This window comes from Bos indicus x Bos taurus, chromosome 15, assembly GCF_003369695.1.
Source record: "Bos indicus x Bos taurus breed Angus x Brahman F1 hybrid chromosome 15, Bos_hybrid_MaternalHap_v2.0, whole genome shotgun sequence".
Taxonomy (NCBI): Eukaryota; Metazoa; Chordata; class Mammalia; order Artiodactyla; family Bovidae; genus Bos; species Bos indicus x Bos taurus.
Window position 1 is genome coordinate 33537664 of NC_040090.1, and position 72089 is coordinate 33609752.

General features: G+C 40.6%; 4 protein-coding genes across 4 annotated transcripts; 3 read left to right on the plus strand and 1 right to left on the minus strand.

The window, feature by feature from the left end:
- Positions 1 to 16963: 16963 nt before the first annotated feature.
- Positions 16964 to 17908, minus strand: LOC113904740 (olfactory receptor 52K2). Its single transcript, XM_027561832.1, has one exon. The coding sequence runs from the start codon at positions 17906 to 17908 to the stop codon at positions 16964 to 16966; it is 945 nt and encodes a 314-aa protein (XP_027417633.1).
- Positions 17909 to 49586: 31678 nt separating this feature from the next.
- On the plus strand, positions 49587 to 50624 carry LOC113904907 (olfactory receptor 52I1-like). Its single transcript, XM_027561975.1, has one exon. It carries the CDS (start codon positions 49602 to 49604, stop codon positions 50622 to 50624), a length of 1023 nt encoding a protein of 340 aa, XP_027417776.1. The 5' UTR covers positions 49587 to 49601.
- Positions 50625 to 55132: 4508 nt separating this feature from the next.
- On the plus strand, positions 55133 to 56122 carry LOC113904741 (olfactory receptor 52I2-like). Its single transcript, XM_027561833.1, has one exon. The coding sequence runs from the start codon at positions 55148 to 55150 to the stop codon at positions 56120 to 56122; it is 975 nt and encodes a 324-aa protein (XP_027417634.1). The 5' UTR covers positions 55133 to 55147.
- A 9899-nt stretch (positions 56123 to 66021) lies between these two features.
- LOC113904742 (olfactory receptor 52I2-like) lies at positions 66022 to 69040 on the plus strand. The gene has a single exon (XM_027561834.1). It carries the CDS (start codon positions 67345 to 67347, stop codon positions 68314 to 68316), a length of 972 nt encoding a protein of 323 aa, XP_027417635.1. The 5' UTR covers positions 66022 to 67344; the 3' UTR covers positions 68317 to 69040.
- Positions 69041 to 72089: the final 3049 nt, after the last annotated feature.

Genomic DNA, 72089 nt, shown 5'->3' on the forward strand with positions numbered 1-72089 from the left:
TTTATTGAGCCCATATTTTCAGGAAATGTTCCCTTGGTATCTCTAATTTTCTTGAAGAGATCTCTAGTCTTTCCCATTCTATTGTTTTCCTCTATTTCTTTGCATTGATTGCTGAGGAAGGCTTTCTTATCTCTCCTTGCTATTCTTTGGAACTCTGAATTCAGATGCTTATATCTTTCCTTTTCTCCTTTGCTTTTCACTTCTCTTCTTTTCACAGCTATTTGTAATGCCTCCTCAGACAGCCATTTTAGTTTTTTGCATTTCTTTTTCTTGGGTATGGCCTTGATCCCTGTCTCCTGTGCAATATCATGAACCTCCATCCATAGTTCATCAGACACTCTATCAGATCTAGTCCCTTAAATCTATTTCTCACTTCCACCGTATAATTATAAGGGATTTGATTTAAGTCATACCTGAATGGTCTAGTGGTTTGCCCCGCTTTCTTCAATTTAAGTCTGAATTTGGCAAGAAGGAGTTCATGATCTGAGCCAGAGTCAGCTCCCGGTCTTTTTTTTTTTAGCTGACTGTATAGAGCTTCTCCATCTTTGGCTACAAAGAATATAATCAATCTGATTTCGGTGTTGACCATCTGGTGATGTCCATGTATAGCGTCTTCTAATTGTGTTGTTGGAAGAGGGTGTTTGCTATAACCAGTGTGTTCTCTTGGCAGAACTCTATTAGCCTTTGCCCTGCTTCATTCTGTACTCCTAGGCCAAATTTGCCTGTTACTCCAGGTGTTTCTTGACTTCCTACTTTTGTATTCCAGTCCCCTATAATGAAAAGGACATCTTTTTTGGGTGTTAGTTCTAAAAGGTCTTGTAGATCTTCATAGAACCGTTCAACTTCAGCTTCTTCAGCATTATTAGTCAGGGCATAGACTTGGATTACCGTGATATTAAATGGTTTGCCTTGGACATGAACAGAGATCATTCTGTCATTTTTGAGATGCATCCAAGTACTGCATTTTGGACTCTTTTGTCCAAAGAAAGGCAGTGGCCAAGAGGAGCTACTCCACGTCCAAGGTAAGGAGCAGCAGCTGCGCTTTGCTGGAGCAGCCATGAAGAGATACCCCACGTCCAAGGTAAGAGAAACCCAAGTAAGACAGTAGGCACTGAGAAAGGGCAAATGAGAGCAGACAGACTGAAACCACAATCACAGACACCTAGCCAATCTGATCACATGGACCACCGCCTTGTCTAACTCAATGAAACTAAGCCATGCTGTGTGGGGCCATCCAAGACAGATGGGTCATGGTGGAGAGGTCTGACAGAATGTGGTCCACTGGAGAAGGGAAATGCAAACCACTTCAGTATTCTTGCCTTGAGAACCCCATGAACAGTATGAAAAGGCAAAAAGACAGGACACTGAAAGATGAACTCCCCAGATTGGTAGTTGCCCAATATGCTACTGGAGATCAGTGGAGAAATAAACTCCAGAAAGAATGAAGGGATGGAACTAAAACAAAAGCAACACCCAGTTGTGGATGTGACTGGTGACTGAAAGCAAGGTCTGATTCTGTAAAGAGCAATATTGCATAGGAACCTGGAATGTTAGGTCCACGAATCAAGGCAAATTGGAAGTGGTCAAACAGGAGATGGCAAGAGTGAACACTGACATTCTAGGAATCAGCGAACTAAGATGGACTGGAATGGGTGAATTTAGAGGAAATACTTTCCATATTAGCTTGAGCAGCTGTACCAGATGTCTGTGTGCTCAAACCAAACCAACCAAACCAAACCAAACCAAACCAGAACTTCGCCAGCCAGAAGTCACCCTCCAAATAAAACAAAAGGCAAAGGTATGTCTAGAAATCAAAAGTCAAGTGGCAAGTGCCCCCAAAAGGTGGCAAAATGAGGCCCAGAAATCAAAAGCCAAATGGCATAAATGCCAAACATGACTTCCTAGTCCCACTAGACCTGTGACCTGGCAGAGTCTGTGCTAGTGGCCCCATACTTAGTTCTGCTATACTTTCAAGCAATTTCTTGTTGGTTTTCTGCAAAGATGTTACTCTATCATTTTTTTCTTTTAGAAACTTCTAGATGCCAAAGTGCACATTCCATTCAGTCTGTTTGAACTTGTGCCAAGCTTTTGGATTATCAAAAGAACCCCAGTTTGGACACTTTCATTGAGCTCTCCTTTAGTATAATTTCCCAATTAACTACGTACCAGCAAATATGAGTTCTGTACGTATTGGAAATGAATCTGGCCGGAATGTTAGTCAGAGGTTGGCTTTCTGACATCTCACTTCTGTTTTTGAGATTCTGTTCCCCATTTCAAGTTGAACTTGTCAACAATAAAAATCACTAGTGAAGTTGTGTGGTGGCCCAGTGTGCTGCTTGTTAGCTTAACTCCTCTAGGAGTCACCCCAGAGTCATTTCAGCTCCTCTTACGTGTCTAATTCTGCCTTCAGCAATTTAAGACCACCGTGGCAGCTCAGGTCACTGAGTGGCCATTTCTTATTGTGATGTGCTGATGAGAAAGTATTTTAATTAATGAGTGGGTTTCCCTATGGGACCACTGGATGTATGAGGACTAGGCTTCTGCCACTCCCATTAATCTCTCAGTCATCTGAGAAAACCATAACCGGCCAGGAGGAGTCTTGCTCCTTTTCTTTGGAGCAAAGATCTCCAGTATTCTCACTTTTATCCTGACAAATTCTATAAAGGCAATCAAATGGAGGCAAAGGGTCAAATCAGTTTCTTATCTAATCACTCAGCCAAGACCACTTAGTCCCCTACAATGGAGCAACCTCACTATTCTCCAGCTGACCCTCAGGTATTACTTGTTTTATTTATTTATTTTTTCAGTCAAACTTTCACCTCCGCCCACAGTACCTTTCCACTGGGTGAGTAGTTTCCAGGTGGTTTTTTTTTTCCAACCAGTCCCCTACTCAGTATCTTTTGACTGGGTGGGAATTTCTCCGTGTCTTTCAACCAAGCTCCACTCACTGTTTTGACCATGAGTATGCCTTGGATATTTTCCCCAACCCCCCCCACCCCCCCCACCCAACTCCCCACCAGTATCTTTCTAACTGGGAGTGGGCAGGTAACCCGCTCCACTGCCAAATAAAACTCAGAATCTCAACCAACACAGGAGATTAGAGAACCAGGAGAGCCTTACCCAAATTTGTCTGTACTGCCTGAGGAGCAGCTGGGCACACAAGGGGCCACTGCTAGTACCAAAGCTCCAGTTCCTTGTGGAGTTCAGGTGAAGGAAGGAAGTCTACTCTGGGTTTCTTCATCGATCACCATAGCTGTCAACTAAAAAAAGATGCACAACTTGAGAGTCATGAGTTAAATTTTATTTGGGGCAAAATGAGGACTGCAGCCTAAGAGTCAGCACCTCAGATAGCTCTGAGAGGCTGCTCCAAAGAGGCAGTGGAGGAAGGTCAATATATAAGATTTTGGTGAAGGGGAGTTCAATGTAATTAAGCACTCATTTTACAAAAGGTTTTCTGCTAGCTACAAGGAGCTGATGTCATAAAAAAGGGATTTAGTGCTTTTCTAGATATGAGGAGATGCAAGGATTGGGATCATGAAAGTATAGATCTAAAGACCTATCCCACCAGATTCCCTAGAGCAGAATGCCTCATTCCACCCTGAACTCCCTCAGTAGGTACTGAAGGTCAACAGCTGCAGCATACAGCGTGCTTGTATGCTTAGTTGCTCAATTGTGTCTGATTCTTTGCAGCCCACCAGGCTCCTCCATCCTTGGGGATTCTCCTGTCAAGAATACTGGAGTGGGTTGCCATGTCCTCCTCTAGGGGATAATTCCCAACTCATGGATTGAACTCAGGTCTCCTGCATTGCAGGTGGATTCTTTACTGTTTGAGCCAGCAGGGAAGCTGGGGTTCAATCTCTGTAGAGGCAGATGGCAAATGCAATGTTCTTGGTAAGTGCCAATTTGTAGCTGAAAGAAGGAAAGAAATAAAGAGCAGAAAAAGTGAAATAGAGACAAAATAATAGCAAATGTCAAGGAAACTAAAAGCTGGTTCTTTGAAAAGATAAACCAAGTTGATAAACCTTTGGCCTGACTCATCAAGAAAAAAAGGGAGAGAAATCAATAAAATTGGAAATGAAAAAAGTTACAACTTATACCACAAAAATACAGAAAATCCTAAGGGACTACAACAAGCAACTATATGCCAATAATATGGACAAATTCTTAAAAAGGGACAGTCTTCGAAGACTAAACTAAAAGAAGAAAATATGAGCAGATCAATCACAAGCATTGAAATTGAAACCGTGATTAAAAAACTCTCAACAAACAAGTGCAGGACCTAATGGCTTCACAGGCAAATTCTGTTAAGCATTTAGAGAAGAGCTAACATCTAGCCTTCTGAAATTCTTCCAAAACATTGCAGAGGAAAGAAAAATTCCAAACTCATTCTATGAGGCCACCATCACCTTGATACCAAAACCAGACACATATACTACAAAAAAAAAAAAAAAAAAAAGAAAGAAAGAAAGAAAGAAAATTATAGGCCAATATCATTGATAACACAGAAACAACAATCCTCAACAAAATTCTAGCAATTTGAATCCAACAATACATTACCCTAAGAATTCAAGGGTTTTTCAATATTCACTAATCAATCGATGTGATACACCACATGAACAAATTGAATAAAACTATGTGATCATCTCAGTAGATGCAGAAAAAACTTTTGACAAAATTCAGCACCCATTTATGATAAAAATTCTCCAGAAAGTGGGCATAGAGGGAACATTTTGTTGTTGTTGTTCAGTTGCCCAGTCATGACCGACTCTTTGGGACCCCGTGGACTGAAGCACACCAGGCGTCCCTGTCCCTCACCATCGCCTGGAGTTTGCCCAAGTTCATGTCCATTGCATGCTGCCACTGCTGTTGCTAAGTCGCTTCAGTCCATTGCATACCTTAACATAATTAACGTCATGTAAGACAAAACTACAATTAATATCATACTCACTGGTGAAAATCTGAAAGCATTTCCTCTAAGAGCAGGAACAAGACAAGGATGTCCACTCTTGCCACTTTTCTTCAGCATAGTTTTGGAAGTCTTAGCTACAGCAATTAGAGAAAAAAAGGAAAAATAAAAGGAACCCAAACTGTCACTGTTTGGAGATGACATGATACTGTACATAGAAAATCCTAAATATGCTACCAGAAAACTATTAGAGCTCAATGAATTTGGTAAATTTGCAGGTTACAAAATTAATACACCAAAATCTGTTGCATTTCTATATGCTAACAAAAGATCAGAAAGAGACATTCAAGAAGCAATCCTATTTACCATCACATCAAAAAGGATAGAATACCTGGGAATAAACCTACCTAGGGAGACAAAACACCTGTTTCCTAAAAACAAGATACTGATGAAAGAAATTGAAGAAGACACAAACAGATAGAAAGATATATCACATTTGTGGTTTGGAAGAATCAATATTGTCAAAATGACTATACTACTTAAGGCGATCTACAGATTCAGTGCAATACCTATCAAATTACCAAGGGCATTTTTCACAACTAGCACAAAAAGTGTTAAAATTAGTATGGAGACACAAGACCCTGAAGAGCCAAAGCAATCTTGAGTTAGAAAAATGTAGCTGGAGAAATCAGGCTCCCTAACTTCAGATTATAATACAAAGCTATAGTCATCAAAGTAGTATAGTACTGGGATAATATAGGTCAGTGGAAGAGGATAGAAAGCCAAAAATCAAACCCACACACTTATGGTCAATTGATCTTTGACAAAGGTAGTGTGACTACACAATGGTGGAAAGACTCTCTTCAACAAATGGTGCTGGGTAAACTGTACAGCTACATGTGAAAAAATGGAGTTAAATTATTCTTTAATATCATACACAAAAAATAAGCTCAAAATGGGTTAAAAACCTAAATGTGAAACTGAATACTACAAAGCTCCTAGTGGAAATCAGGCAAAACACTCTGACATAAATTGCAGCAATATCCTTTTCAGTCCCTCTCTCAGCATAATGGAAATAAAAACATAAACAAATAGGACCTAATTAAAGTCAGAAGCTTTTGCATACCAAAGGAAACCATAAGCAAAACAAAAAGAGAAAAAACAGATTGGGAGAAAGTATTTGCAAATCATGTGCCCAACAAAGGAGAAGTCTCCTAAATATATAGCCATGAGGCTTAATATCATCAAAACAAATCAATCAAAAATTGGCAGAAGGCCTAAATAGACGTTTATTCAAAGAAGTCACGCAGATGGCCAAGAGGCACATGAAAAGATGCTCAAAATTGGTAATTTTTAGAGCATTGCAAATCAAAACTACAATGAAATATCATCTCACATCAGTCAAAATGGCTATCATGTGGTACAGTAGATAAGAATTCACTTGTCAATGCAGGGGACATGGGTCCAATCCTTGGTCCCAGGAGATTTCACATGCCATGGAGCAACTAAAGCGCATGTGCCACAACTACTGAGTCTGCGTGCTGCAACTACTTATTTATGTCAGAGTGTTTTGCCTGATTTCCACTAGGAGCTTTGTAGTATTCAGTTTCACATTTAGGTTTTTAACCCATTTTGAGCCTGTGTGCCCAGAGCCTGTGCTATGCAACAAGAGAAGCCACAGCAATGAGTAGCCTGTGCACCACAACAAAGAGTGGCCCCCGCTCTCTGTAACTAGAGAAAGTCCAAACACAGCAACAAAGACTGTTTGTAACCAAAAACAAATACATTATTTTAAAAAATGCACAAACAATAAATTCTGGAGTGGTGTGGAGAGAAGGGGAACCTCTTACACTATTGGTGGGAATGTAAACTGGTATAACCACTATGGAGAACAGTATGTAGGTTCCTTAAAAAACTGAAAATAGAGCTCCCTTATGACCCTGCAATCCCACTCCTGGGCATATATTTGGAGAAAGCATGTTCAAAGGGATACATACACCCAATGTTTATTGCAACACTGTTTACAATAGCTAAGACATAGAAACAACCTATATGTCCATTGACAGTAGAATGGACAAAGAAGGTGTGGTACACATATACAATGGAATGTTATTCAGCCATTAAAAATAATGAAATAAAATGCCATTTGTAGCAACATAGATGGACAGAGATTGTCATACTGAGTGAAGGAAGTCAGACAGAGAAAAACATCATGCAACATCCCTTACATGTGGAATCTGAAAAATGATGCAAATGAACTTATTTACGAAATGTTAACAGACTCAGACTTAGAGAATGAATTTATGCTTACCAGGGGGAAGGGTGAGGGGAAGGGATGGCTAGGGAGTTGGAGATTGACATATACACACTGCTGTATTTAAAACCGATAGTCAACAAGGACCTACACTATAGCACATGGAACTCTGCTCAATGTTATGTGGCAGCCTGGATAAAAGAGGAATTTGAGGGAGAATGAATACATGTATGTGTATGGCTGAGTGGCTTCTGCTGTGCACCTGGAACTATCACAAAATTGTTCATCTGCTATATGCCAATTAAAACAAAAAGCATTAAAAATGTAAAAAAATTAAAAGTTTCTGTATAATCTTAATAAAATGAAAATACAACCTATAAAATAGAAAATATTCACAAATCATATCTGTAATAAGGAGTTAATATCTAAAATATATGAAAAACTCATGACAGAAGAAAACAATCCAATTTAAGAATTGTGGGGGATCTGAATAGACATTTTCCAAACACAAACAGATGGGCAACAGGTATATGAAAGATGCTCAACATCCCTAAAAATCAGGGAAACAAAACCACAAAGAGATGTCATTTTATACTTGTTAGTATGGCTATTACCAATGAGACAAGGTACAAGTGTTGGTGAAGATGTCAACAAGGGTATAAACACTTGTGTACTGTGGTGGGAATATAAATTGGTGCAGGCACTATAGAAAATGGTACGGAGGTTCTACAAAATACTAAAAGTAGAACTACTATGTGATCCAGAAATACTACTTCTGAGTATTTATCTGAAGGAAGCAATCTCTCTCTCTAGGGTATTTGCACTTCCATAATTATTGCAGCATTATTTACAATCACCAAGAGGTAAGTGGTCATTGATAGGTTAAGAAAGAAAATACGGTATATAGAATATTGTACAGCCATAAAATGGAAATTCTAATATTTGCAGCAATGTGGATGAAACCTGTGGGCATTATGCTATGTGAAATAAGTCATATAAAGACAAATACTGTATAATATCATTTACAAATGGAATCTTAAAAAAATCTGAATTCACAGAGAAGAGATAGGTGGCTGCCTGAGGCTAGGGGATAGGTGAAGTGTGTGAAAATGGTATATTAAAAAAATGGTACAAACTTCCAATAGTTAAATAAATCCTGGTGATGTGATATACAGCCTGGTGATTATACTTAACGACTGTATATTGAAACGTGCTAAGAATAAATCTTAACAGTTATCACAAGAGAAAAAATTGTAGCTGTGGGGTGATGGATATTAACTTATGGTGGTAATCATCTAACAATACAGACATATCAAACTTATAAAATTGTATTATTTTTAGGTACACAATTATATATCAATTTAAAAATTAAAGACATGGTAATATGCATTCGTTTCCTCTAAGTGAAAAGTCAATCTGGAAAGGTAACATACCATATGATTCAACCTATGTGACATTCTAGAAAAGGCACACAATGGAGACGATCAAAAGATCAGAGGTTGCAGGGGTAAGGCGTAGGGGAAGATGAATAGGTAGTACAGAGGGATGTTAGGGGAGTGAATATACCCTATATGATACTATGACACTATAATAGAGGATATAAATCACTGTATACTTGTCCAAATCCATACAACACCAAGAGAACTCTAATGTACACCATGGTCTTTGGTTATGATGCATCTATGTAGTTCCACTGTAACAAATGTGTTGCTCTGGTTGGAGATATTGGTGATGGAGGCAGAGGGTATATACGAAGTGTGTACACCCTTCTCATTTCTGCTGTGAGCCTAAAACCACTCTAAAATATAAAGTATCTATTACATTCAGAGTCCTTTTATTTCAAGAAAACTTAAGGGTCTGGTGGTGTGAAGGATATTGAGATATCCCTTCTAATGTGAAGGTATGGTGAAGGATAAGATGGTGCATCTGTTCTCTCCTATCAAAAAGGTGGGAGGCAACAGCTCATGGGCGGCTTTGGGTTTAAGAGGTAACATGTTCCTCACTTGGGTGTATTACCCTGGCCCACTTACTGAATGACCCCTAAAGCTTCTAGTTTTGACTTGGGCCCAGAAATAGAATGTACAGCAGGTACAGGCTACTGTACAAACTGCCTTGCCACCTGGGCCATATGATCCAGCAAGTCCAATGATGCTTGATGTATCAGTGGCAGATAGGCCTGCTGACTGGAGCCTTTGGCAGACCCCTATAGGTGAACTGCAGTAGAGACAAGTAGAGTTTTGGGGTAAAGCCTTGCCCTCTTTTCTGGATCACTACTCTCCATTTAAGAAATAGCTCTTGGACTACTACTGGGCCTCAGTAGAGGTGAATGCTTGAGCATGGGCCATCAAGTGACCATGTGACTGGAGCTTCCCTTCCTTAACTGGGCTTTATCTAACTCACCAAGCCATTAAGTGGCTCATGAATAGCAGGACTCCATCAAATAGAAGTGTTCTACATGTAAACAAGCCCAAGCATGTCATGAAGGCACAACTTACATCAAGTGGCCCCAATGCCCATGGTCTGCCCTCCTACTACAGCTTCTCCATGCCTGCAGCTATGGCCTCACAAGGAGTTTATAGAGGAAACTAAGACTTGGGCCTAGTTTATAGAAGGTTCTCTACAATATACAGGTACCACCTGAAAATGGACTGTCCCTTCCTGGGACATCCCTGAAGGAAAGTGCTGAAGAAAAATCTCCCTGTTGGCAGAACTCGATCAGCATAACTAGTTGTTTACTTTTCTTGGAAGGAGAAGCAGCCAGAGACTCAATTATACAGTATAGCACATGGGGTGCTATCACACCATAATTATGATTTGAGCTATGCTTATGGGGTATGGCCAATTATGGGGTAATTGTAATTTGAACTGTGATTATGGGGTATGCCCAATGGTTTGGCTGGATAGTCAGAGACTTGGAAGGAACATGATTGGAAAACTGGTAATGAAACATTAGGGAAAATGAGAGACATCTCTGAAAGGATGAAAAATGAAGATGTGTCCCATGTAAATGCTCAAAGGATGACCTCAGCAGACAAGGACTTAAAAGTCAGGGGGATAGGATGACCTGTTATATAGATATTAATTAGCTTTTTTCCCTAGCCATCCCTGTCATTGCCCAATGGAGTCATGAACAAAGTGGCCGCAGTGGCAGGGATGGAGGCTATATATGAATCCAATAATAGGCAATCACTAATGCCAAAGAATGCTCAAACTACCGCACAATTGCACTCATCTCACACGCTAGTAAAGTAATGCTCAAAATTCTCCAAGCCAGGCTTCAGCAATATGTGAACCGTGAACTTCCTGATGTTCAAGCTGGTTTTAGAAAAGGCAGAAGAACCAGAGATCAAATTGCCAACATTCGCTGGATCATGGAAAAAGCAAGAGAGTTCCAGAAAAAAACATCTATTTCTGCTTTATTGACTATGCCAAAGCCTTTGACTGTGTGGATCACAATAAACTGTGGAAAATTCTGAACGAGGTGGGAATACCAGACCACCCGATCTGCCTCTTGAGAAATTTGTATGCAGGTCAGGAAGCAACAGTTAGAACTGGACATGGAACAAAAGACTGGTTCCAAATAGGAAAAGGAGTATGTCAAGGCTGTATACTGTCACCCTGTTTATTTAACTTATATGCAGAGTACATCATGAGAAACACTGGACTGGAAGAAGCACAAGCTGGAATCAAGATTGCCGGGAGAAATATCAAGAACCTCAGATATGCAGATGACACCACCCTTATGGCAGAAAGTGAAGAGGAACTAAAAAGATTCTTGATGAAAGTGAAAGTGGAGAGTGAACAAGTTGGCTTAAAGCTCAACATTCAGAAAACGAAGATCATGGCATCCGGTCCCATCACTTCATGGGAAATAGATGGGGAAACAATGGAAACAGTGTCAGACTTTCTTTTTTGGGGCTCCAAAATCACTGCAGATGGTGACTGCAGCCATGAAATTAAAAGACGCTTACTCCTTGGAAGGAAAGTTATGACCAACCTAGATAGCATATTCAAAAACAGAGACATTACGTTGCCAACAAAGGTTCGTCTAGTCAAGGCTATGGTTCTTCCTGTGGTCATGTATGGATGTGAGATTTCGACTGTGAAGAAGGCTGAGCACTGAAGAATTGATACTTTTGAACTGTGGTGTTGGAAAAGACTCTTGAGAGTCCCTTGGACTGCAAGGATATCCAACCAGTCCATTCTGAAGGAGATCAGCCCTGGGATATCTTTGGAAGGAATGATGTTAAAGCTGAAACTCCAGTACTTTGGCCACCTCATGCAAAGAGTTGACTCATTGGAAACGACTCTGATGCTGGGAGGGGTTGGGGGCAGGAGGAGAAGGGGACGACAGAGGATGAAATGGCTGGATGGCATCACTGACTCGATGGGTGTGAGTCTGAGTGAACTCTGGGAGTTGGTGATGGACAGGGAGGCCTGATGTGCTGCAATTCATGGGGTCGCAGAGTTGGACACGACTGAGTGACTGAACTGAACTGAACTGAAGGCCAATCTGGCCATGTTCATTGCTGAGTGCCCAATCTGCCAGTACCAGAGACTAACACCAAGTACCCACTATGGCACCATTCCCCAAGGTGGGGCATAGCTGCTTCATTCACTTGAAGCAGAGCCTCACAACTGAACCCAGCTTGCATCAGATTCCCAGCAGATCTTCAGGTGCATAAACAAATCCAGTTGATGTCAGAAGTCATCTCAGGCAATCTCCAGATATATGAAAATGCATTTTTATGTATGTACAACATACATTTTATGTTGTATGCCACTGAGATTTTTGTGGGTATCTGTTTTGTTCCACAGTTCATTCTGAAATATCAAATTGCCAACACCTGTTAGATCAACAAAAAAGCAAGAGAGTCCCAGAAAAGCATCTACTTCTGCTTTATTGACTATATCAAAGCCTTTGTGTGGATCACAACAAACTGGAAAATTCTTAAAGAGATGGGAATACCAGACCACCTGACCTGCCTCCTGAGAAATCTGTATGCAGGTAAATAAGGAACAGTTAGAACTAGACATGGAACAACAGACTGGTTCTGAATTGGGAAAGGAGTACGTCAAAGCTGTATAATGTTGCCCTGCTTATTTAACTCATATGCAGAGTACATCACGTGAAATATCAGACTGGATGAAACACAAGCTGGAATCAAGATTGCCGGGAAAAATATCAATAACCCTGATATGCAGATGACACCACCCTTATGGCAGAAAGCAAAGAACTAAAGAGCCTCTTGATGAAAGTGGAAGAGGAGAGTGAAAAGTTGGCTTAAAACTCAACATTCAAAAAACTCAGATCATGACATCCGGTCCCATCACTTCATGGCAAATAGATGGGGAAACAATGGAAACAGTGAGAGACTTTATTTTCTTGGGCTCCAAAATCACTCCAGATAGTGACTGCAGCCATGCAATTAAAGATGCTTGCTCCTTGGAAGAAAAGCTATGACCAACCTAGGTGGTAGTTTAGTCACTCAGTTGTGCCCTACTCTTGCGACTCCATGGACTGTAGCCACCAGGCTCCTCTGTCCATGGGATTCTCCAGGCAAGAATACTGGAGTGGGCTGCCATCTCCTTCTCTATGACCAGCCTAGACAGCATATTAAAAAGCAGAGACATTACTTTGCCAACAGTCTAGTCAAGGCTATGGTTTGTCCAGTAGTCATGTATGGATGTGAGAGTTGGACTATAAAGAAAGCTGAGTGCCAAAGAATTGATGCTTTTGAACTGTGGTGTTGGAAAAGACTCTTGAGAGTCCTTTGGACTGCAAGGAGATCCAACCAGTCCATCCTAAAGGAAATCAGTCCTGAATATTCATTGGAAGGACTGATACTGAAGCTGAAATTCCAATACTTTGGCTACCTGATGGGAAGACCTGATTCATTGGAAAAGACCCTGATGCTGGGAAAGATTGAAGGCAGGAGGAGAAGGGGATGACAGAGGATGAGATGCCTGGATGGCATCACCGAGTTGATGTACATGAGTTTGAGCAAGCTCCAGGAGTTGGTAATGGGGACACGGAAGCCTGGCATGCTACCATTCATGGGATCACAAAGAATTGGACACAACTGAGTGACTGAACTGACATTGGAAAATAAATGTTTGTCATTGTTATATAGTAAATTAAATAATGGATTAACTAAGTATTTCCAGGCTGTAAGATCTGATTTGTCCCTATGTTTTATAGAAGAATGACCTTGTCTTTCAGGTGACACTCATAACCTCCTACAGAGGGTGAATTGAGCCCCACCTAGAAGTCTAATAGTATATGAATTCCATTACCATGTAATACAGTCTATGTTTGTGTCATTAGTATTTACTGTTATTTTTAGGTTTTCCACCCAACCATGTTCAAAAGAAACAAGCAAGAAGTTTGAATTAAAGGTAGAACATCATTTCTCTCTCTCTCTCTCTCTCTCTCTCTCTCTGTGTGTGTAAGTAAATGTCAGAGGAAACTATAGGAGCAGAGGTGGGAAATGAACATAAATAAGTCTCTGGTCTCTAGCTACACTCTTTCTCTGTGGCCATTTCCAACTATCTGACATGGGCTTAGAGATTCTCTTTCAAGGTTAATAATATGAATAGACAGATATGTAGAAATATAGACAGAACTAGAGATAGATACATATAATTTCTAAACAGTCTGAGGAAAGAAAGGAGTCATGAGATAAATGTAGAAGAAAGCATATGTGAAAGATTGTAAATAAGGGCTTGTGTGACCACACAAATGCTAGTTGTCAGGATTAATATTAAGGAATTCTTTATTATATAAATTTGTGTTGGATAAAGGAAAAAACACAGGTCAGTATGCACATTTCCCATCTGCTTTGCCTACCTATTTATTCCATGATACTGGGCCCTGTGATGGGGAGTTTACAGAGCACCGCCTATTGAACTTAACATTTCCTTGTCTCAGGACATAGAAGTCTAGCATTCCTACCATAGCAATCCATGTATTCCCAGCCCCTAGCTTAGATTTGGCACTCAATATTTTGTGAACGGACTTGTAAAAAAGAGGAAGTCATATTCTTGGTGAAAATGTAAGATACATCTGTGTGAAAATAAGGATTGTATGAATGTAGAGAAATGTCAGGAAGACTTGTCTTAGTAAAAGTATTTAACGAGAGGGGTTGCCCATTGGGATGTAGAGCCCAGAAGAAATAATAGAAGGCAAAAACTGATGTATTTGAAGAAATAAATCTTAATGAGCAAAGCTATCTATATAGGAACCTATAGCCCTGGAAGATCATGAGCTCCCCCAAACTGGCAGTATTAGGTTGGCCAAGAAGTTCCTTTGGTTTTAAAGTAAGAACAGGACACAGTTTTCATTTTTACCAAGAACATCATTGAACAATGTAGTCACTGTTTTGTTCCACTCACTGCCATTTTTTCAGGCAACCTCATAATTTCATCTTCCAAAAACTATCATTTTGAACAAAGAACTGTTCAATGTGTCTTTTATAGTCTTCTAGGAATTGAAATTTTTTCTACGAAGAGAATTTTGTAAAGATGGAAATAAATGGACACCCTAAGGTGCAATGTCTGGTGAATGTGGCAGATGAATCAGAACGTCCCAGCCAAGCTGTAACAGTGTTTGCCTGGTTGAAGAAATATTTGGTCTTGTGTTAACCTGATAGAAGATTATGGGTTTTCTGTTGATTAATTCTGGCTTTTCATTGAGTGCTGCTTTCACTTGGTTTAATTGGGAGCAGTACTTGTTGGAATTAATTGCTTGGTTTTCTGAGAGGAGCTCATAATAGAGGACTCTATTTTAATCCCACTATATACGTAACATCTTTGGATTAAGTCTGACCTTTGATGTAGTTGGTGGTGATTCATTTCAGTTGTCTCATGATCTCGTCCACTGCATCAGTTCAGTTCAGGTCAGTTGCTCAGTTGTGTTCTACTATTTGCGACCCCATGAATCGCAGCACGCCAGGCCTCCCTGTCCATCACCAACTCCCGGAGTTCACTCAGACTCAAGTCCATTGAATCGGTGATGCCATCCAGCCATCTCATCCTCTGTCGTCCCCTTCTCCTCCTGCCCCCAATACCTCCCAACATCAGGGTCTTTTCTAATGAGTCAACTCTTCGTATGAGGTGGCCAAAGTATTGGAGTTTCAGCTTCAGCATCATTCCTTCCAAAGAGCACCCAGGATTGATCTCCTTCAGAATGGACTGGTTGGATCTCCTTGCAGTCCAAGGGACTCTCAAGAGTCTTCTCCAACACCACAGTTCAAAAGCATCAATTCTTCAGTGCTCAGCCTTCTTCACAGTCCAACTCTCACATCCATACATGACCACAGGAAGAACCATAGCCTTGACTAGACAGACATTTGTTGGCAAAGTAATATCTCTGCTTTTCAATATGCTATCTAGGTTGGTCATAACTTTCCTTCCAAGGAGTAAGCGTCTTTTAATTTCATGGCTGCAATCACCATCTGCAGTGATTTTGGAGCCCCAAAAAAGAAAGTCTGACACTGTTTCCATTGTTTCCCCATCTATTTCCCATGAAGTGGTGGGACCGGATGCCATGATCTTAGTTTTCTGAGTGTTGAGCTTTAAGCCAACTTTTTCATTCTCCTCTTTCACTTTCATCAAGAGTCTTTTTAGTTCCTCTTCACTTTCTGCCATAAGGGTCGTGTCATCTGCATATCTGAGGTTATTGATATTTCTCCCGGCAATCTTGATTCCAGCTTGTGCTTCTTCCAGCCCAGCGTTTCTCATGATTCCACTGCATATTATTGTACAAATATTCATATTTCATTACCCACAATTCATTTTAAAAATGGAATGTTTTCACCATGTTTAAGTAGACAATTCCATGAGGAAATATGGTCAAGAAGGGTTTTTTCACTCAAATTCTATGGAATCTAAACAAAATGATTAACATAAAAGCTGGTATAAATGATTCTCAACACTTAATATGCATTATTTTGAGTATGTTGGCTATCTCCTGTATGGTATAATGTTGATTGTTCTTCATGTCTCAACTTGATTGCTATCAACATCAACTCCTCTACCAGAACATGGAACATGAAACTTTGTAAACCACTTTTAGACATCGGATTAGTCACAGCACCTTCTCCACACACTGCACAAAATTCTTTTCTGCATTTCAGTTGTATTTTTTCCCTTCTTGAAATAATGAATAATATGCCAAAAATGTTGTTTTCATCTTCAACATTAAAATTACTTTTGTAGCTGTAAATTTTTTTAAATGTATGCTGATATGACAGCTGTCCATGTACAATCTAACAAAACTGTTTCAAATGAACTGAAAGACAACTAATCACTACTAGAGCCATCTTATGGGGTAAAAATGAAAGGAACCTTTTGGCCGATCCAATATTTAAGCAGAGATGGAGCATGAGCTGTCAGACTAAAGGAACATTCCTGCCTTGGATGAAATGTTGATCCTTATCTAAGTCTGGACTGGATTAATTTATCAAATCCACTAGTAAATTATCTCAAAAGCATCTCTGTGTTATTAGGTGATGTTGGGGAGAAGGGTGGGTCAAACCTTTGCCTTTGATAGAAAATTGGAGTCTTTGCTGTCTTCTCTAAGTCAGCAGTTTGAGTCCTAGAGGCTACCAGAATACAAGGAAACTTGAGTCCTCATCAGACTGGTGACTCCAAGTTTTAGGACACCAGTTCATTTTTCATTTCACCAGGAAAGAACTGAACACAGAAGTCTGGTAACCCTCTACCTTCTTCATCCTCATTCCCTTACCCCTATTCAGTTTTCTGCCTATCCCACTCTATCTCTGCCAGCACCTCACTGTCACTTACACATCCTTTCTCAGGAACAGTCCTAAGACTCGTTCACGAATCTGCTTGGTCTTGACCCCATAGATGATGGGATTGACCATGGGTGGGAAGAGCAGATAGAAATTGGCAAGAAGGATGTGCACATGTGGAGCAGCCTGGCGAGCTACCCGGTGCATAACTGAGGAGATGACAACAGGTGTGTAAAAGGCTAAAATAGCACCTATGTGAGACACACAGGTCCCAAAGGCCTTATAGCGGGCCTCCTGAGAGGCAAGCTGTAGAACCGCCTGGAGGATGAAGATGTAAGACAGAATAACAAAGAGCAGGTCCAACACTACTATGAACATGGCCACAGCAAGGCCATAGATGTTGTTGAAGCGAGTGTCCCCACAGGCCAGCCTTACCACGGCCATGTGCTCACAGTAGCAGTGGGCAATCACTGGACCTCGGCAGTAGTGGAAGCGTCTGAGCAGAAAGGGCAGTGGAGTCATTAGTGTCACAGCCCGAGTCACAGCAGCCAAGCCGATCTTGGTGATAAGTGGCCCGGTGAGGATGGTGCTGTAGTGCAGTGGCTTGCAGATGGCCACATAGCGGTCAAAGGCCATGGCCAGCAGCACTGCAGACTCCATGATGGAGAAGGAGTGGAGAAAGAACATCTGGACCAGACAGGCATAGAAGTTGATCTCTCGATCCCTGAACCAGAAGATGCCCAGCATTTTGGGAAGTGCTGTAGAAGAAAGGACCAGATCAATGGCTGCCAACATGGCCAAAAAGAGGTACATGGGCTCGTGGAGGGCTGCATCAGCCTGAATGATGAAGAAGAGGGTGCAGTTGCCAAGCAGGGCCAGTGTATAGGCTGAGCAGAATGGAATGGATATCCAGACATGTAGGTGCTCCAGGCCTGGGATCCCCATCAACAGGAAGACTGCTGGATGAGTTAAGGTGATATTGGAAGCTGACATGACCAACAGAAATTCTCTTTCTCTAGTCTCCCCTTACTCAGGGGCCGTCCAGGGAGTACACAGTATCAGCAGGATTATAGTGTTCAAGTTCAAACTCTTATCATTTACATGGAAGGCTTAACCCTTGACTCTACTTCTGGACCTTAAAAGAAATTACAAAGTAATCATAATATGAATTGTGGAACATTATGTATCATCTCTGCCCTCAAGATGCTTATAAAACTATTGAGTGGTCAGGACATCAAATTGCAATAGAGCTAAGAAGGCTTCCTTCATAAAAGAAGTGAGTGGATGAAGAGCTTTTGTGGTTTTTGTGTAGCCAAGGACAGCTTTATAAAGGACATAGATACCTGCTCAATTCAAATCTTATCCTAAAACATTCACTGTCTTCCTTTGCCTCCCATCTCAACCTGTACTCCTAATTATAAAGGGGAGTTTCTCTTCTGAAATGTAAAGCTTAAATACATAACAAATAATTAAGCCTGGCACTTTCTGAAAAGTTGCTTCCTCTAAGTATTGATATTATAATATCAATATACTGATCAATATACTGATATTGATATTATTGGTCATCACTTAGATATCTCAAGTAGGGCCATAAAGCCCCATCACCTCCAGTTAACTTGAGAATGTGAAAAGCCCCATTATTCTCCTTCCCTTCAAATTTAACTTTTATCTTGATATACTTCTACCTTCAACTACTTTTCCTTCTACAATTCATGACATTCAGAAGAGATGTTCCACTCAGTTTTTGAAAGATTGGCCTCTGAATTTCTTGGGTTTCACATCTTTGTTCTTCTTTCTGGGATTTTTTATCTTTTTTCCCCTACTTTTACCATCATTTATTGTGAAAATGCAGAATCATTTGTTTCCCAAAAATTTGAATGGTGTCCCTTTTCTTTTCTCTCAGTTCCTACATAAAGTTTCTTCTGAGGATTAACTGAGATAATCTTTTAAAACACTCAGTACAGTGGATGAAAGTATAAAGAAAATGTGGCATACATGCACAATGAAATACTATTAAGCCATATAAAAGGAGAAAATCCTGCATCTGTGACAACACAGAGGGACACTGAGGGCATCATGCTAAGTGGAACAAGTAATACGAAGAAAAGCAAATAGTGTGTGATATCACTTACACATGGAACCTAGAAGAAAGAGAAAAACCAAACTCATAAAAACAGATTGGTGGTTGGGAGGTGGGGTTTGGGGTACGGCTGAAGGTGGTCAAAAGGCACAAAGTTCCAGATATAAAATAAGTAAGTTCTGGGGATATAAAATGCAACATGGGTACTTCAGTTAAATATAGTGTAGGGACTTCCCTGGTAGTCCAGTGGTTATTTCACCTTCCAGTGCAGGGGGTATGGGTTTGATTCCTGGTCGAAGAGCTAAGATGCCACATGCCTTGTGGCCAAAAAACCAAACCATAAAACAGAAGCACTATTGTAACAAATTCAATAAAGATTAAAAAAATACTCCTATATTTGAAAGTTGTTAAAAGAATATATCTTAAAGTTCTCATCACAAGAAAAATAACTATGTGAAGTGATAGATATTAGCTAGTGGTAATCATTTTGTACTATATCCATGTACTAAATCATTGTATTATACACCTTAAACTAATTCAATGTTATGTCAACTGTATCCCAGTAAAACTGGAAAATTTCTTAAAAAAAAAGCACAAATCTAGAACATTAAAAAGTGCTCAGTAAATTATGTGTTTGAATTGAGAAATCTACAAATATTGACAGTCATATGGTTGGTAAGTGTCAAAGATCAAAGTTGAACTTGGAGAACTCTGGTTTCCTACCTTCAAATTCAGGGTCTTGTATCACTTCAATCTGCTTCCACCTTGTTGCTCCACAAGTAGCTCATGCTCAGGTTAAAGAAAACTAACTCATTGCCCTAGTATAGAAAAAAGCTTTACAGTCTAAAGAGCTGGGCCCATATAGTGCCACTGTACCAGCAGAAACTCAATCAATGATATTTTTAAAGTTTTAGCTTCCTCACCTTTCAATAAAGGTAATAACTATACTTCCCACGACCATCTTTATTGAGCTTTATTGTGAAGAAAGATGGAATCATGAGAACAGACCTTGATAACTGTAAAGCATTGTACACATACCACCATTACTGTTGTCCTTCCCTAGCACAAATTTGCCCTATTTTCTAAAAGTTTATCTTGATTAATATCAGCACAATCCTGTATCCCTTGGCTTCAAAACTTCCTCCAGCTAATAGCTCTTGTTTCTCTTTCCCTTCACAGCACAACTTGTTTACAAGTTTGACTGTATGAAATCTCTGCTTCCTCATCTCTCATTTAATTCTCAATCTTTCCCAATCTAGCTTCCATCTTCACTACTCTCCAAACACTGATCTTGTTATCACTTCCTTTCCCCTCACTCTCACCTCCTTTTCTGCTTTTTATTCTCACACTTCTCTAGGTGTTCTCTTTTATTTCTTTTGGCTTTTTTTGTTTTGTTTTTTAATCTGTCTCTGTCCACGGAATTCTCAGATGCATGGCTTTTACTTTTACTATTAGATATTTCCAGTTAGATGTTCCATAGTCATCATAAATAAAATATGGCCAAAACAAATATTTCTATCTCCCCACAAAATATTTCCTCCCCGGGATGTTTCCATCTCAGTAGGTATTACTGCTGTCTGTCCTATATCAAGCTCAGAACCCTAGAGACAATCATTAATCTTTTCCCTCTTCCTTCATATCCAGTTCATCAGTAAATCTTATTAATCTGCAAAATGTATTTCACACCCTATGCTTTTCCTTTTCTCTTGCCAACATTCTTTTTAAAATCACCATCATCTTTCACCCACACTGCAAAAACCTCACATCTGGCATCAGAGGTCTGTATATTGGACACTCTAATCCATTCTCCTTACTACAGATGAAGAGACTGCTGCTGTTACATCTCTTCAGTCGTGTCCGACTCTGTGCAACCCCATAGATGGCAGCCCACCAGGCTCCCCCGTCCCTGGGATTCTCTAGGCAAGAACTCTGGAGTGGGTTGCCATTTCCTTCTCCAATGCATGAAAGTGAAAAGTGAAAGTGAAGTCGCTCAGTCATGTTCCACTCTTAGAGACCCCATGGACTGCAGCCTACCAGGCTCCTCCATCCATGGGATTTTCCAGGCAAGAGTACTGGAGTGAGTTGCCATTGCCTTCTCCGAGATGAAGAGACTATTAAGGCTAATTTATATTATGCTGGGCCTTGCCTAAGACCTTCTTGGAATTACCATTGCACTAAAGATGAAATCCACACTACGACCCTGGTTTACAGGTACCTGCAGCGTCTGGTCCCTGCTCATTTTTCAGCCTCATCCCCTTTCACCTGTGCTTCAGTCATATAGCTTCTGCTACACCCTGCTCAATAATGATGCCCTGTGAATCATCTGAATTCTCTCATGCTGTTCTTCTCCTCTCTATGTCCTTTGTATTCCCAAAGTCACATCATCTTTTGCCAGTGTCACTAGAAAGCTCTCCCTATAGTTTTCCACCCTACTCCATCTATCTACCACAGTGTGAAAGACCTACTTAAAACCACTGGCAATCTCATGACTACCAAAAAAACCTTAAAACTGCTTAACATGGACACAAACTTGGTCTTACCTAAAATTAGCCTCACTTCTTACCATTCCTCTAAAAAAATATTCATCCTAGGTTCAGCCACACTGAAGTATCTGCGTCACTTTCTGGGACAGTCTTGCTTGCAGCTCCCAATATTTATCTGGAATACTTTCCTCTGCCTATTTCCACACCTGGCTAAGATCCTGCCACCATCTTGGTGAAGCCTTCTCAGACCCCTCACGGAAGATTTTCTCAGTGTTTTCAATGAGGACTCATTAATGGGCTGAATTAAATAACACGGGGAGAGAGTGATGTATGTTGCTAATGCACTTATCTGTCCATTTCTTGGACTGTGAATGCTTTTAGTACAAGAATTTTGCCTTCTTTATGTCTGTATTCACAGACTCTATTGAACCTGGTTGTTGCTCAGTAGGTGTTCTTTAAATAAATGCATAGGGGAGGGAGGCTCAAGAGGGAGGTGATACATGTATATTTATGGCTGATTTGCATGGCGATATGGCAGAAACCAACAGAACACTGTAAAGCAATTTCCCCCAATTAAAAATCGATTTTAAAGTAGTCATTAAAAGATAAACAAATGCATGAAGGACTCTCTTCATGAAGAAACTTCCTCTTCTGTGCTGCTGGATAATATATCATCTGATGCAAAGTGAGGCTTACTGGATATATCTTAACCACCTCCACAGATGGAAATTCTGTAAAACCTTCCATCAGTTTTGGCTAACTAGGTCAGAATAAGAAGTTTTTTTTTTTTTTTTCTTTCTTTTTTTAATTAGAAACTTCTCCAAATCTAATTTGCATTTCCTCTGACTAAGCACTGGGATCAACAACATGGAAGCCCCATGACCCTGAGGCTGTGTTTCTACATTTACTGCCAGTATATCCTTGGTATCCATAGAGAAAGTCACTAATATTTCTTGAATGTATGAGAGAATATCCTCTTCTCCACGGTATCACCCTATCCTAAGTGAATGTGCTTTTCCAGTTCCAAACAGGTTTCCCCTCCCTGAGGATCCACTTCCTGGGAGCTCCTGTTGACCATCACTGGTCCTCCAGTCTCTGCCCACACAACCTCAATCTTACAGCTTCCCATTCTGTTGAAAATGCCTATTAATTCATCATCTTCCCTCCTTCCAGATTCAACAAAAATACACCTCTAGTGTCATTTACAATACAACTCTGCTTATCTGGTTTCTTCTCTTTTCCATCACCCTTCAGCCTGCTCGGCAGGAGTGTTCTGGCAAGTCGTTATCTGTCATTGTCTTGTTTTTTGCCTCCACAGCCAGAATGTCAGCAAATGACAAAAGAAAGCCTGTGTCATTTATTTCAATGTCTCCCCTGAAAGTGTATGTGGCTCTATATCTGGAGAGTATTCAATCAGTGATGTAGTGTAGGTAGGCTACACCTTTAACTTGAGAAGATCCTAGAATGATGATGTATATGGGAAACTGAATCCTCAAGTGATCCTGGAGGATTATAAGAGGCAGATAAAGGACTGAATTTCACATCTTCTGACTCTTATACCAAGATTCAATCTACAGGACTACACTGAAAAGATAGAACTCTTTGTTGCTACACCTTTAATAAGCAAGTGTAACTGATTCCATTTCTTACTTTTGACTTCTCCTTTTTTCCCTAGACCATTTCAGCAGCTGTGACTGAGAAGGGGCCAGACTGAGGCAGGAGGGGAGCAAGTAGCACTCACAGGAAGGAGGTACTAACCTCAAAGATTAAACTTGAACAACTCTGGTTTCCTACTTTCAAATTCAGTGTCTTATATCACTTATATCTGCTTACACCTTGTTTTTCCACAAGGTCTGGGTCACTTGGCTAAGGTCTTATTGAGGTTGTCCCTAACACATGACACAGGAGCACAGGCCTGGGAGGCAGAAGAGGGTTTCTTCTAATAATAATGGGATAGCAGGACCTAGGCTTGTAGAAGATCAAGTATTTGGGGAGGGGTGAAAGAAGGTCTCCTCTTAAGCAAGGACAGACATACAAAGATGAGAATGACAGAAGATGAGAAATTCAGGAGATGAGGTCATACCACAGAGAAGGTAAGTTTTCTGTCCAGGCATGAGTCCATGAGAAATGAATCTGCCCTGTGCACCCTGGGTTCCCTCTGATCTAGCCTGTTCTCCTCAAACATGAAGCACTCTTGGCTTTTTATTCAACATTTGGGTAGTCCCTCTGGTGGTAGTGGTTTAGTTGTTAAGTTGTGTCTTACCCTTGCAACTCCATGGACTGTAGTATGCCAGGCTCCTCTGTCTGTGGGATTTTCCAGGCAAGAATACTGGAGTGGGTTGCCAGTTCCTTCTCCAGAGTAGTGATTAGTATGTAGTCAGGTTTCTGCTGTTATCCTGGTTATTCTTTGTTTTTTTTCTGCCAGCCCCAGCTCACATGACATTTCTTAGATCTGAGACCCCCAGGCCTCCTGTTCTAGCCCTCTGGTTTTTGGCTGATCCCAGCATAAGTTCCCCTTCTCTGGTGTACTTGCCTCTCACGCCAGTTGTGCAGCTCCCTTACCATGCCCTGTGATCTCCTGTCCCCCACCTACCATCCACCACAGACCCACGTGATCTCACCCCTCAGCATTACACTCGGTTTATTTTCTGGAGGCTTCAGGACAAAGGGTGCAGTTTTCCTCTTTTAGTGAGAGAAGGGTGGGAAAGAGGGTTTTAAAGAGATCTGGCTAATCCTCATGATCAGTTACTCTATTCCCCAAAGAAAAAGGAAATGGTAGGCCTTGTCCCTGAGGTACATCTTAAAGGGACCCAAGATGGACTGGTGTCTTCTCTGGGGTGACTCTAGGGACGTTCTATCCCTGTCTCCAGTCCTCTGGGGTCTCTCCCCTGCTTCCCCTCACATTCTATTGCATCAGTCACTTCTCTCTGGAGGCAGAGAATCCTCTGGTCTCAGCGAACACTGTGCCCCTCTCCATCCTCACCCTCCTTTCACAGCAGGTCCTGCTGAGGACACAGCCTCCCCTGAATATGCAAATAGATGCCTGTTGTTAGGGCTGAGTGTGACTTAATACAAGCAGGGTTCAGCCACAACTAGATCAAAGTTTTCTATTTGTTTTGTGTGTGATTTGGAGTTTTGATTTTCTGCTGTATTGTGGATAGAACTGTTGTTGGATAGCTAAGGTTGGATAGCTAAGCTTTGAGAAATTAGGTTTGAGTCCCAGTCTGTGACTTTGATGAGGCTGTTAATCTCTCTGCTCCTTGGATTGTTTCCTTATCTATCATATGGGGAACCTCATCCCAGTCGTGCCCACATCTTACAATTTAGGGAGGATCCAATGTGATCACTGGGGAATAATTACCAATGTCATTATTGCTTCAGTTCAGTTCAGTTGCTCAGTTGTGCCCGACTCTTTGCAACCCCATGAATCCCAGCACACCAGGCCTCCCTGTCCATCACCAACTCCCGGAGTTCACTCAAACTCATGTCCATCAAGTCAGTGATGCCATCCAGCCATCTCATTCTCCTTTGACCGCTTCTCCTCCTGACCCCAATCCTCCCAGCATCAGGGTCTTTTCCAAAGAGGCAACTCTTCGCATGAGGTGGCCAAAGTATTGGAGTTTCAGCTTTAGCATCAGTCCTTCCAATAAACACCCAGGACTGATCTCCTTCAGAATGGACGGGTTGGATCTCCTTGCAGTCCAAGGGACTCTCAAGAGTCTTTTCCAACACCACAGTTCAAAAGCATCAATTCTTCGGTGCTCAGCTTTCTTCACAGTCCAACTCTCACATCCATACATGACCACTGGGAAAACCATAGTCTTGACTAGATGGACCTTTGTTGGCAAAGAAACGTCTCTGCTTTTGAATATGCTATATAGGTTGGTCATGACTTTTCTTCCAAGGAGTAAGCATCTTTTAATTTCATGGCTGCAGTCACCATCTGCAGTGATTTTGGAACCTCCCAAAATAAAGTCTTACACTGTTTTCCCATCCATTATTGCTTAATTAACCATTATAATAACAATACCAACAAACTGTGGGAAATTCTTAAAGAGATAGCAATACCAAACCATCTTGCCTATCTTAGAAACCTGAATGGAGGCCAAAAAGCAACAGTTAGAACTTATCATGGAACAATAGACTGTCTCAAAATTGGGAAAGGAATATGACAAAGCTGTATGTTGTCACCCTGTTCATTTAATTTACATTCAGAATACATCCTGTGACATGCCGGCTGGCCTGGCGAAATATCAACAACCCTGGATATGCAGATGATACCACTCTAATGGTAGAAAGCAAGAGGAACTAAAGAGACTCTTGAGAATGAAAGAGGAGAGTGAAAAAGCTGGCTTAAAACTCAACATTCAAAAAACTAAGATCCCGTCCCATCACTTTATAGCAAATAGAAGGGGAAAAAGTGGAAGCAGTGGCAGATTTTATTTTCTTGGGCTCCAAAAATCACTGTGGATGGTGACTGCAGTCATGAAATTAAAGGTGACTGCTTCTTGGAAAGAAAGCTGTGACAAAGCTAGACAGCATATTAAAAAGCAAAGACATCACTTTGCCAACAAGGTCCATATAGTCAAAGACATGGTTTTTTCCAGTAGTCATGTACAGATGTGAGAGCTGGGCCATAAAGAAGGCTGAGTGCCAAAGAATTGATGCTTTCAAACCGTGGTGCTAGAAGACTCTTGAAAGTCCATTGGACAGCAGGGAGATCAGTCAATCCTAAAGGAAATCAATGGTGAATACTCACTGGAAGAACTGATGCTGAAGCTCCAATACTTTGGCCACCTGATGGGAAGAACTGACTCATTGGAAAAGGCATTGATGCTGGGAAAGATTGAAGGCAGAAGGAGAAGAGGGTGACAGAGGATGAGATGGTTGGATGGTATCACTGATTCAATGGACATGAACTTGGGCAGACTTCAGGAGATGGTGAGGGACAGGGAAGCCTGGCATGCTGCAGCCAATGGGGTTGCAAAGAGTTGGACATGACTTGGCAACTGAACAACAACAACATTATATATTTTTCAGTCCTGATCTCCCAATTTGTCCTATCCTCCCCTGCTTCCCCCATCCATATGCACATGTCTGTTCACTACATCTGAATCTCTATTCCTGTCCTGCAACTAGGTTCATCTGTACCATTTTTATAGATTCCACATATATGCATTAAGATATGATACTATTCTGACTTACTTCATTCTATGATGGAATCTAGGCCCATCCACATCTCTAAAAATGACCCAATTTCATTCTTTTTAATGGTGGGTAATATTCCACTGCATACATGTACCACATAGTCTTCATTCACCTGTTGATAGACATTTAGGTTGCTTCCATGTCCTGGCTTGTATTAATAGTGTTGCATTGAACATTGGGGTACATGTGCCCTTTTGAATTATGGCTTTCTTAGGGTGCATGCCCAGTAGTGGGATTGCTGGGTCATGTGGTAGTTCTATTTTCAGTCTGCTAAGGAATCTCCATACTGTTTTCTACAGTGGCTGTATTAATTTACATTCCCACCAACACTGCAAGAGGATTTCCTTTTCTCCACACACTCTCCAGCATTTATTGTAGATTTTTTGATGATGGCCATTCTGACTGGTGTAATATGTATTTGCAGGTTTGATTTGCATTTCTCTAATAACTAGTGACATTCAACCTCTTTATATGCCTCTTGGCCATCTCTATGTCTTCTTTGGAGAAATGTCTATTTAGGTCTTCTGCCTATTTTTTGATTGGGAATTCCTCTAGTATACACAGGAACATATTTTGGTATGCCCTTGGATCCTAATAAAACAGAAGACCTGGAAATAGTTTTGTGAATATTCATCTTCGCATTAGCCAGTAGCTCTGGACTCTGAGTAAGGACATTTCTTTGGGCAAGTATTCATCTAGGCCTCATGCTTCTCCACACTAATTATTTTTTCTTTCCTAGGGAGAACAGTCCCCACCTCTGGGATCTCCCAGGGAAACCCCTAGACCTAGTAGGTTGGTGCAATAGTAATTGTGGTATTTACATTGTTGAAATTTGCCTTTGATATTGGATTACATTTTTATATGTGGTTATGTTAAATCATTTTAATGTGCATTTTTTGCTTTAAGTTTTTTTTTTTTTTTTTGGGATAACAACTTATTACTTGCAATTTATATTTTAGACTAGGTAAATGTTAAAAAGCAAATTTGAGCAATTTTTTCTGATTTGAGCAATTCTCTTGTTCAAGTTCAAAATGGGTCATAAAGCAGCTGAGACAACTCGAAACATCAACACATTTGGCCCAGGAACTGCAGTGGTGGTTCAAGAAGTTTTGAAGGAGATGAGAGAGATGTTGCAAACTTTGCTATCTAAGAAACAACTCCAAGTAACAGCATCCAGAAGGAAAAAGCATGTACTGAGTTTGCATTAAAACCTTATTAAGATACATTACCCTCAACTTTTTCTGGCCGTTGATGCCACCACCTCTATAAAGAACTCAGAGGTGGGCAGTCATTCTGAAGTCTGATTATAGGAACAAGAAACAAGGTAATAACTTGCCTTATGACTTTTTTTTTTAATGCCTATTACAATTCAATACAGCTGGAAACCAAGCATGTTTGTAGATGTATTAGAAAGGATGAGTTTATGAAAGTTCTGTGAGCTGCCATCATTAGTAAGGTGTACAGGAAATGCAGGTATTTCACTGCAGAAAGGCCTTAAGTAAAACTTGTGCAGTGAATCCAAACTTTCCTGTTCCCAAAGAGAATTGCTTTCTACCCAGATCTACTCAATACTTGATACAAATACAGGACATGCAAATCCTGGGGAAGCCCCATATGGGGGCTTGGAATCCTCAGTGACAAATAACAAAACCAAGTGTTATGAGCAAACTGAAGGTGCAGTTACTCTGCCATCTCCTTTTCTGAGGGATAAAAATTATCCCCTGCTCTGACCTGGATTATCTGTCTGGTCTGACAGAAGCTAAGTGTAAGACTGCTTAAAATTGAAGTTGAATACAACCTCAGGAGCCATCAATAACCATTAACAGAAAGCTCCCAGGTGATCTGAGTTGGTCTTCAGTTGGCAAAACTACCATCCAGGCTCATAAATCTTGTGATCACCACTGCACCATTAACCTCTAGTTCCTTTGGGACAAAATAAGTTCAAGGCAATACTGTTAGCAAAACAGGGACTAAAAAGCTCTCCACTGGGATTTAACATTATGTCTAGATACCAGCTGTTGAAGATACCCATTAGGTTGAGCAGTAACTCCTGCTTCCTTAGCACTGTTGTATTCCTGAAAGGATGTCCTTGAGGCTACAAACACCTGTGTCACTCTACTGTAAGGAGCACTTCTGAACATGGCAGATCTCCTTAAGTGTCCCTGCTCTCATCTTTCCTGGTGTAAATTCCTTATCCTTTGATCCAAGTTTTGACCATCACCCCCATGCAGTATGATGGCTGCCACTTCCACCACATTAACTAGGATTGTTACTGGGTGGTTGGTCTGCCCTATGACAGTTTTGAGTTAAAAATTCTGTAATAATTGATAGAAGCAAGATTCTAAGGGATAGATTCTGCTTTGTGTTCTGATGGCTCCTGATAGGAAAAATAACATTCTACACAGAAGAAGACAAGGTCACTCAAGGAAGCCAGCTACAGGTGAGGTCATGTTGGGTTAACAGTCTTGTTAGTAAGTGATGAGCATCTATGATCTTTCAAATTATGATAGCTCAGCTCCAAAGCAGGATAACTACTCACAAAGGAAAAAACTTTGAATCCAAGTTAAGCAACAGGAAAGTAAATACTATCGAAAGAGCCCTTAAATTTCACCTATTAACAGTCTTGATGCATTTCTTGGCATCTCAACTGTCAAGATCATTTTCCTCTCAGAAGTAGTGTGAGGGAAGGAGGAAACCTTCTAGGGTCAGTGTCACAACCCCATGTAATGCTCCAATTCCACCCTCCAGCCTACACACCTTACAGGGATCTTGTAGCTCAAGTCAATTATGACATTAATAAGACTCTACTGCAGGCTGAGGAACATCAGCAAACCCTGCCAGAAAATGAGTTCTGGATGTAGAGATTCTTGAATTTAAAGATCTGTAGTTTGGACATGAAGTATGAAAGGCAACTTTAGGGTCTGGGGTCCCATAAGAAAGCTGCAGATTGATTTCAGCAGTGCTGTTACGATGAATGCTAGCCTAAAATCCTAGGGACATAGGAGATAAGACTATTTCAAGGACTTTTGAAGACTGTAATAGCTAGGGGGCCAAAAAACCACTTGCTTCTATGAAGACGAAAACAGCAAGTTAAGAGCTCAAAAGGTAAAGTAAGAAAGCTAAACAGTGGGGATATGAGGGCATTATGGGTTGATACAGTCTCTCCCCCAGAGTCCTTTCCTAGCTGTGGGTCTTGCCTCAAATTCCGGCAAGAGAAACATCAGAGTATCTCCCAGATTTCAAGCTCCCCAAGAAAGAGGCTGATTAAGGGGAATGGAGAAAATCAGAAAAGCTTAAATTTGAGAATGGCCCTGCTGTCTGGAAAAGGATTTTTTTTAGAAAATGTATCTCAGACAGGATAAATGTCCATGAAACAAAATGGACTAGACAGGGAGTCCTTCCTGAAAGCTTTGGGTGGCTTTTGGGGTAGCAGGTAGCTATAAAGCAAGCCTGGTGAAAGCACCAGGAGGACAACAGGCTGTATTCATAAGGCGTTTCCCTCTGATGTGCTATCTAGTGAGTCAGGAGAGAAGTAGCCCATAAGGTGCCTTTGTCAGGAATGGTGCGGTTAGTTTTAAGAGACTAGGCTAGAGTTATAGAACCAAAGCTTGAGGCAACCAGAGAAGGTCCTTCTTGCAGCCTTCCACTGTAAGGGATGCCAAACATAATTAGCATGCCCTTCCTGATGAAAGCAGGATTAGTGTTCACAGCCCAGCCCTTCGCTAGCATCATTTTTGAGAGTTATTTCCAGTCCCAGATTTTCCAAAAGCCCACAAGAAGCCAAGTAAAGGAAGCAGGGGTAGGAGGAAAGAACTCCACCTGAAGAGGTTCAACTTAGTTGCTCAGTTGTGTCTGGCTTTGTGACCCCATGGACTTCAGCATGCCAGGCCTCTCTGTCCATCACCAACTCCTGGAGCCTACTCAACCTCATGTCCATTGCATCGGTGATGCCATCCAACCATCTCATCCTCTGTCATTCCCTTTTCCTCCTGCCTTCAATCTTTTCCAGCATCAGGGTCTTTTCTAGTGAGTCAGTTCTTCGCATCAGGTGGCCAAAGTATTGGAGCTTCAGCATCAGCCCTTCCAATGAATATTTAGGACTGATCTCCTTTAGGACAGACTGGTTGGATTTCCTTGCACTCCAAGGGACTCTCAAGAGTCTTCTCCAACACCACAGTTCAAAAGCATCAACTCTTTGGCACTCAACTTTCTTTATAGTCCAACTCTCACATCCATACATGACTACTGCAAAAACCATAGCTTTGACTAGATGGACCTTTGTTGGTAAAGTACCTGAAGAGGTAGTTTCCAGTATTTGATCAGCCAAAGCATTTCTTCAACTCAGTACAAACTTTCTCTTTCTCATCAGTGAAAAAAAAAACCCAAGTCTTGACTTCTTGTAAATATTTTGTGATCATGAGATAGATGAAAGGAAGAATGCCTAAAACCTAGACACCGTATTCATTTTGCTCATCTTTCTCTCATAGCCAAGAAACAGGAAATTCACTGTCTCTCAAAGGAGGCAGAAACAGAAAAGTAGAAACAGAAACTGACAGTAAAGAGAATCTATATTTGAGAACGTCCAGGGGCTCCAACTAGTACTCAGAATTGATTCGCCTACCACCTCAGTCTGCAGCAAAAAGAGCTAGTGACCCCTAGAATCTCACTTAAGTGGAAGGGGAGAGAACCTAACTGGTCAGAGTTGGAGATCCAACATGATTGGTCAGGCTGGAGCCAATGAGCTTCCTGAATCTATTAAACCAGAAGTAAAGTGGCAGCTGAGGACTGTTAGCTACTTTTTTGTTTTTAATTGGAAGACCTTTGAATATGTCCACGTGTCAGAACTATATGGTAATTCATTCTTCAACAAGCAAAAAAGGGCAACTGTCAGAAATGAACTAGAATCTTAAACTTGATAATTAAAAAAATAAACTCAGTAAACAGTGATATTACACCATTCCACTTGAAAAACAATAAATATTTCTTTCCTTAATTATTACAGAAGAAGACACAAGTCATATTATTTATCTGTGTGGGCAGAATCCATTGCTAATTCCCTCCTTTGTAGGGTCTCTTCCTTACAGCCTCAACCCTCTCCTTCCAGAAACATGTTTGGGTAAAACAAGACTGTGTAACTAGTGCCATTCAGTCACTTCATAATCTCACACTGTCTCTCTAGATGACTGCACTTGATATCAAAACCCACTTTTCATGTCTTAGTTTTTCTCATCAATCCATCTTCATCCTCATTTTTGAGCTTAGGAAAACTGGTGAAATCTCTAATGAGGAAAGCTGAAATACAGTCATTATTTTTACTCTGACACTTAGTAGAAGAGCGCTTATGCTGCCAGGAAAATATAAATTTATGAATCTTCTCTCCAGCAGCTGCACCAGCATCATCACCAAAGATATATAGGAAATGCAAATTTTTAATCTACTGATTCAGAAACTCTTGGGATGAGGTTTAACAAGCCCTCCAGGTGACTCCAGTGCATGCTGAAGTTGGAGAAACACTGCTTATACCAAATCAGCCAGAATTTTGGGGACCTGTATTGCTTTTCTAGACACCAAGTGTAGCTTTTACAAAGTTTTTTGGGTGATTTCAATCTGTAGCCAAGGTTGTTAACCACTGCCTTTATTATTCATGAATTCAGCTACCATTTTGGTGCAAACTGAAGGTGATTTCCAAATCTTTAACTCTGGTCCAGACCTCCCTCATTACCTCCAGGCCAATTTATCCAGCTGATTTATAGAGAACTAATAATATGTAAGGCCAGGTGCTAAGTGCCTTCCAATTTACCATTTTATTTAATCTCTGTGAGGTAGCTATTTTCAGAGCTTTTTATTGATACATTTGAAGAGCTAAGGCTTTTAGATATTAAATAACCTACTCAAAAATAAAGAATTAGTAAGTGGCCAAGCCCAGATTCAAGAACATGACTTGATTGATGATTACTACACTCTGCTACTGTCCATGCTACTTCTCAGAAGTTCAGTGGACAGGATTAGCTGACCTGAAATGTGACATGACTGAGAGACTAGATTTAGAATAATTTAGAAACTTCTGGAAGTTATTGAGTAGCTAGGATTTACACAGAATCCTGAAAGGAGGGTATCATAAGACATGACCACAAGTCTAGGTTTGTGTGGGCTCGGTCGATCAGTTGTGTCTGATTCTTTGTGACCCCATGTACTGTAGCCTGTCATGCTCTTTTGTCCACGGGATTTTCCCAGAAAGACTACTGGGGTGGGTAGCCATTCCCTCCTCCAGGGGCTTTTCCTGACGCAGAGACCAAATCTGTTTCCTGTGTCTCCTGCATTGTAGGAAGATTCTTTAAGATCTGAGCCACCAGGGAAGTCCACCATCTTCTCTGGTGGCTCAGAGGTAAAGAATCTATCTGCAATGCAGGAGACCCAGGTTCAATCCCTGGGTTGGGAAGATTCCCCTGGAGAAGGAAATGGCTACCCACTCCAGTATTCTTGCTGGGAAAATCCCATGGACAGAGGAGCCTGTTGGGCTATAATACACAGGGTTGCAAGAGTCGGACATGGCTGGGTGATTAACTCTAGCTTTGAGGGACCAAAAAGTTCAGGCATTTCTTTGATTTATCAAGAAATGCTTCTCCTCCATAGGCCACTTATATTTCCCTAGCTACACAATAAAGGTTATAAACTGTATTTATATTAAGGTTACCTACAAGCACTGCTTTATTTTTTATGATTATCATGTTTCCTAGAGATAAAAGAGCAGGCAAGCCACTCAACAGCAGTATGGCAGCATTCAAGTTCAATAGAAGTTTTACTAGCACTCTGGTAGAAATATTCTTTCTGAACTAAGACCTCAAATCCAATATAGCTTAAGACTGTTAGCAGAGGAAGTTTAAATATCAAAATTGGAACACTGGGGGTGATGGTGAGAGAAACTAAATGTATTCCCATTCTTTGGTTCCTGGAATATGGGTTCTAGTTATTGGAGATACAGTTCCATATATTGGCTGTTGGTTTAGAGAATAAATTCTGCAGGTCAGCTTTCCAACTTAGTGAGGCCTCCCCAAACTGACATCTAGACTCTCATTCCAATTTGATGGAGAAATTAAAAGCATTATAGACAATCAAAAGCTAAAATAATTCAGCACAACCAAACAAACTTTATAGCGAATGTTAAAGGAATTTCTCTAGGTAAAAAAGGCCAGAACTAGAAATAAGAAACTTATGAAATGAAAAAGCTCACCATTAATGACAAACATACAGTTAAGGTGGGAAATCAACCACACACAAAGCTAGTAGGGAGGTTAAAAGGCAGAAGTAGTAAAATTTTGTATATCCACAACAAGCAATTAAGGAATACACAAAAAATTAGACATAAAATCTGATATAAAAATAGTAATCATGAAGGGCTGTGCTGTGCTTAGTTGCTCAATCATGTTCGACTCTTTGCAACTCCCTGAACTGTAGCCCACCAGGCGCCTCTCTCCATGGGGATTCTCCAGGCAAGAATACTGGAGTGGGTTGCCATGCCCTCCTCCAGGGGAACTTCCCAACCCAGGGATCAAATCCAGGTCTCCTGCATTATGGGCAGATTCTTTACCATGTGAACCACCAGAGAAGCCCAAGAATGCTGGGTGGGTAGCCTATCTCTTCTCCAGGGAAACTTCCTGACCTGGAATTGAACTGGGGTCTTTCTGCACTGCAGGCATTCTTTACCAGCTGAGCTTCCAGGGAAGCCCAATCATGTAGGAAGAGAAGTACATATGCAGGGTTTTAAAAATGCATTTGCAAGTAAGAGATCAGCAACTTCAAACAATTATATAAAAACACACACATACAGTAATATATACAATAGTATATATGTGCATGCGTGCTCAGTCCTATCTGACTCTTTGTGACCCCATGGACTGTAGCCCACCAGGCTCCTCTGTCCATGGGATTATCCCGGCAAGAATATACTGGAATGAGTTGCCATTTCCTGCTCCAGGAGAACTTCCTGACCCAGGGATCAAACATGCATCTCCTGAGGCACCTGTATTGCAGGCAGATTCTTTACCCACTGAGTCACCTGGGAAGCAGTGTACAATAAATCCTACTATACAGTAAATCCTCTTAACCACAAACCAAAAATCTATAATAGATATACACATAAAAAGAAAAAAGAATCCAAACATAACACTGAAGATGGTCATCAAACCACAAAAGAACAAAAGAAGAAAATGGGTCAGGGGAAGATGACCTATAAAAACAAATGCAAAAATTAATAAATAGCAATAAGAACATGTATATCAATGATTACTTTAAATGCAAATATATTAAATGCTTGAACTAAAAGATATAGACTGACTGAATGGACACAAAAACAAGACATGTTGTATGCTGCCTAAAGAGGCTCACTTCAGGTATAGGAACACATAAACACTGAAAGTGAGGGAATGGAAAAGATATTCCTTGCAAATGAAAATCAAAAGAAAGACTAGCAATACTTAGACAAAATGACTTTAAAGACTGTTACAAAAAAAAATACTATTACAATAGACAAAAGGACACTACATAATCATCAAAGGATCAATCCAAGAAGAAGATATAACAATTGTAAATATATATACACCCAACATAGGAGCACCTCAATGTCTAAGGCAAATACTAACAGACATAAAAGGAGAAATTGGCAGTAACATAATAATAATGTGTGTGTGTGTTAGTTCCTCAGTTGTGTCCAACTCTTTGTGACCTCATGGACTCTACCCTGTCAGGCTCCCCTGTCCATGGAATTCTCCAGGCAAGAATACTGGAGTGGGTTGCCATTTCCTTCTCCAGAGGATCTTCCCAACCCAGGCATCGAACTCGGGTCTCCTATACTGCTGCTGCTGCTAAGTCACTTCAGTCGTGTCCGACTCTATGCGACCCCAGAGACGGCAGCCCACCAGGCTCCCCTGTCCCTGGGATTCTCCAGGTAAGAACACTGGAGTGGGTTGCCGTTTCCTTCTCCAATGCAGGAAAGTGAAAAGTGAAAGTGAAATCGCTCAGTCGTGTCCGACTCTTAGCGATCCCACGGACTGCCGCCCACCAGGCTCCTCCATCCATGGGATTTTCCAGGCAAGAGTACTGGAGTGGGGACAGCCTAAAAGTTGTTAATTGCATCGGTCCCCTGTCCATTCTTCTGGATGTATATATGGTCCCAGGCACATAGGTTTGTAAGTGAACTCTGACATAACAATGTCACAAACAACACTACCTTGAGATCTGACTTTCAGTTTTTAGTGGAACAGCATTATCAGATCATTCACAGAAGGAAGATTCATCTTCCCCAAACATTATCATAATATTTGGGGATCCAGAGGTGTGGGATGGTCATGATCAATTAACTTCCCCCAATAGTGAAAAAAAAAAAGGGTGGGGGGCTTCCCTGGTGACTCAGACAATAAAGAATCTGCCTGTAATGCAAGAGACCCAGGTTTGATCCCTGGGTTAAGAAGATCCCCTTGAGAATGGAATGGCAACTCAATCCAGTATCCTTGCCCAGAGAACTCCATGAACAGAGGTATAGTCCATGGGCTCTCAAAGAGTCAGGACATGACTGACCAAATAACACTTTCACTTTTTCACTTTCAATAGCAAAAATGGCCATGGTGGTGACATTAACTCTTTCCTCTTGTAGTAAATGTGAAACTATAGATATGTGGTTATTACTGTAATAGTTATCTTCCCTGTGTAACAAATTAGCTCAAATTTAGCAACTTAGACAACACTTATTATCTCAGTTTCTGATTGTCGGTGGGGTGAGGGCAAGAAGGTGGTCAGGAATTGGGAGATGGCTTAACTAGGTGCCTCTAGTTCAGATTGTCTTACTGGTTTCGATGAAGGTGTTGGCCAGAACTGTAGTCATCTGAAGATTCATTTGGAGGAGGATTTGCTTCCACGCTCACTTACGTGGCTGGTGACAAGCCTCAGAAGATCCACTTCCAGGCTCACTCAGAGATACAATTTCCTTGTCATATGGATCTCTCCACAGGGCCACTAATAACATGACTGGCTTACCTCAAAATCTCAGAAAGAGTGAGAAAGACAGCAAAACAGAATGAGCAAGTTGGAAGCCACAGTCTATTGGTAATTTAAACTTCAAAGTTAAATTCCACCATTTTTGAAGCTTTCTACTCATTAGAAGTGAATTATTTGGTTGAATCCAGACTCAGGGCTTCTCTGGTGGCTCAGCAGTGAAGAGTCTACCTGCAATGCAGGAACCACAGGAGACAGGGGTTCCATCCCTATGTTGGGAAGATCCCCTGGAAAAGGGAATGGCAACCCACTCCAGTATTCTTGCCTGGGAAATCCCATGGACAGTGGAGCCTGGTGACTACAGTCCATGGCATCACAAAGAGTCAGACATGACTGAAGCAGCTTAGCATAAGCACAGGCTCAAGCAGAGGGAATTAAAAATGGGTATGAATATTGGTAGGTACCTGATACCTACTACAAACTGCCTTCTGAGAAATCCCCATAATATTGGGACTAGGGGTTTTGGTGACTGAGGTTTTGTATCAACCAATGTAAATAACAAGTAAATAAACTTGGATGGCAATCTAAACATCTCATCTTCTGCCGCATCACCAACAATGGACATGAATGTGGGCAAACTCGAGGCTTCCCTTGATGGCTCAGATGGCTCAGCTGGCTCCTGCCTGCAATGCAAGAGACCTGGGTTCAATCCCTGGGTTGGGAAGATCCCCTGAAGGAGGGCATGACAACCCACTCCAGTATTCTCACCTGGAGAATTCTATGGACAGAGGAGCCTGGTGGGCTACAGTCCATGGGGTTGCAGAGTCTTGACAGGACTGAATGACTAAGCATATTGGGAGATAGTGAAGAACAGGGAAGCCTGGCATGCTGCAGTCCACAGGGTCACAAGGAGTCAGACATGACTTAGTGACTGGATAACAACAATAAACTTGGATGGCATGTTCTTAAAGACAGATAGATCTTTGGTCTATTTCTGAATGCCTCCACATCTATCTTGGGGCAACATATTATAGCAGTTTTGGGGACTAGTTTTCTTTTTTTCTTTTGTTTTTTTTTGGTTTTTACTTTTCTTTTTTTTTTAATTTTATTTTATTTTTAAACTTTACAATATTGTATTAGTTTTGCCAAATATCGAAATGAATCCGCCACAGGTATACCCGCGTTCCCCATCCTGAACCCTCCTCCCTCCTCCCTCCCCTACCCTTCCTCTGGGTCGTCCCAGTGCACCAGCCCCAAGCATCCAGTACCGTGCATCGAACCTGGACTGGCGACTCGTTTCATACATGATATTATACATGTTTCAATGCTATTCTCCCAAATCTCCCCACCCTCTCCCTCTCCCACAGAGTCCATAAGACTGATCTATACATTGGTGTCTCTTTTGCTGTCTCGTACACAGGGTTATTGTTACCATCTTTCTAAATTCCATATATATGCGTTAGTATACTGTATTGGTGCTTTTCTTTCTGGCTTACTTCACTCTGTATAATAGGTTCCAGTTTCATCCATCTCATTAGAACTGATTCAAATGTATTCTTTTTAATGGCTGAGTAATACTCCATTGTGTATATGTACCACTGCTTTCTTATCCATTCATCTGCTGTTGGGCATCTAGGTTGCTTCCATGTCCTGGCTATTATAAACAGTGCTGCGATGAACATTGGGGTACACGTGTCTCTTTCCCTTCTGGTTTCCTCAGTGTGTATGCCCAGCAGTGGGATTGCTGGATCATAAGGCAGTTCTATTTCCAGTTTTTTAAGGAATCTCCACACTGTTCTCCATAGTGGCTGTACTAGTTTGCATTCCCACCAACAGTGTAAGAGGGTTCCCTTTTCTCCACAGCCTCTCCAGCATTTGTTGCTTGTAGACTTATGGATCGCAGCCATTCTGACTGGCGTGAAATGGTACCTCATAGTGGTTTTGATTTGCATTTCTCTGATAATGAGTGATGTTGAGCATCTTTTCATGTGTTTGTTAGCCATCTGTATGTCTTCTTTGGAGAAATGTCTATTTAGTTCTTTGGCCCATTTTTTGATTGGGTCATTTATTTTTCTGGAGTTGAGCTGTAGGAGTTGCTTGTATATTTTTGAGATTAGTTGTTTGTCCGTTGCTTCATTTGCTATTATTTTCTCCCATTCTGAAGGCTGTCTTTTCACCTTGCTAATAGTTTCCTTTCTTGTGCAGAAGCTTTTAAGTTTAATTAGGTCCCATTTGTTTATTTTTGCTTCTTTTCCAATATTCTGGGAGGTGGGTCATAGAGGATCCTGCTGTGATGTATGTCGGAGAGTGTTTTGCCTATGTTCTCCCCTAGGAGTTTTATAGTTTCTGGTCTTACGTTTAGATCTTTAATCCATTTTGAGTTTATTTTTGTATATGGTGTTAGAAAGTGTTCTAGTTTCATTCTTTTACAAGTGGTTGACCAGTTTTCCCAGCACCACTTGTTAAAGAGATTGTCTTTAATCCATTGTATATTCTTGCCTCCTTTGTCAAAGATAAGTTGTCCATATGTGCATGGATTTATCTCTGGGCTTTCTATTTTGTTCCATTGATCTATATTTCTGTCTTTGTGCCAGTACCATACTGTCTTGATAACTGTGGCTTTGTAATAGAGCCTGAAGTTAGGTAGGTTGATCCTCCAGTTCCATTCTTCTTTCTCAAGATCGCTTTGGCTATTCGAGGTTTTTTGTATTTCCATACAAATTGTGAAATTATTTGTTCTAGCTCTGTGAAGAATACTGTTGGTAGCTTGATAGGGATTGCATTGAATCTATAAATTGCTTTGGGTAGTATACTCATTTTCACTATATTGATTCTTCCAATCCATGAACATGGTATACTTCTCCATCTATTAGTGTCCTCTTTGATTTCTTTCACCAGTGTTTTATAGTTTTCTATATATAGGTCTTTAGTTTCTTTAGGTAGATATATTCCTAAGTATTTTATTCTTTCCGTTGCAATGGTGAATGGAATTGTTTCCTTAATTTCTCTTTCAGTTTTCTCATTATTAGTGTATAGGAATGCAAGGGATTTCTGTGTGTTGATTTTATATCCTGCAACTTTACTATAATCATTGATTAGTTCTAGTAATTTTCTGGTGGAGTCTTTAGGGTTTTCTATGTAAAGGATCATGTCATCTGCAAACAGTGAGAGTTTTACTTCTTCTTTTCCAATCTGGATTTCTTTTATTTCTTTTTCTGCTCTGATTGCTGTGGCCAAAACTTCCAAAACTATGTTGAATAGTAATGGTGAAAGTGGGCACCCTCGTCTTGTTCCTGACTTTAGAGGAAATGCTTTCAATTTTTCACCATTGAGGATAATGTTTGCTGTGGGTTTGTCATATATAGCTTTTATTATGTTGAGGTATGTTCCTTCTATTCCTGCTTTCTGGAGAGTTTTTATCATAAATGGGTGTTGAATTTTGTCAAAGGCTTTCTCTGCATCTATTGAGATAATCATATGGTTTTTATTTTTCAATTTGTTAATGTGGTGTATTACATTGATTGATTTGCGGATATTGAAGAATCCTTGCATCCCTGGGATAAAGCCCATTTGGTCATGGTGTATGATCTTTTTAATGTGTTGTTGGATTCTGATTGTTAGAATTTTGTTAAGGATTTTTGCATCTATGTTCATCAGTGATATTGGCCTGTAGTCTTCTTTTTTTGTGGGATCTTTGTCAGGTTTTGGTATTAGGGTGATGGCGGCCTCATAGAATGAGTTTGGAAGTTTACCTTGCTCTGCAATTTTCTGGAAGAGCTTGAGCAGGATAGGTGTTAGCTCTTCTCTAAATTTTTGGTAGAATTCAGCTGTGAAGCCATCTGGACCTGGGCTTTTGTTTGCTGGAAGATTTTTGATTACAGTTTCAATTTCCGTGCTTGTGATGGGTCTGTTAAGATTTTCTATTTCTTCCTGGTCCAGTTTTGGAAAGTTGTACTTTTCTAAGAATTTGTCCATTTCTTCCACGTTGTCCATTTTATTGGCATATAATTGTTGATAGTGGTCTCTTATGATGCTTTGTATTTCTGTGTTGTCTGTTGTGATCTCTCCATTTTCATTTCTAATTTTATTGATTTGATTTTTCTCCCTTTGTTTCTTGATGAGTCTGGCTAATGGTTTGTCAATTTTATTTATCCTTTCAAAGAACCAGCTTTTGGCTTTGTTGATTTTTGCTATGGTCTCTTTTGTTTCTTTTGCATTTATTTCTGCCCTAATTTTTAAGATTTCTTTCCTTCTACTAACCCTGGGGTTCTTCATTTCTTCCTTTTCTAGTTGCTTTAGGTGTAGGGTTAGGTTATTTATTTGGCTTTTTTCTTGTTTCTTGAGGTATGCCTGTATTGCTATGAACTTTCCCCTTAGGACTGCTTTTAAAGTGTCCCACAGGTTTTGAGTTGTTGTGTTTTCTTTTTCATTAGTTTCTATGCAAATTTTGATTTCTTTTTTGATTTCTTCTGTGATTTGTTGGTTATTCAGCAGCGTGTTGTTCAGCCTCCATATGTTGGAATTTTTAATAGTTTTTCTCCTGTAATTGAGATCTAATCTTACTGCATTGTGGTCAGAAAAGATGCTTGGAATGATTTCTATTTTTTTGAATTTACCAAGGCTAGCTTTATGGCCCAGGATGTGATCTATCCTGGAGAAGGTTCCATGTGCGCTTGAGAAAAAGGTGAAATTCATTGTTTTGGGATGAAATGTCCTATAGATATCAATTAGGTCTAACTGGTCTATTGTATCGTTTAACGTTTGTGTTTCCTTGTTAATTTTCTGTTTAGTTGATCTATCCATAGGTGTGAGTGGGGTATTAAAGTCTCCCACTATTATTGTGTTATTGTTAATTTCTCCTTTCATACTTGTTAGCATTTGTCTTACGTATTGCGGCGCTCCCGTGTTGGGTGCATATATATTTATAATTGTTATATCTTCTTCTTGGATTGATCCTTTGATCATTAGGTAGTGACCATCTTTGTCTCTTTTCATAGCCTTTGTTTTAAAGTCTATTTTATCTGATATAAGTATTGCTACTCCTGCTTTCTTTTGGTCCCTATTTGCATGGAAAATCTTTTTCCAGCCCTTCACTTTCAGTCTGTATGTGTCCCCTGTTTTGAGGTGGGTCTCTTGTAGACAACATATGTAGGGGTCTTGTTTTTGTATCCATTCAGCCAATCTTTGTTTTTTGGTTGGGGCATTCAGCCCATTTACATTTAAGGTAATTACTGATAGGTATGATTCCCTTGCCATGTACTTTATTGTTTTGGGTTGGAGTTTATACACTGTTTTTGTGTTTCCTGTCTAGAGAATATCCTTTAGTATTTGTTGGAGAGCTGGTTTGGTGGTGCTGAATTCTCTCAGCTTTTGCTTGTCTGAGAAGCTTTTGATTTCTCCTTCATATTTGAATGAGATCCTTGCTGGGTACAATAATCTGGGCTGTAGGTTATTTTCTTTCATTGCTTTAAGTATGTCTTGCCATTCCCTCCTGGCTTGAAGAGTTTCTATTGAAAGATCAGTTGTTATCCTAATGGGAATTCCCTTGTGTGTTATTTGTTGTTTTTCCCTTGCTGCTTTTAATATTTGTTCTTTGTGTTTGATCTTTGTTAATTTGATTAATATGTGTCTTGGGGTGTTTCGCCTTGGGTTTATCCTGTTTGGGACTCTCTGGGTTTCTTGGACTTGGGTGATTATTTCCTTCCCCATTTTAGGGAAGTTTTCAACTATTATCTCCTCAAGTATTTTCTCATGGTCTTTCTTTTTGTCTTCTTCTTCTGGAACCCCTATGATTCGGATGTTGTAGCGTTTAATATTGTCCTGGAGGTTTCTGAGATTGTCCTCATTTCTTTTAATTCGTTTTTCTTTTATCCTCTCTGGTTCATTTATTTCTACCATTCTATCTTCTAATTTACTAATCCTATCTTCTGCCTCTGTTATTCTACTATTTGTTGCCTCCAGAGTGTTTTTAATTTCATTTATTGCATTATTCATTTTATATTGACTCTCTTTTATTTCTTCTAGGTCCTTGTTAAACCTTTCTTGCATCTTCTCAATCCTTGTCTCCAAGCTATTTATCTGTGATTCCATTTTGATTTCAAGATTTTGGATCAATTTCACTATCATTATTCGGAATTCTTTATCAGGTAGATTCCCTATCTCTTCCTCTTTTGTTTGGTTTGGTGGGCTTTTATCCTGTTCCTTTGTCTGCTGGGTATTCCTCTGTCTCTTCATTTTGTTTAAATTGCTGAGTTTGGGGTGTCCTTTCTGTATTCTGGCAGTTTGTGGAGTTCTCTTTATTGTGGCATTTCCTCGCTCTGTGTGGGTTTGTACAGGTGGCTTGTCAAGGTTTCTTGGTTAGGGAAGCTTGTATCGGTGTTCTGGTGAGTGGAGCTGTATTTCTTCTCTCTCCTTTCGAAGACTTGGGTTGCTTTTCTGGGTGCCTGACGTCCTCTGCGGCATTCAGAAGTTGTTTTGTGGAATTTACTCGGCGTTTAAATGTTCTTTTGATGAATTTGTGGGGGAGAATGTGTTCTCCCCATCCTACTCCTCCGCCATCTTAGCTCCTCCCCTCTGGGGACTAGTTTTCTTGTAAGCTTGAAGACTGGATCTTCTCAAAGATGCTAAGCCTAGCAAATTGAATCTAAAGTACTCCCTGGTCATTAGAAATGCATTGGCTGAGGAAGGCATACAGTGCTCCCATGCCCCTCCCTGCAGAAGGCAGCAGAATGCCTTTTACCATTCACTAAGTAACAATTGTATCTCTGCTGAGGACTTGGGGAGCTGGGAACACACTGTATTATGTCTTGATTTTTCATATTTCCATATATGTGTGTGCTGCTGCTGCTGCTGTTTCGTTGCTAAGTCATGTCCAACTCTTTGTGATGCCATGGACTGTAGCTCACCAGGCTCCACTGTCCATGGGATTTCAATACTGGAGTGGGTTGCCATTTCCTTCTCTAGGGGATCTTCCCAACCCAGGGATGGAACCAGCATATATGGCATCTCCTGCTTGGCAGGTGGATTATTTACCACTGAGCCAACTGAGAAGCCTATGTATCTGTGTATCTTCTGCAATTGGGGAAAACAAACAAACAAACAAACTTTTGTATCTTGTGCCTGTTGGTTTATCTCAGCTTTATTCCTGGTGATACCCAAGAAGAAGTCAGGACTGCTAATATATGGCCCATACCCCCATCTAGCCTCATTACCTGCATTCTCTTTCAAGTACCCTGCATTCTACCTTCTCTGCTTATTTTCTATTTGGAAAATAGTTTGTCTTTTCATATCTTTGTGCTGAAGTGCATACCCTTCCCCCAGTTTGAAAAGCCTATCTTCCTTGGCCTCCCTTACACTCTATTTTCATTCCCTTTTCAAATAGGACTTTATACCACACTGCTAGGAGAAGTATTTAAACAGTGAAGCCCAACATGAGTCCCCAGGCAGAATGCAGGAACTGAACAGAGAAGTGGACTTTGAGTATTAAGTATGCTATCGGTGTAAAGAGTTCTTCAAAAAGCAAAATAAATTATGAATGCTAGAATTTGAATTATGACTCTGGTTTACTATTTTGTAACCTATACACCCTAATTTCATCTATAAAATATAGATGTAATAATGGTAGTTAAGTTCAGAGGGTTGTGAAAATTGAAAGAGATTTTTGAAAAAAGTTTAGCACGGTGCTTGGAATATAACAGAGTTTCACAAATCTAACTAATCTTGGGCCTTTTGTTTTCCTTTTAGCATGCACTCTCTATTCTAACCCCTTAAGTATCCTCTGAGGATTTGAAGAAATGAAGACTCTTTAACCATTAGGCATCTGTCTCTCTCTGAAATCTGGAACACTCTAGGGACCAGAGCACAGATAAAAGTCTGTCTCTGGAGGAGTTACAGTGTTTGACTGCTGGGTGGAGGCCAAGGGAAACTGGGGTGTCCAGGGGAAAAGAAGGATGATAGAGAATCTAAACGGGGAAGAGGGCCTCTAATGGGAGGTCTTTGAAAGAGACAGCACTCCTCACTATGCCTCTGTGTTGTTCATATTTGATCTTGTGTTGCTCCTGATGGCTCCTGTATAAATCCCCCTTCTTTTGAGTGAAAGAAATATGGACCACCATAGGAAGTCAAATAGAGAAAACTCCAGGGATGTGAGTAACTAACCTGGGGACTGGGTGTTGGGCTTGACAAAGTCTCAAAGCCAGGGTCACCCTAGAAAGGATATAAGCCTTCAGTGTGTTAGTCACTCAGTTGTGTTTGACTCTTTGCAAACCCATGGACTGTAGCTCTCCAGGTTCCTCTGTCCACGAGATTCTCTAGGCAATAATATTGGAATGGGTTGCCATTTCCTTCTTCAGGGGATCTTCTTGACACAGGAATAGAACTCAGATCTCCTGCATTGTAGGCGGATTCTTTACTCTCTGAGCAACCAGAGAAGACCATGAGCCCTCAACCCAACTAAAAAGGGCTGGCCAGGACTAGTGGGTACTGCTCATACCAAGATCACATCTGGAAGTGATGGGACAGTTAGGGAAGGAAAAAGAACAGGAATACATGACTACTTTGGTTCAAAACTGAGAGAGGAAGGGGTAAGTCTAACCTTGAGGTGATGGAGAGAGGGTTTTCAGGGACTAGGGGGGGTTTGAGAGAATAGAAACTGAGCAGTAGGGCTGATTGGGAGCACGTGCTTTTGATCATAGAGGGGAGGCATTGTTTATCATAAACACAAAGGTTCCATTCGACTGAATTATGCATTACTACTTTTACCTTTTGATGTTGTTCAGTCACTAAGTCCTGTCTGACTCTTTGCAACCCCATGGACTCTAACCTGCCCAGCTCCTCTGTGTGTGGGATTTCCCAGGCAAGAATAGTGTAATGGATTGCCATTTCCTTCTCCTGGGGATCTTTTTGGACCAGGGATCGATCAAAGACTCCGCTCCTGCATTGGTGGGTAGATTCCTTATCACTGAGCCACTACAGAAGCATGCTTTTACCTTTAAGACAATTTTAATTTGAATTACTTCCCATCCTTTAAATAGGAATAAAAAAATCTTCATATACCCTATGATTTAGTTAAGTGACTTGTTTTAGTTTTTCTCTAGTAATTGACTTTCCAGATCTTCCTGTGAATGTCTCTACAACGTTGAAGGCAGAGATAGGTTCTGGGCTGGAAATTGGCTAGACCTTCCTGAAGAATAGTGCATTTCAACAACCAGAAAGCAATTGTGTCTGTATATTGATCTGGGTAGTGGTCATGAGGATGTGTTTATGTGCTGACCTTATAAAACTTTATCAACTACACATCTTCTGTGCATTTTACAGTATGTATATCACATGCTGTGTGCTCAGTAAGTAGCTCAGTTGTGCCTGACTCTTTCAGACCCCATGCACTATAACCCACCAGGCTCCTCTCCATGAGAATTTTCCAGGCAAGAATACTGGAGTGAGTTGTCATTTCCTATTCCAGTGGATCTTCCCAACCCAGGGATTGAACCCACATCTCTTGCATCTCCTGCATTGGCAGGCAGATTTTTTACCACTGTGCCACCTGGGAAGACCATGTATATCATATTTAAAAAACTTAACCAATATTAGAGACAAAGCAGTAATGTTAAGTGTTTGGATAGGTCAAGTAAAATAAAGACTGAAAAGAAAACACTGGATTGCCAACATGTCATTGATGGAGATGACTGCTGAACTTAGCAAGAAAAATTTCAGTAACAGTAGATTGAAGAATAAAAAAAAGACCAACCAAATCAATTACCCTGTCACTTGAAAGGACTAATAAGGTATGTAAACATCTAGCAGTGCTAATCAAGAAAAGGAATGAGGGGGAGATAAATCTCTCAAAAGAATGAAAGGTATGACTATAATTTGAAAGATGGGCAAATACTAGCTCAGGCTGCCCATAGAAGAAAGGAAGATTTATACAGAGCAGAGATGCAGACAGGAAGACCTTGGATGAGAGGTGAGTTAGTTCAGTTCAGTCGCTCAGTCGTGTCCGACTCTTTGCGACCCCATGAATCACAGCACGCCAGGCCTCCCTGTCCATCACCAACTCCTGGAGTTCACCCAGACTCACGTCCATCGAGTCAGTGATGCCATCCAGCCATCTCATCCTCTGTCGTCCCCTTCTACTCTTGCCCCCAATCCCTCCCAGCATCAGAGTCTTTTCCAATGAGTCAACTCTTCGCATGAGGTGGCCAAAGTACTGGAGTTTCAGTTTTAGCATCATTCCTTCCAAAGAAATCCCAGGGCTGATCTCCTTCAGAATGGACTGGTTGGATCTCCTTGCAGTCCAAGGGACTCTCAAGAGTCTTCTCCAACACCACAGTTCAAAAGCATCCATTCTTCAGTGCTCAGCCTTCTTCACAGTCCAACTCTCACATTCATACATGACCACAGGAAAAACCATAGCCTTGACTAGACGAACTTCGTTGGTAAAGTAATGTCTCAGCTTTTGAATATGCTATCTAGGTTGGTCATAACTTTCCTTCCAAGGAGTAAACGTCTTTTAATTTCATGGCTGCAGTCACCATCTGCAGTGATTTTGGAGCCCCCCAAAATAAAGTCTGATACTGTTTCCACTGTTTCCCCATCTATTTCCCATGAAGTGATGGGACTGGAGGTGAGTTAAGGGAGGAAGAATTCTGGTTCCTCAAACTCTTTTTTGATTTTTTGAGGAATGATGCTCAACCTTGAGTTTGTGGCATCCAGGAAACACACAGCAATCTTAAAGATATCCTGAAAAACTTTTTTTTTTTTTTAAACTCTGCATTATTTTTCTACTTTGAAAAGCTTTCCCTTCTCCTCTCATGATCTATCACTGAAGATGTTTCACCCAGTGGCTAGACACAGCAAGGCTCTCTGATCATGAAACATAGCTCACTACATCATTCTGTTTCATTATAAGGCATTTCTTATGTTCAGGGTTTTAGTTTGTTTGTCTGTTTAAACAAAGACCACAATTTGCAATCACATCTCAGAAATGTGGCTTTTTAAGAAACTTCAGAGGTCTCTCATCAAGGCTGCTGTTGGCACCTCAGTGTGGAATCAGTTAGTGGTAGGCACTCTAGGGGATAAATGGAAGGGTAAGATATATTTACGTGTTACCTGGTTAGACTTGAGAACCAGGTAAGTGATTGTCTAATGAAATATAATTTTAGTTGCTTCGTTGTGTCTGACCCTTTGTGACCCCATGGACTGTAACCTGCCAGGTTCCTCTGTCTATGAGATTTACCCCTTCTCTAGGGGATCTTCCTGACCCAGGGATCAAACCTGGGTCTCCTACATTGCAGGTGGATTCTTTACTGTCTAACCCATGAGGGAAGCCCAATGCTCGTTTAGTGCTTGGCTAAAAAAGAAAATGGTACAGTAGCTGATTGAATTCTGAAACCAGTACTCCATCAATCTTACCTACTCAAATCTTTAGGGAGAAGCCAGTCTGATGAGAAATCCAAGAAGGGTCAAGAATCCAAAATCACTGCAGATGGTGACTGCAGCCATGAAATTAAAAGACACATACTCCTTGGAAGAAAAGCTATATGACAAACCTAGATAGCGTATTAAAAAGCAGAGACATTACTTTGCCAACAAAGGTCCATCTAGTCAAAGCTATGGTTTTTCCAATAGTCATGTATGGATGTGAGAGTTGGACCATAAAGAAGGCTGAGCACCAAAGAATTGATGCTTTCAAATTGTGGTTCTGGAAAAGACTCTTGAGAGTCTCTTGGACTGCAAGGATGTCAAACCAGTCATTCCTAAAGGAAATCAACCCTGAATATTCATTGGAAGGACTGATGCTGAAGTTGAAGCTCCAATACTTTGGCTACCTGATGTGAAGAGCTGACTTGTTAGAAAAGACCCCGATGCTGGGAAAGATAGAAAGCAGGAGAAGAAGGAGATGACAGAGGACAAGATGGTTGGATGCCATCACTGACTCGATGGACATGAGTTTGAGCAAGCTTTGGGAGTTGGTGACGGACAAGGAGGCCTGGCATGCTGCAGTCCATGGGGTTGCAAACAGTGTGACATGACTGAGAGACTGAACAACAACAAGTGAAGACAGTGTCCAGGATATGGAAAGTTCTTAGCCTATATGCCCCTGACTGAGGGGAGGGATAGAAGGTGAATGATAATAGTTGGCTAGTGTTCAGGATTAGCAAATAAGCACTCTTCATATGAGATTGCCTGGAAACCCAGGAAAGAGTTCTGGGCCTATAAATGACTATTGTAAAGTCAACATACTCACACAATTGGTGTGGTAAACCACTAGCTTAATGTCTTGAGAGATGCAATATTAGGGCATTGAGAGGTTGAGGAAGGAAAAGATATAAAATGTTACATGTTCAATCTCAAAAAGTTTCACACAACAATTATTAAATATTAGGAACTGAACATAAAAAAGTAAAACAAAAAACCTTTCTTTTGTTTCTGTTTCATCCATCCATTCATTCAACCGTTTGCTATAATGAGTACATATATCTTCTTTTAATGGACCTGTACACAACAGCTGTGGGTCACACTCTTGGCATAAGGGATAAGGCCATGAACAAGACATACATGACTGAATATAAGAAAATCACAGGTAGAGTACTTAAAAGGTCAATTTGGGTCCCTCTGAGGTCAGCATGGATAAGTCCCTCTATGTAACTTAGGTTTAGCATGGGATGGGTCAGGAAGTAGAGAAGATTTCCCAAAGGATGTAACTTAAGATCTTTGAACACTGATAGAAATTAGTAAGGCAAAGAATACTGAGAATTATGGAAGGTAGAGCAGGAAAACTTTGTCACATGTCAGTTCCTTAAACCTGCGGCCCACTGAGTTGAGAATAACATCAGGCCCTTTTAACACCAGAGCTGGGAACACATCTTACAGGATTGTATCCTTTTCTTACCTAATTTTATACATTAACAGGAAAGCAGTCTCATCTGTGATGCTGGGGTTACCCTACAACCATACAACGGAAGCCCCTGCCACCTTCATCCTGGTGGGTATCCCAGGTTTGCAGTCTTCACATCTTTGGCTGGCTGTCTCACTGAGCATCATGTATACCACAGCCCTGTTAGCAAACACCCTCATAGTGACTATCATCTGGATGGATTCCACTCTACAGGAGCCCATGTACTGCTTCCTGTGTGTTCTGGCTGCCGTGGACATGGTGATGGCCTCCTCGGTGGTGCCCAATATGGTGAGCATCTTCTCCTCAGGAGACAACACCATCAGCTTTAATGCTTGTTTCACTCAGATGTATCTTGTCCATGCAGCCACAGCTGTGGAGTCGGGGCTGCTGCTGGCCATGGCTTTTGACCGCTATGTGGCCATCTGTAAGCCCCTACACTATAAGAGAATTCTCACACATCGAGTGATGCTGGAAATGACTGTGATCATCACCATCAGAGCGACTGTATTCATGACTCCCCTGAGCTGGATGGTGAGTCATCTGCCCTTCTGTGGCTCCAACGTGGTTCTCCATTCCTACTGTGAGCACATAGCTGTGGCCAAGTTGGCTTGTGCCGACCCCAGGCCCAGTAGTCTTTATAGCCTGATTGTTTCCTCCATTATTGTGGGTTCTGATGTGGCCTTTATTGCTGCCTCCTATATCCTGATTCTCCAGGCAGTATTCAGTCTCTCCTCAAAGAATGCTCAGTTAAAAGCATTAAGCACATGTGGCTCCCATGTGGGGGTTATGGCTCTGTACTACCTGCCTGGGATGGCGTCCATCTATGTGGCCTGGCTGGGGGAGGACGTAGCGCCTTTGTGCACCCAAGTGCTGTTAGCTGACTTATATCTGATCATCCCGCCATCTTTGAACCCCATCATCTATGGCCTAAGGACGAAGCAAATACGAAATCGAACATGGGGCCTGCTGATTCACTACCTCTTTAACCACTCCAACTTGGGCTCAGGAATTCAGGCCCTTGAGCAAACCAGACAACTTCAAAGACGCCCTAGCTAACCTGGACAGTTTGGTTCACCTGATGCCATACAAAGTCTAAATAAAGAAGCTGTAAAGTTTAACTTTACCTAACTATTCAATCTCTAGCAAAGATGTCAATGAAATGATTTATTTTCTGATGAATATAATGGTTTGAATAAACTAGTATTTGAATCAGAGATAAGTCTGGGCAGGCAATGTAGATTTGTGATTTTTCTTTCCTTAGATTTTGACCTACATTTCCAATTTAATATCCTACCAGACCCTCTGCAGAAGAAACCAACTGTTGGGTCTGCAATGTCTGACTGATTTTCTCACAACTGTTTTCCTTATAAGATTATATGGAAGCAACTGTTAATATATAATACACTGACCTCTGGGTCACTGATAAATCCACTCAACTTGGATCCTGTGCTCATATCAGGAACAGAGTCTGTCTCCAGTCAAAATGGATTCCAGCTTCTGAGGAGATGTAAACTTGGAATCACTGATGATGGCCATTTTCTAACACATGTACTTGGAAAGTGAAATCTGTTCAAAAATTGGTTCTTTGGTTCCAATTCATTTCAAACACACAAGTACATCCCTGCTATTCAGTACTATAAGGTGTACCTCTGTTTCCTATGTACCTAGTATTGTTCAGGAAGTTGGAATGGTGTACTAATCACCAACTTTTTGTTTGTAAGCAATGGAAGCTAAGGCAATGTGAGTTTGCTTTTAGTTTATCCTTTCAGAAAGTCTTAATTCCTATAGTTAGTGCATTGGAGAAGGAAATGGCAACCCACTCCAGTGTTCCTGCCTGGAGAATCCCAGGGACGGGAGAGCCTGGTGGGCTGCCATCTATGGGGTCGCACAGAGTTGGACATGACTGAAGTGACTTAGTATAGCATAGTCAGTACATCTTAAAGAGAAAGGGATTTCATATGTAGGAGATACAATACATATATTTGACTCTGGTGTATTTGAAAATCTTAATAAACTATAGTTTTCAAATAAGTGTTGGTAGCAAGTTACTGTATCTTAATATTTCCTTTGTACTGATGGGGAAACAATGCTAATTATAAAGTGCATGGAAGATTAAATTTCAAAATGAGCACATAAAACAATACCTTACATACATACTGTGCATACTTTAAAATATACCCAATAATTTCTAATTTCATAATTTTAAGGGGTAGTCATAGGTACTGTTGATATTATATATTCCTGTGTAGATAAGCATGTACAAAGTAATTGTTCCAAAGAGATCTGATGCTCAACCACCTAGCAGCCACAGATTTCCCTAATATTGCTATTATTTACTTGCTTAGAATATATTCTATTTCTGAAAATGAAACAAGTAGGAATCAATCTCTAAAAATCAGATAAACTTATTTGGGGCCTTGTTTTCTTTTCAGAATATGTGTTATATTCCTTATTAGTTATCCTCTGAGGACATGAAACAAAGTCTCTTCCACTAAGCACCTGTCTCTCCCTACAATCTGGAAAGCTCCCTTGGGGCAGAGAACAGGGAAAAATCAGTCTCTGGAGGAGTTATAGTGTTTGTCTGCTGGGCAGAGGTCAAGGGAAGCTGGGGTGTCCAGGGGAAAAGCAGGGAGATAGAGAATCTGAAGGGAAAGAGGGCTCCCAATGGGAGGGCTCTGAAAGTGACAACACTCCTCATTGTGCCTCCATGTTGTTCATATTTGATTGTGTGTTGCTCCTCCTGTATAAATCCCCTTCTTTTGGGTGAAAGAAATGCAGCCTGCCAGAGGAAGTCGAATAGAGACAACTCCAGGGATGTGAGTAACTAACCTGGGGACTGGGTGTTGGGCTTGATGAAGTCTCAAAGCCAGCGTCACCCTAGAAAGGAGGATATAAGCAACTCCACTACAAAGGGCTGGCCAGGTCCCATGGGTACTGCTGATACCAAGATCACATTCTGGAAATCATGGGACAACTAGGGAGATAAAAGGAATAGGATATATATGATTATTTTGGTTCAAAGCTGAGAGAAGAAGGAGTAAGTCTAACCTTGGAATGAAGGAGAGAGGGTTTTCAGGGACTAGGGGGAGTTGAGAGAATAGAAACTGAGCAGTAGGACTGATTGGGAGCATGTGCTTTTGGTCATAGAGGGGAGACACTGATTTATCATGAACACAAAGGCTCCATTTGACTGAATTACAGATTACTACTTTTATCTTTAAGACAATTTTCATTTGAATTGAGTATTTCCCATCCTTTAATAGAAATAAAATATCCTGACATATCCTATGATTGTCTTATTAAGTGTCTTGTCTAAGCTTTTCTTTTTTTTCCTAAACTTTCTTCCTTTTATTCTTAAAATTTTTTAGTATAAATTTATTTATTTTAATTGGAGGTTAATTACTTTACATTTCTTTAGTATTGGCTTTCCAGCTCTTCAAGTGAATGTCTCTGCAGGGTTGAAGGCAGAGGCAGATTGTGGTCTGGAAATGTTTTAGGAGAGCTTGGCTAGAGCTTTCTCAAGAAGAATGCACCTCAAGAACCAGGAAGCAATTGTATTTCTTGATCTTGGTAGTGGCCATGAGGGTGTGTTCATGTTCTCACAAATAAAACTTAGACTGTCCATTTTACCATATGGATGCTATATTTCAATCAAAAGTTAGCCAAAAAATAAAGAAGCAAGCAACAGTGTTAAATGTTCTGGATAGGTCAAGTAAAATAAAGACTGAAAACACTGGACTGGCAACATGTCACTGATGGAGCTAATTGTTGGTCTTAGCAAATTTTTTTTCAGTAGCAGCAGACTGAAGAGTAAGATAGTAATACTTATAAACAGACCCACCAAATCAAATGTTCTGCCAATGGACCAGACTATTAAGACATGTAAATCTCTAGCACTACTAAGCAAGAAGAAAAAGGAATGAGGGAACTAAAACCTCACAGAAATGAAAGGTATGACCTGTGACAACTTGCCAAGGCTAGAGAGGAGGGATGGGCAGGCACTAGATGAGACTTCTCTCAGAAGAAAGGTAGATTTATACAGGGGGATCCAGAGAGGAAGATCCTGGATCAGAGGTAAACAGCAGGAAGAGCCATTCTGATTCCTCAGATCCTCTTCAACTCTTTAAGGAAAGATGCTCAATCTTGGCTTTATGGCATCCAGGCCACACATAGCAGTCTTAAGAGTACCCTGAATAATTTTCTTTTCACTCTACATTATTGTTCTACTTTAAAAAGCTTTCCTTTATCTTCTCATGCTCTATCATTGAAGATGTCTCACCCAGTGGTTATATGCAGTTAGGTTCTCTGACTATAAAACAGAGCTCATTACTTTATTTAGTCTATTCCATTATAAGGCATTTCTTATGTTTAGGGGTTTTTTTTGTTTGTTTGTTTCAATAAAGACCATGGTTTTCAATTATATCCCATAAGTTTGGCTTTTTAGAAAACTTCTGAGGACTCTCATCAAGGTTTCTGTTGGTACCTGGGTGTGGAGTCAATTAGTGGTAGGCTCTCCAGGGGGTAACTGGAAGGGACAAATGTGTGTTGCCTGATTAGCACTGAGAACCAGGTAAGTGTTGGTCTAGTGCTTGGCTACTGCCATTGATGGGATTCTGAAGTCAGTTCTCCATCAATCTTACCTATTCAACTTTTTTAGGGAGGAGCCAGAAGTGATGAGAAATCCAAGAATGATCAAGTGAAGACAATGTCCAAGGATCTGGAAAGTTCTTAGCCTTTAGCCCCTGACTGAAGTGAGGGACAGGAGGTGATAACTAACCACTGGCTAGTCTGGAGGCTTGACAAATACACACTCTTTATTTAAGGTTGCCCGGACACCTGGGAAAGAGTTTTTGGCTTTATGTGAGTACTGTAAAGTCCAATAGTCACACAATCAGTGTCGTGACCCACTAGCCTGAGGCTCTGAGAGATGTAGTATTAGGGTAGTGAGAGTTTCAGGAAGGAGAAGATGAAAAACATTACATGTTAAATCTAGGAAGTTCATTGATTCATTCAACAATGATTATATATTAGGAACGGAGCATACAGAAATAAAAGAAACATTCTTTCCTCTGATTTTTCATTCATTCAACTTTTTGCTATAATGAGCACACGTATTCTCTCTTAATGGACTTGTGCACAACACATCTGGGTCACACACTTGGTATAATTTATAAGGCCATGAACAAGATACACATGATTGAATACAATAGTCACATGTATGATACTGGAATGATCAGTTTAGGTCCCTCAGAGGTAAGCACAGATGAGAGCCCATAAAAGCTCTGAAGCTACCTAACTTAGTTTTGTCATGAGATGGGGCACAAAGTAGAGAAGACTTCCCAAGGGATGTAACTCAAGATCTTTGAATAGTGATAGAAATTCGTAAGGCAAAGAATACTGAGAATGATGGAAGGTGGAGCAGGAAAACTTTGTCACATGTCAGTTCCTTAAACCTGCGGCCCACTGAGTTGAGAATAACATCAGGCCCTTTTAACACCAGAGCTGGGAACACATCTTACAGGATTGTATCCTTTTCTTACCTAATTTTATACATTAACAGGAAAGCAGTCTCATCTGTGATGCTGGGGTTACCCTACAACCATACAACGGAAGCCCCTGCCACCTTCATCCTGGTGGGTATCCCAGGTTTGCAGTCTTCACATCTTTGGCTGGCTGTTTCACTGAGCATCATGTATACCACAGCCCTGTCAGCAAACACCCTCATAGTGACTATCATCTGGATGGATTCCACTCTACAGGAGCCCATGTACTACTTCCTGTGTGTTCTGGCTGCCATGGACATGGTTATGGCCTCTGTAGTGGTGCCCAAGATGGTGAGCATCTTCTCCTCAGGAGACAACTCCATCAGCTTTAATGCTTGTTTCACTCAGATGTATTTTGTCCATGCAGCCACAGCTGTGGAGACAGGGCTACTGCTGGCCATGGCTTTTGACCGCTATGTGGCCATCTGTAAGCCCCTACACTATAAAAGAATTCTCACACCTCGAGTGATGCTGGGAATAAATGTGACTATCACCATCAGAGCGACTGTATTCATGACTCCCCTGAGCTGGATGGTGAGTCATCTGCCCTTCTGTGGCTCCAACATGGTTCTCCATTCCTACTGTGAGCACATAGCTGTGGCCAAGTTGGCTTGTGCCGACCCCAGGCCCAGTAGTCTCTACAGTCTGATTGGTACCTCCATTATTGTGGGTTCTGATGTGGCCTTTATTGCTGCCTCCTATATCCTGATTCTCCAGGCAGTATTCAGTCTCTCCTCAAAGAATGCTCAGTTAAAAGCATTAAGTACGTGTGGCTCCCATGTGGGGGTTATGGCTCTGTACTACCTACCTGGGATGGCATCCATCTATGTGCCTTGGCTAGGGAAAGACATAATGCCTGTGCACATCCAAGTGCTGTTAGCTGACTTGTATCTGATCATCCCACCTACCTTAAACCCCATCATCTATGGCCTGAGGATAAAGCAAATACGAAATCGAACATGGAGCTTGCTGATGCACTGCCTCTTTAAACACTCCAACTTGGGTTCATGAATAGAAGTCTCTTCAGACTTTGAGCATTTTAGCCAATCCAAAGATGCTTTAGTTCACCTGGATGGTCTAGTTCACCTGGCACTATATAAGTTCTAAGAGAAAGCTATAAGGATATCTTTGCCTCAGTTCAGTTCAGTACAGTTGCTCAGTCCTGTCCAGCTCTTTGCAACCCCATGGACTGTAGCATGCCAGGCCTCTCTGTCCATCCCCAGCTCCTGGAGCCTGCTCAAACTCATGTCTATCTAGTTTGGTTGGATGGTGATGCCATCCAACCATCTCATTCTCTGTCGTCCCCTTCTTTTTCTGCCCTCAGTCCTTCCCAGCATTAGGGTCTTTTCAAATGAGTCAGTTCTTCACATTAGGTGGTCAAAGTATTGGAATTTCAGCTTCAACTTCAGTCCTTCCAATAAATATTCAACTAATTTCCTTTAGGGTGGACTGGTTGGATCTCCTTACAGTCCAAGGAACTGTCAAGAGTCTTCTCCAACTTCACAGTTCAAAAGCATCAATTCTTCTGCGCTCAGCTTTCTTTACAGTCCAACTCTCACATCCGTACATGACTACTGGAAAAACCATAGCTTTGACTAGATGGACCTTTGTTGGCAAAGTAATGTTTCTGCTTTTTAATATGCTGTATAGGTTGGCCATAACGTTTCTTCCAACGAGTAAGCGTCTTTTTATTTCATGGCTGCAGTGACCATTTGCAGTGATTTTGGAGGCCCCCCCACCCCACCAAAAAAGTCAGTCACTGTTTCCACTGTTTCCCCATCTATTTGCCATGAAGTGATGTGACCAGATACCATAATCTTAGTTTTCTGAATGTTCAGCTTTAAGCCACTTTTTCACTCTCCTCTTTCACTTTCATCAAGAGGTTCTTTAGTTCTTTGTCGCTTTCTGCCGTAAAGGTGATATCATCTGCATATCTGAGGTTATGGATATTTCTCCCAGCAATCTTGATTCCAGCTTGTGCTTCATCTGGCCTAGTGTTTCTCATGATGTACTCTGCATATAAGTTAAAAAAGCAAGGTGACAATATACAGCCTTGACATACTTCTTTCCCGATTTGGAACCAGTCTGCTGTTTCATGTCCAGTTCTAACTGTTGCTTCCTGACCTGCATACAGATATCTTAAGAGGCATGCAAGGTGGTCTGATATTCCCATCTCTTTAAGAATTTTCCACAGTTTGTTGTGATCCACACAGTCAAAGGCTTTGACATAGTCAATAAAGCAGAGATCTATGTTTTTCTCTTGCTTTTTTGATGATCTAATGGATGTTGGCAATTTGATCTCTAGTTCCTCTGCCTTTTCTAAATCCAGCTTGAACATCTGGAAGTTCATGGCTTATGTCTGCTGAAGCCTGGCTTGAAGAATTTTAAGCATTACTTTACTAGTGTGTGAGATGAGTACAATTGTGTAGTAGTTTGAGCTTTCTTTGGCATTGCCTTTCTTTGGGATTGGAATGAAAACTTATCATTTCCAGTCCTGTGGCCACTGCTGAGTTTTCCAAATTTGCTGGCATATTGAGTGCAGCACATTCACAGCATCATCTTTCAGGATTTGAAATAACTCAACTGGAATTCCATCACCTTCACTAGCTTTGTTCGTAGTGATGCTTCCTAAGGTCCACTTGACTTCACATTCCAGGATGTCTGGCTCTAGGTGAGTGATCATATAGTCTTTATTATCTGGGTCATGAAGATTTTTTTTTTTTTTTTTTTGTATAGTTCTTTTGTGTATTCCTGCCACCTCTTCTTAATATCTTCTGCTTCTGTTAGGTCCATACCATTTCTGTCCTTTATAGAGCCCATCTTTGCATGAAATGGTCCCTTGGTATCTCTGATTTTCTTGACGAGATCTCTAGTCTTTCCCATTCTATTGCTTTCCTCTATTTCTTTGCACTGATCACTAAGGAAGGCTTTCTTATCTCTCCTTGCTATTCTTTAGAACTCTTCATTCAAATAGGTATATCTTTCCTTTTCTCCTTTGCTTTTTGCTTCTTTTCTGAGCTATTTGTAAGATGTCCTCAGATAGCCATTTTGCTTCTTTGCACATCTTTTTCTTGGAGATGGTCTTGATTCCTGTCTTCTCTACAATGTCAGGGACCTCCAATCATAGTTCTTTAGGTACTCTGTCTATCAGATCTAGTCCCTTAAATCTATTTCTCACTTCTACTGTGTAATCGTAAGGGATTTGATTTAGGTCATACCTGAATGGTCTAGTGGTTTTCCCTACTTTCTTCAATTTAAGTCTGAATTTGGCAAGAAGGAGTTCATGATCTGAGCCACAGTCAGCTCCCAGTGTTGTTTTTGCTGACTGTATAGAGGTTCTCCATCTTTGGCTGCAAAGAATATAATAAATTTCATTTTGGTATTGACCATCTGGTGATGTCCATGTGTTGAGTCTTCTCTTGTGTTGTTGGAAGAGGGCGTTTGCTTTGACCAGTGTGTTCTCTTGGCAAAACTCTATTAGCCTTTGCCCCGCTTCATTCTGTACTCCAAGGCCAAATTTGCCTGTTATTCCAGGTGTTTCTTGACTTCTTACTTTTGCATTCCAGTCCCCTATAATGAAAAGGACATCTTTTTTGGGTGTTAGTTCTAGAAGGTCTTGTAGATCTTCATAGAACTGTTCAACTTCAGCTTCTTCAGCGTTACTGGTCAGGGCATGGACTTGGACTACTGTGATATTGAATGGTTTGCCTTGGAAATGAACAGAGATCATTCTGTTGTTTTTGAGACTGCATCCAAGTACTGGATTTCTTTGCCTAACTGTTCCTTCTCTAGCAAGGACCAATGAGATGATTAATTATCTGACAACTTTAATGGTTTCAATCAACTAGGATCTGAAACATAGAGTTTAGGCAGAGATGATAGATTTGGACATTTCCTTTCCTTAGCTCCTGACCTGCATTTTCAACTTAGTATCCTACTAGTCCCTTTGCACGGAGAAGGCAATGGCACCCCACTCCAGTACTCTTGCCTGGAAAATCCCATGGACGGAGGGCCTGGTGGGCTGTAGTCAATGGGGTCGCTAAGAGTCGGACACGACTGAGCGACTTCACTTTCACTTTTCACTTTCATACATTGGAGAAGGAAATGGCAACCCACTCCAGTGTTCTTGCCTGGAGAATCCCAGGGACGGGGGAGCCTGGTGGGCTGCCGTCTATGGGGTCGCACAGAGTCGGACATGACTGAAGCGACTTAGCAGCAGCAGCAGCAGCAGTCCCTTTGCCAAAGAAGCCAAGTGTTGGTTGTACCATACCTGACTAATTTTCTCACAAACTGTACATCCTGGAATTCTGAGGTGGAGCTACTAGTAAAGAACCTGCCTGCCAAATGCAGGAGACGTAAGAGACGTGGGTTCAATCCCTGGGTCGAGAAGATCCCCTGGAAAAGGAAATGGCAACTCACTCCAGTATTCTTGTCTCGAGAATCCTATAGACAGAGGAGCCTGGTAGGCTACAGTCCATGAGATCACAAAGAGTTGGACATGCCTGAAATCACATTACACACATGTATATCTCCTTATGTAATTATATGGAAGCAACTGTTAATATATATGACAGTGACCTCTATGAATTGATGAACCCACTGAACTTGGCTCATGTGCTCACACTTTGACAGAGTCCATCTCCAGTGATGATGGATTCTGGTTTATCTGAGAAGGTATAAACTTGGAATCACTGATGGTAGCCATTTTCTAACACATGAACTTGGAACACTTTCACAGAAGGAGAAGCAAATTAGGAAAATGGTATAAAGAAACTGTCTGGCTCTCTGGTCCCAATTCATTTAGAATACCTAGGTACATCCCTGTTATTATGTTCTACAAGATATACCTCTATATTCTTTTAATATACCCTCTGTTGTTAAGCTAGTTGGAATACTGTACTAATCACCAGCTTTTTGTTTCTAAGCAACAGAAATTTAGGCAATGTGAGTTTGTCTTTTTCTCCTCCTTTCAGAAAGTTTTAAACTGAATAGTCAGTATATGTTATAAGAAAGAGATTTCATATATAATAGATATGTCTATATATTTGACTCTGTTACATTTGAAAATCTTAATAAAATATAATTTTCTAATAAGTGCTGATGAAAAATTACTGTATCTGAGTCTTTATCTCCTTTTTACTGATGGGAAAACAAACCCTCTAATTTATAGAGGGTACTGAAGATTAAAAATGAGTAGAAATCACATAAAACAACACTTGACATACTGTATATACCTAAAAATAAACCCAATAAAATTTTAATTTCATAATTTTAAGGGGTATTTGTAGGCAGTATTGAAACTGTGAAAGTGAAAAGTGAAAGTGAAGTCGCTCAGTTGTGTCCGACTCTTTGTGACCCTGTGGACTGTAGCGTACCAGGCTTCTCCATCCATGGGATTTTCCAGGCAAGAGTACCAGAGTGGGTTTCCATTTCCTTCTCCATGGGATCTTCCCAACCCAGGGATCAAACCTGGGTCTCCTGCATTGCAGGCAGACGCTTTACCCTCTGAGCCACCAGGGAAGCCCCTAATGTAGATCAGTATTTATGTAATAACTTTTCCAAAGAGATTTGATGCTTAACAACTTAGCAACCATATATTTTGCTAACATTTATATTATTTACTTCCTTAGAATGTTTTTTATTTCTGAAAAATCAAAGAAGTATGAATCTACCCCTAAAAATCAGATAATGAGTTCCCATCCACTTGCAACATCATAACATAAAACCAAATCAAGAGCATGAGATGGTTAAGTATATTTGATAAGATTTCCATTTTGACAAATCACAATATTCTGTTTCCACATGCAACCCACTGACTTGGCCACATCTATTAAATAAAAAAATTATTAGATGCATTAAAGAATCTGATGGCAAGCAACGAAGGGATAGTCCAGCCAGCAAGTAGAGATTTCTTGCTGGTATTTCCATTAGAAGCCTATCTGCCAACTTTGTGTTTCTTTCACTTTGGAATTCACTGAAGCCAGCTAAGATCCACTGCTGGTACTCAAATACTGAACTTCATACTTCCGAAAATGGACTGGTTCTCTGCCATGGCTACCCCAAACAGAAAACCCTGTGCTTCTCCCAATATATTCAGATATGACCCCTGACCTATTACATAAAGCAACATATGCTCATTTAACTATAAACTGGGACCCACAGTAGACTCTCAGTGTTTTGATTTTTAAGAGATTACAACCAGTCTTTATTGAAAAAAAATGGAGATTAGATTTTCTGCAAGGAGGTGGGAACTCAAGGATTCTTGGCCTTTGTTTCCACCTTTTGCAGGACCCAAGCATTTTACCCTTTGAAAAGCTTTTCCCCTCAAAGCTCAGGCATTGCACCACTTGGTTTTTCTGTTAGTAAAATATATGCATGGGCAAAGCTCATTCCTATCTTACAGTGAATGATCACATTAAACTGCAGGTACAGCCCTAGGCATTGCAGGAGCAGTGCAGCCTCTTGCCCTCCACATGGCTACCTGCCTCTTCCCCTTCTGGACCACTTTTGTAATTAGCCATTAAATTTTTGAATGGGATTGTAATTAAATAACATCCAGTCTTTCATGCCCCTATGTGGCAAGAAGAAGTTATTTTTGTTTTGATTCTAGGCATATGAATGAAAGTTCCCTCACTTAAATATTTATATATGCACACACTGCCAGACTGGAGCTACAATGGTGAATCAGACATAAAAGGTTCTTGTTTTTTGGTTTTTTGTTCATTTTGTTTTTTCAGTGTCCATACATTTTTATCAGAATATACACTTATTAAGCATTATCTGTGGCTGCTTTCTCACCACAAGACAGAATTATATAGTTACATTGGAGACTATGTTACCCATAAAACCTAAAATATTAAGATACTTTAGAGAAAAACTTCACTGACCCCTGTTCTAGATCAAAATTTTAATAGTTACAAAGGGAAATCAATTGGAACTTCATGTAATATATAGATTAAGAATAAATAATATCTTTTCAATATTGAATCTTATCAAAGGACAAAATATATTTTACTTATTTAGATTTTCTGTTATATCTCTTAGTAGTATTTTATAATATTTTTCCATTTTTCCTGTATATTACTTCTATTAAATTTATTCCTGGAATTTTTGGTGTTGTTTTTGTAAATACAGTTGTTAATGGGATCTTTTCTTATACTGTGTTTTTTTCCTGTATCTGTGACTATGTGTATATACTTTCTTTATTTAAAAAAATTAAAAATATACATACTCATTATGAAAAGGGGTCCTCATTCTTAGAAGAGAAGTATAAACAATTAATCTAGAGGAAAGAATTTTTATACACTTAAGACCTTTTATCTTCTTGGCTGGTCTTGAAAATCAGACATTATGACAACACATAATAGGTTTAACCTTAATTCTTTTAACAAGTAATCATAACATCCAAATCAGCTTATAAACAGAAAAGCAAACAACCCAAAGATCACATTACAAATGAAGCCACTGCATTCCTTAATTCATTCAAGATTTTAATGAATTCACCTAATAATCTTCATTTTCCAGGAACCTTCCAAGATTTATCTTAATAAAAGCACAAAAAGAACACCGTTGATTTGGCCCCTGGCATCCCTGCTAAGTTTCCATGGACATAAGTGGAAGCACTTCCTACAGATCCATTTCTCCAGTCAATACACACTTCCCCAGGGATCCACCCTCCCGCACACAAAAAACACATGTTCCCTCTAATATAGAACTGCTCAACCCTTTGCCAGGACCAGGTGTGTGACTTACCAGTTCATTCCTTTCCAGGCAGATGGAAAGTTCTCCTCTTCTGCTGCTAATAATGTTGAAGAAGTAATTTCAAAGCATGGTGGGCAGAATGAGTTTATTTCTCCATTTTGGCCTGTTTCACCTCCTTCATATGTGAACAACCGATACAATTAAGGTAGATTTTTTTTAAACTATTCTTCATTATAGGAATTATTTTCCTTCTGCCTGTACCTAACCTAGTATCTAGTTTGTTGCCAAATCCTAACTCAACAGTCACTACCTTCAAACTTAAAACTAGGTCAGAGGTTGCGTGACACAGCACCAGTGTGACCATACATAACGTATATATTGCAGCCCCTGCAACAGGCAAAGCCCACAGTTCTCATATACTTGCCTCACAGTTTGTTTCCAGCACAACCATTCCCACATCATATTTTAAAGGCCTGTAATGAATTATTTTCATCGCACCCAACAATCACTCTAAAGGGCCAATTGCCTAGATATATAGTCTTAATTCTCCTTCATTATAATATATGGCTTTTTGTGCCTAGTCCTATCCTTTCTCTCCACAATTGCCTCCTGTTTTCCTCCTTTTGTCATAGATTTAGAAGAAAGGAAGGCAGAATACCATGTAGTTATCAGAATCATGAAGGTTCTCTTGGTGACATACAAAGACCCAAAATTTAGCCCAAGGAGATTGTGAGTAGGCTTTCCTTTCAGTGCATTTGTTTTACATTTTTCAAAATCAAACTAATCTTGGGCCTTTTGTTTTCCTTTCAGAATACACTCTATATTCTTCTAACTCTTAAGTAGCCTCTGAGGATTTAAAGAGACAAAGACTCCTTAACCATTAGGCATCTGCCTGTTCTTACAATCTGGACAACTCTGGGGACCAGAGCACAGACAAAAATCAGTCTCTGGAGAAGTTACAGTGCTTGGCTGCTGGGCAGAGGCCAAGGAAAGCTGGGGTGTCCAGGGGAAAAGTAGGGTGATAGAGAAGCTACAGGGGGAAGAGGACTCTTAATGGGAGGTATTTGAAAATGACAAAACTCACCATGCATCCATGTTGTTCATATATGAGCTCATGTTGCTTGTCCTGAAGGATCTTATATAAATCCCCTTTCTTTTGAGAGGAAGAAATGTGGACATCCAGAGGAAGTCAAATAGAGAAAATTCCAGGGATGTGGGTAACTGACCTGGGGACTGGGTGATGGGCTTGAAGTCTCAAAGCCAGAGCCATCCTAGAAAAGAGGATATAAGCTCTCAACCTCACTAAAATGGGCTGGCCAGGGCTAGTGGGTACTGCTGATAGCAAGTTCACATCCTGGAAATCATGGTACAACTGGGGAGAGAACAGGTACAGGAACACATAACTATTTTGATTTAAAGCTAAGAGAGGAAGCGGTTAGTCTAACTTTGTGATAATCGAGACAGGGTTTTCAGGGACCGGGGGAATTTGAGAGAATAGAAACTGAGCAGTAGGGCTTATTAGAAGCATGTGCTTTTTGTCCTAGAGAGGGGAGGCATTGGTTTATCATAAACACGAAGGGTTTATTTGAGTAAATTATGCATTCCTTCTTTTACCTTTAAGGCAATCTGCATTTGAATTGAGTATTTTCAATCCTTTGCTGCTGCTGCTGCTGCTAAGTCGCTCCAGTTGTGTCTGACTCTGTGCAACCCCAGAGACGGCAGCCCACCAGGCTCCTCCATCCCTGGGATTCTTCAGGCAAGAACACTGGAGTGGGTTGCCATTTCCTTCTTCAAGAGGTCAGCATAGGTGATTCCATAAGTTCTTAAGTTACCTAATTTAGTTCTGGCAGGGGTTGGGGGAGGTGGTAGAGAAGAAATGACTTTCCAAAGGAGGTATCTTATGAGCTGACTTTTGAAGAATGAATAGAAATTAATAAGGCAATGAATACTAAGAACGATGGAAGGTAGAGCAGGAAAATTTTGTCATATGTCAGTTCCTTAAACCTGTGGCCCACTGAGTTGAGAATAATATCAGGCTCTTTTAACACCAGAGCTGGGAACATGTTCAATTCTTTAAATAGGAATAAAAAATTCTCACATATCCTTCAATTTTATTATTGAATTAAGTGATTGTCTAAGTTCTTCTTTAGTGATTGGCTCTCCAGCTCTTCATGTGAATGTAGGGTTGAAGGCAGAGGCAGGTTGTGGGCTGGAAATGTTTTAGAAAAACTTGGCCATAACATGAAGAACAGTGCACCTCAAGAACCAGGAAGCAACTGTATATCTTGATCTGGATAGTAGCCATGGGGGTATGTTCATGTCCTCACAGATAAAATTTTATCAACTGTCCATTTTATAGTATGTATATTTTAATAAAAAATTAACCTCAAAATATGAGACCAAGCAGTAACATTAAATGTTTTGGATAGGTTAAGTAAAATTTAAGACTGAACGCGCTGGATTGAAACAGTGAAAAGTGTTGATGGACTGAAAACTTTCCATCAACATGTCACTGATAGAGATAATTGTTGATCTTAGCAAAAAATTTTTCAGTAGCAATAGACTGAAGAGTAAAATAATAAGAAAAAAAGACCAACCAAACCAAATGTCATTGGAAAGGACTAACAAGATATGTAAATGTCTAGCAGTGCTAATCAAGAAGAAAAAGTAGTGAGGGAAATGAAGCCTCAAGGGAATGAAAGGTAGGGACTGCTACAAGTTGGAGAGATGGGCAGGCACCAGCTGAGACTGCCCTCAGAAGAAAGGTGGGTTTATACAGAGCAGGGATGCAGAGGGAAAGACCTGGGATCAGAGGTGGGTGGGGGGAGGAGGCAGTCTGGTTCCTCAACCTCTTTTTTGATTCTTTAAGGAATAATGCTTAACCTTGAGTCTGTGGCATCCAGAAAACACACAGCAATCTTAAAGATGTCCTGAATAAATCTTTTTCACTCTGTACCCTTCTCCTTTCATGATCTATCACTGAAGATGTCTCACCCAGCGGCTAGACACAGCAAGGTTCTCTGACACAGTTTGGCCACCTGATATGAAGAACTGACTCATTGGAAAAGACCTTGATGCTGGGAAAGATTGAGGGCACAAGGAGAAGGGGCAACAGAGGATGAGGTGGTTGGATAGCATTAACTCAATTGACAGGAGTTTGAGGAAACTCCTGGAGATAGTGAAGGACAGGGAAGCCAGGCAAGCTGTAGTCCATGGGGTCACTAAGAGTCAGACATGACTTAGCAACTGAACAATAACTACTTTATTCAGTCTGTTCCATTATAAGGCATTTCTTATATTTAGGGTTTTGTCTGTTTCAATGAAGACCACAGTTTGCAATCATATTCTAGAAATTTGACTTTTTAAAAACGTTTGAGGTCTCTTGTCAAGGCTGCTGTTGGCAGTTAGGTGTGGGGTCAATCAGTGGTAGGCTCTCCAGGGGGCTACCGGAAGGGGCAAATGCATGTCATTGGTTAGCATTGAGAACCAGGTAAATGTTGGTCTAACATTTGATTAACATGCTTGCTTAACAGGAGAAAATGCTACAGCAGCTGATGGGATTCTGAGGCCAGTACTGTCAATTTGATTGATCCAATTTTTCAGGAAGAATCCAAGCCTAATGAGAAACAATCTGAAAGAATCAAGTAAAGAGTGTCCAAGGATATGGGAAAGTCTTAGCCTGAAAGCCTCTTCCTGAGGGGACGGACAGGATGTTATAATTAACAGCAGTCTGGTCTTAAGACTTGGCAAATAAGCAGTCTTTATTTAGGGTTGCCTGGACACCTGGGATAGAGTTCTTGGGCTTTATTGAGTATTGTAAAGTCAACATAGTCACACAATATCCATGTGTTTACCCACTAGCCTGAGGCCTTGAAAGATCCAGTATCAGGGCAGTGAGCATTTGAGGAAGGAAAAGATGCAGTTTGCGGTGTTCAACCTCAAGAAGTTCATTGTTTAATTCAACAATGATTAAATATTAGGAACTTATCATACAGAAATAAAAGAAAAACTCTTTCCTCTGATTTCTCATTCATTCAACTGTTAGCTATGATGAGTACACATATCTTTTCTTAATGGATCTGGGCAACAAAACTCTGGGTCACATACTTGGTACAAGTTATAAGGCCATGACCAAGACACACATAATTGAATAAAGTCCCAGGCAAAGTACTGGAATGGTCAATTTAGATCCCTCAGAGGTCAGCATAGGAGATTCCATGAGTTCTTAAGTTACCTAATTCAGTTCTGGCAGGGTCTGGGGGAGGTGGTAGAGAAGAAAAGACTTTCCAAAGGAGGTAGCTTATGAGCTGACTTTTGAAGAATGAATAGAAATTAGTAAGGCAATGAATACTGAGAATGATGGAAAGTAGAGCAGGAAAAGTTTGTCACACGTCAGTTCCTTAAATCTGTGGCCCACTGAGTTGAGAATAACATCAGGCCCTTTTAACACCAGAGCTGGGAACACATCTTACAGGATTGTATCCTTTTCTTACCTAATTTTATACATTAAGAGGAAAGCAGTCTCATCTGTGATGCTGGGGTCATCCAACAACTATACAACGGAAGTCCCTGCCACCTTCATCCTCGTGGGTATCCCAGGTTTGCAGTCTTCACATCTTTGGCTGGCTGTCTCACTGAGCATCATGTACACCACAGCCCTGTTAGGAAACACCCTCATAGTGACTATCATCTGGATGGATTCCACTCTACAGGAGCCCATGTACTACTTCCTGTGTGTTCTGGCTGCCATGGACATGGTTATGGCCTCCTCAGTGGTGCCCAAGATGGTGAGCATCTTCTCCTCAGGAGACAACTCCATCAGCTTTAATGCTTGTTTCACTCAGATGTATTTTGTCCATGCAGCCACAGCTGTGGAGTCGGGGCTGCTGCTGGCCATGGCTTTTGACCGCTATGTGGCCATCTGTAAGCCCCTACACTATAAAAGAATTCTCACACCTCGAGTGATGCTGGAAATGACTGTGACCATCACCATCAGAGCTATTATATCAATGACTCCACTGAGCTGGATGGTGAGTCATCTGCCCTTCTGTGGCTCCAACGTGGTTCTCCATTCCTACTGTGAGCACATAGCTGTGGCCAAGTTGGCTTGTGCTGACCCCAGGCCCAGTAGTCTTTATAGCCTGATTGTTTCCTCCATTATTGTGGGTTCTGATGTGGTGTTTATTGCTGCCTCCTATATCCTGATTCTCCAGGCAGTTTTTGATCTCTCAAAGAATGCTCAGTTGAAAGCATTAAGCACATGTGGTTCCCATGTGGGGGTTATGGCTCTGTACTACCTGCCTGGGATGGCATCAGTCTATGTGGCCTGGCTAAGGGAGGACATAGTACCTTTGAGCACCCAAGTGCTGTTAGCTGACTTGTATCTGATTATCCCATCAACCTTGAATCCCATCATCTATGGCTTGAGGACCAAGCAAATACGGAATCAAACACGGAGCTTGCTGATTCACTGCCTCTTTAACCACTCCAACTTGGGTTCATGAACACTTTGTCTGTTGAGCCCTTGAAGATTTCAGCCAACTTCAAAGATGTCTTAGAGTTCTGTGGATCTCGTTTGGTTCACCTGGCAGCATAGAAATTCCAAGATGAAACTGTGGAGAGTATTTTTGCCTACGTTTTCAATTTCTACCACGGATGTAAATGACATAATTTTCTGACAATGCTTTTTATGGTTTCAGTCACCTAGTAACTGAATCAGAGATAAGTTTGGTAGAGTATATAGAACTGGGATTTTTATTTGCTTAGATTCTGACCAACATTTTCAACTTAGTATCTGATTGAACCCTCTGTAGAAGAAACCAACTGTTGGGTCTCCCATACCTGACTGGTTTCCTCACAATTGTTCATCTTGTGTGATTATATGGAAGCAACTGTTAATACATAGGCCATTAACCTCTGGCCATTGATGAATCCACTCAACATGGGTCACATGCTCACACCTGGACCAGAGTTCATTTCTAGTGAAAATGGACTTGATTTTATCTGAGTGGATATAAATATGGAATCACTGATGGTGGCCATTTTCTAACATGAACTTGGAAGGAGAAATCTGTTCCACAGCAAGAGAAGCAGATGAGCAAAATGAGATGAGGAAACTGAGTCTTTGGTTACCTGGTTAAAATTAACTTGGACCACCCAGGTACATATCTCTTATTAAGTTCTATAAGATATGTCTCTATAGCCTTTTAATATATCCACTATGTAAATTTCCCTGTAGCTCAAACAGTAAAGAATCTGCCTGCGAGGCAGGAGACCAGGGTTTGATCCCTGGATTGGGAAGTTCCTCTGGAGAAGGAAATGGCAATCCACTCCAGTATTCTTGCCTGGAAAATTCCATGGACAGAGAAGCCTGGTGGGCTACAGTCCATGGGGTCACAAAGAATTGGACACGACTGAGTGACTAACACACATTGTTAAAGCTGGTTGGGATATTTTTATTAGGTTGGTACAAAAACAACTGCGATTTTGCACTGTGAATTTTAAGTCATTATAGCTAGACTAAAATACATCTTTATTAATTAAAATAAGAACCATTATAATCAACACATTTTTACCAAAGAGAAATAAGTTTGTTTATTCCTGTAGTGTAAAAATTTGTGCTTCAAGATTTGATGAACTCTTTAAAGCATCTTCTGCCTCCTGCTGGTTATAGAATTGTCTTTCCTGCAAAAAGTTGTCAAGAAGCTTGAAGAAGTGGTAGTCAGTTGGAGAAAGGTCAAGCGAATAAGGCAGATGAGGCAAAACTTCACAGGCCAGTTTGTTCAACTTTTGTAGCATGGTTGAGTGACATGTGGTTGTGCATTGTTGTGGAGTAGAATCGGGTCCTTCCTATTGACTGATGTTGGCTGCAGGTGCTGCAGTTTTCAGCACATCTCATCAATTTGCTGAGCATACTTTTCAGATGTAATGGTGTTGCCAGGATTCAGAAAGCTGTAGTGGATCAGACTGGCAATAGACCACCAAACAGTGACCATGACCTTTTTGTGGTGCAAGTTTGGCTTTGGGAAGTGCTTTGAAGCTTCTTCTCGGTCCGACCACTGAGCTGGTCTTCACTGGTTGTCTATGAAACCCACTTTTCATCACATGTCACAATCTGATCTAGAAATGGTTTGTTGTTGTGTAGAATAAGAGAAGACGACACTTCAAAATGATGATTTTTTTGATTCGCAGTCAGCTCATGAGGCACCCACTTATCGAGCTTTTTCACCTTTACAATTTGCTTCAAATGCAAATGACCATAGAATGGTCAATGCTGAGTTCTTTGGCAACTTCCTGTGTAGTTCTAAGAGGATCAGCTTCAACGATTGGTTGCTGTCAACCTTTTTTTAATTGGAGGTTAATTACTTTACAATATGCTGTCAACTTTTGATGTCTGGCCTCTATGCTCATCATCTTCAAGGCGCTCATCTCCTTTGCAAAACTTGAATCACCACTTCACTGTACATTTGTTAGCAGTTGGGTCAAATGCATTGTTGATGTTGTGGGTTATCTCTGCTGCTCATTTGAACTTGAATAAAAAAGTCCCTTGAATTTACTTTTTGTCTAACATTAGTTATATTGTCTAAAATAAATATAAGCAGCAAGTAATAACTAGCAAAAAATCATAAAGCGATACATGTACATTGCAATGATGTATAAAATAACCACACTTAAGAATGTATCTCAATATCAAATGGTAAATTTCAACAATGCAAAACCCCAATTATTTTTGTACCAACCTAATAGTTATCACCAGCTTTTTGTTTCTAAGCAACAGAGGCTAAGGCAATGTGAGTTTGTTTTTATTTTCCCCTTTCAGAAAATCTTAAACTGAGTAAGTCCGTATATGTTAAAAGAAAGATATTTCATATGTAAGAGATATATATTTGATTTGGTACATATGAAAATCATAATAAAATATAATTTCCTAATAAGTGTTGATGGCAAGTTATTGTGTCTGAGTCTTTACCTCCTTTCTATTAATGGGGAAATAATGCTAATTCATAGAGGGTATTGAAGACTAAATTAAAAATGAGTGGAAACCACATAAAACAACACTTGAAATATTGTATATACTTTAAACATATACGCAATAAGTTTTTAATTTCATACTTTGAAAGGGTAGTCCTAGGCACCATTTAAATGTATCTCTGTGTAGATCAGCATTTATGTCAAAACTGTTCCAAAGTGAAGTGATGCTTAACATCTTAGCAGCTATACCTTTTTCTAATATTATGTACTTGCTTAGAATGTATTTTATTTCTGAAAATCAAAGAAGTAGGAATCCACCTGTAAAACTCAGATCAACCCCTCGCAACCCCATAACATAAAACGATCAAGACGGTGTGATGGTTAAGCGTGTTTGGTAAGATTTCCATCTTGACAAGTCTCACTACTCTCTCTCCACAAGCTACCCAGTGACTTAGTTATGCCTATTAAATCTAAGAATTATTAGATGCACTAAAGAATCTGATGGAAAGTGACAAAAGGATAGTCCAGCCTGCATGCAAAACAGGAATTTTTTTTTCTGGCATTTCCGTAAGAACCCTGCCCTGCCAGCTTTGTGTTTCATCCACATTGGTATTCCCTGAAGCCAGATGAGACGTTCTCAAATATCGAACTTCATACTTCCCAAAGTGGGCTGGGTCCCTGCCATGGCTACCCCAAACAGAAAACCCTGTGCTTCTTCCAGTATATTCAGATAGGACCTTTGTCCTAGCAGAGGAACATATGCTCATTTAACTAGAGATTGGAACTCTCAGTAGACTCTGTTAGAACTTTAAGAAATTACAGCCAATCTTGCTTGAAAAAAAGGGATATTGGGTTTCCTGTGGAGAGTTGGGAACCCAAGGATTTTCCCTCTGTCCACATTTTGTGGAACCCAAATGCTTTACCCTTTGAATAGCCTTTTCTCTCAAGGGCCAGCCATTGCAACCCTTGGTTTCTATCTTCTCTGGCAGCAAAACAAAAATGGGCAAAGCTCATCCCTGGCTTGTAGTGAATGATCACACCAACATGGAGGAACAACCCTAGGCATTCTAGGAGCAGTGCAGGCACTTTGCCCTCCACATGGCCACCAGCCTCTTCCCCTTCTGGACTACTCAAGTAATTAGCCATCAAATAAGTTTTTAAATGGGATTGCAATTAAATAACATTCAGTCTTTCATGCCCCTATGGGGCAAGAAGAGCTTACTTTTGTTTTGATTCTAGGTATATAGAAGAAAATTCGCTGAACTTAAATATTTACAAAAACATACTCAGTGCCAGAATGGAGCTA

Coding starts and splice junctions, on each gene's coding strand:
- LOC113904907 (XM_027561975.1), top strand. CDS start 49,602: ATGCTGGGGTTACCCTACAACCATACAACGGAAGCCCCTGCCACCTTC.
- LOC113904740 (XM_027561832.1), bottom strand. CDS start 17,908: ATGTCAGCTTCCAATATCACCTTAACTCATCCAGCAGTCTTCCTGTTG.
- LOC113904741 (XM_027561833.1), top strand. CDS start 55,148: ATGCTGGGGTTACCCTACAACCATACAACGGAAGCCCCTGCCACCTTC.
- LOC113904742 (XM_027561834.1), top strand. CDS start 67,345: ATGCTGGGGTCATCCAACAACTATACAACGGAAGTCCCTGCCACCTTC.